The sequence below is a fragment of the Halichoeres trimaculatus genome, unplaced genomic scaffold, assembly GCF_033239565.1.
Source record: "Halichoeres trimaculatus isolate MK-OKI-2021-1 unplaced genomic scaffold, fHalTri1.1 fHalTri1_scaffold_8, whole genome shotgun sequence".
In the NCBI taxonomy this organism is placed as follows: Eukaryota; Metazoa; Chordata; class Actinopteri; order Labriformes; family Labridae; genus Halichoeres; species Halichoeres trimaculatus.
This window is the reverse complement of record NW_027437186.1, coordinates 18,081,726-18,145,146: the sequence shown is the minus strand read 5'-3', so window position 1 is coordinate 18,145,146 and position 63,421 is coordinate 18,081,726. Positions and strand designations below refer to the sequence as shown.

Here is a 63,421-nt window from a genome sequence, read left to right as displayed (position 1 = left end):
TTCTGACTGAGAGACAGCTTTCTGGTAGAAAGCCCTGAGGGTAATCATACACCCATTTAGACACTTGAAAGATGTCAAACTGTAAGAGGTTTATGGGGCTGATACTGTGCTGTACGGTCTGGGGAACAAGTCTGCACCAAAATGTCCCCAAAACATATTTTTAATGGACTCTCACTTATCGAAAATATTTCTGTTTCTATTCAGCAGATGTAAATAGGAAGCAGAGTAAATATTTGTCAAAGGCAGCTGTACCAGGAGATGTAGCTTTCTGGGAGCCCCTTTATCTCATCAGGGTCCTGTGAATCATTGCTGCGGCAATGGACCCGCCCGCCCGCCCGCCTCCAACTATTAATAACATCAGTCTTGCTCTCATCATTATTATTAAATGTTAATGTTAATCTTGGAACTGCAACTCCACATGTCGTGCTTAGTTTAATCAGTTCTTTCTCGTTGTATCATCACTACTCATAACTTTCACTTGATATCACACGGTTTGGGAACTGCCCCATGGAGGCCAAGACCATAGACTGTACAAAAAAAATGGACGTCCGCTTGCTTGGCTCGAAGTGAGGTCTCCACAAAAACTGCTCCCCCTGGTGGCTGGCTGCAGTATAAGTTAAAAAATGCGGCTTTCCAGCCATTCCAGATGGGCTGTGGTCAAACTTTAAAAAATTAATACACCTAGTAGAAATGATATCATTTGGCTGTCCTGTTTTCAAGTCCTCTTTTTTCTGAAAAGTTTCATTTTCATTAGTTATACGAGGTTAAAAACAAGGTTTTACGTCACGTTTAACCATGATTGACAGCTGCTGTTCTTGTGTATTTTTTTCGGGGATTGTAAAATATGTCAGGAGGTAGAGTCAGGAAGTGATAAGACTCATGATAGAAAAAAAATATTATTATTTTTGTCACTCAGCTCCTCTCAGATTCTCCCAGAATCCCTCATCGTCTCTACTGCGCAGACTCTGGCTGCAAACTGCTACAATGGTGGCGCCTGAGACGGCGGTATTCTGGCTTCAAAACCATACAATGATAAATGGCGGAGCCACACTGTCCACTCTATATACAGTCTATGGCTTGGACCCATGGTAACAACTCTAGTAGTTACTTGCTTATGCCAATAGCAAACCAGCTATTGGTAGCTCAGTAATAATGCCACTGCTTTCACAATCTAACACTTTGGTCCTTCAGATTTTTCGTGCTTTTTAGGATGAGTTTAATATTCAGTGTCAAGGCTTGGCAATGATCTTTTGGAGGAAGGGGCCAATTAAATGACATCACTACTTTAGCTTTGTTGATGAGGGATTTCTCACCCTCTTCTTCTCCTCAATCTGCAGCATTGTTGATCCTACCCGGCCAGCTTCAAGGCTGGTCAAGTGACTGACATAATGAATATGTGTTATTGCTAATATTTAAACTGTTGAGTTCAATGTTAAGTATTTTTATATGTTTGTGGAAAGTTATGGCAATGGCTGAGAAAGAAACAGCTCAACCTGACATTTTTCTCTATTTTATAAATCAATGTGAAGAATGTCAAGTGTCTGTGCAATGTTCAGGGAGTTTCAATGAATGGACAGAACTACAGTACAGCAAGTGAAGGAAATGTGAATAGGCAGATTGTTTTGGGTGTCATTGAGAGAAATTAGCTGGAGGTATTGAATCTTGTTGAAAACTGAGTTTCCTGGTGGACACTTGAAGAGTGCTTGAACACAGTCACACATAACAACCGTATATTGAACACAGCCTAAAGATGTGTGAACACCTGGTCCTGTTTTAGAGACACATTTGCTGGCCAGCTCAAAATCACAAAATCCTAGCTGAACTTTAAACGCTTGTGTGTGTGTGAGAGAGTGTGTGTGCCTAGTCCCTGCAGGATGTCAACATAAGACGTGCCGGGAGAGTTGACGTCACTTTGGTATTTCCCTCTCATGGTCTCACTCTTGTTGTAGCCGCTGTGATCTGGTACGCTCAGCCCTGCCTCATGTTCATGTCTCATATGGATCTGATCACATGCGTGCAGGTCTGACCCCTCCATCCACCGGCCCCTTACAATAATAAAACTGCATGAACCTGCGCTGAGTTTACACTTGGTTTAAGAAAGTGATAAACAGAGGATATCTCTGGACTCACATCTGATCACATGTCAAAGATGAAGCAGGAGGAGATCAGAGCGTTCCTCACATCGCCTCATGAAGTGTAATGTTTGACATATTGAATCATTTTGTGCAAAGAAACAAAGCTGATCTTCTCCACATGAGCCATATGGATGAAACACAGCCTGTGCAAACACTCCCGCGTAACAAGCACATATACATATACATATACATATACATATACATATACATATACATATACATATACATATACATATACATATACATATATATATACATATACATATATATATACATATACATATACATATATATATACATATACATATACATTTTCAGATCTGTGTCAGCACTCAAACTTTGGTTTCAGTTGGTGAAAATTTGTTACAGATCCTGATCTGACCCGACCCGTTGTTGGGTCATTGTCAGCAAATTCCAGCTTCTCCTTTTATGGGTGGAGGTGATGATCTTGTCTCTGAAAACACATGATGTCATTTCTACTAAGCCAGCTTTAAAATCCAAACTTTCATAACTCTGGAAAACATGGTTTTGTGAGTTCAGATCTGTACTTTTATGCAGCTTGATTTTCTGATTCAGAACTTATTCTTTTTATATTGTCGTCCCTTTTGACCTTTTTTTCTCCCAGGCTTTATGTAACTTTAGGGGGAGAAAAATTACAGATTTATTGAGATATGTAAACAACCTCTGCTCCCAATCAGTCATATATGGGCAGTGTATAAAATGTGTTTAATTCATTCTAAGTTACATTACTAAGGATATTTATCAAAGTGGATTCACAAACCTGCTGAAAAGCCTTGTAACATAAAAAGAAAATCAGAAAATAATCTGGAGTGATGTCATCCAGGACTTGAAGGTACAAGTAGTGTAAGACCAAGAGTGAATATCAACTTGTTCATTTTTGGGTCTGAATGCAAACTGAAGTAGCATATTTGATTAATTAACTGTGATTTAAAGTTTGAAGGAGGCACGTCTCCATTCAAGCTTTTCTCAAATCACAAAGTATCAGACATAAAACATGCTGTTGCAGGAACTCTCGATTCTTTCTATTTTTGCACCTACACATGCAGAGCAGGTCAAGTTTTTCTCTGCTGATTTTGTCCTAAACAAGTGTTGGCAGCGTTTACTGACAGAAACTAATTCTGCTATATCTTTTTACACTTAAATCCATCACTCTCTGTGAGTCTTCTTCAAATAAAGTGAAAACCAAAATGTTCTTTTGTAATTCACAGTTATTCACTTTGCAACTTTGATAACTATCTCCTGCAGACATCAAAAATAGATGTATATTGTAAATTATGGTTTAGTTTGCTGTTATAGGTCATCAAAAGGCACCACTGTTAGTTTCAATTGGTTTTAAAATCTTTGCATATAACCTTTGACTGATTCTGAAAATGTGTTGTTGTTTTTTTTTTTTTTTTGTTTTTTTGTTTTTACCAATATTCTCTTAACTAAGTAGTTTTAGTACCCTAACCATCATTTTACACATTTTTGCAGGACCAGGCTGGATCTGCAGTTCCTGGAGTCAGGAGCATATCTATGAAGCTTTGTAATGAAACAAACTGGAATCAACAGTGGTGCCCCTTCAAGACTTACAAAGGTAAACCCGTCCATCTGCAACAACACTTACGAGATGAATGTGATACTGGTTGTCCATACACAGAGAGGTAATGCCAAGTTTGCTGCCTGAACTTCTAATGATCAGACTATTGAACTCTTTCTTTAACACAAGCCATTTTCTTTAGTTTTTAGTGATTTATAGATGTGAAACTAAAATATGTTTTTCTTTGCATAATGACAATGTAGAACATAAATCACAAGACAGTAAAACTTGATTAAGTGTTTATTTTTTTATTCTACACTTACAAAAATTGTCAGGTAATAAAAAGTAGATGCTATACACCATAAAAACAATATAGAAAACATAGTGTTTGCCATCAAAAAATGAATTACAGTATTTATTTTTTAAAGAATAAAGGCACATGTTCCTCCCTTTAAGACCCTTCCTTTATTTACACAAGAGAAAATTGTATATCTATACGGCTGCTATTTTTTATTGGTTTGAAACCCACTTGTGTGTATGTACATGGGTACAATCACAATCACACAAACTGACACACGTGAACGAAAAACCAAAAATTAACACATATTCACTCAGATTGTCACTCATGCATCAGAGACTACTCTGTCATTTGAAAGGGAAAGAAAATGAACCATTACTTTTTACAGCAATAAAAAGAGATTTTGTCAAGTTTAACATCTTCTAGATACAGTTATTGAGGCAAAATATGAACAAGGTGAGGCCAGAGAACAAAAATCACTTTTAGGCACATTTTTTTTTCTATGTACATGTCAGTCAAAGAACACTCCTTCAATGACACAAAAGACTCAAAGATGGAATCACACATAAATCACTTAAAGGTCTGCGTTGTGAGGCTAGTACACTGAAATATAAGGGGCGTTTCTTGACATGAAGTCAAACACATTTTTATTGTGCACAGATCCCAACCTGAGAGATATTTCTTCATTTCCTGGATTCAAAAGGATTCACCAACAGTAGATGACAATGCTCTCACACAAACACTGACAGCCTTCAAATAAAAACTAGATATGGCACTTTTGAGGATATCAAATAACTTACTTTCAATGATGCGTGCTGGGTTTGTGGGATGCAAAATAATGACAAAGAGAAAATCTTTGAGAATCAAGCAACAATGTGTGAGGAGTCACCGTGGAGATGCAAACAACAAAAATGATGAGCGAAAACGACAGCCAGGAATCAGAATGGTTTGCATTTTTTTCTCCTCCAGCTCCATGCTGTGCCAGCACTAGATTGTGGATGTGAATGAATGATGTTTTTAGGTAGAGCAATGTGTTGTGGATTTATTCTCAACAGAATCCAAAAACTGAAAATCACAATGTTTTCAAATTTACCGATCTACCTCCACCACCTCCCTTCCTGTGGGTACACACAACACTTATTGCTGTTGGGGGAGTACAAAATGGAGCACCTCTTTCTGTTTCAGGCTCCTGGTTACAATAAAAATAGTATTTTTGCTTAAACACCATATAAGAAAAAAAGTCAATACAACTGTTTTAAAGATAAAACACAAGCATTGGAAAAAGGGAAAGAATATTCCTGTAATAGTAGAGGAGCTCTCAGTTGGAGTGAGGGTTGCGCTTTATGAATCTATGGGTGATGTTTCATGAAGATGCTAGGGAAACAGGATGTTGACACCACCTGCATGTGGGATGTGTGTCAGAGTTTCATCACTAATATCTCTCTACCTTTGCTTTAAAGAGTTTCTGCCCAGCTGGAAAACTCATCAATGCCTCACATTGTTCTCTTCATCTTTCCTTCTCGTTAACCCCCAACCTCATCCACTGTTTCTCCTTGCCTCCATCCCTTTTCCTCTCGAAGGTTGTTTCCCAGGCTGGGCCAACAGGAAGTGAGCACAATGTGTTAGCTCCCTCTTAAGATAACACAGACAGGAAGGGGCGGGAACAACCTCCCAGATGGACAGGAAGTTAACTCTAGTGTTTGGTTTAGCTGATTAGAGGACAGAGAAAGAGAGATTTGGTAAGGCAAACAAGTGGGGGGCAGGGGGGACGGACTGAGAGTGATGTGGAGGAACAGGACTCTAAGTACACATATATGAACCTGACAGGAAGGCGTTCAGAGAGCTTCCAGCTATTGTATCCAGCGTTTATCAAATGGCATTCCAGGGAGGCCAAGGTTTTAAAGAAACAAGTTCAAGTCCAAACAAAACAAAATAAACAGGAGAATAAATAAACTTCATTCTCCAAATTGGAATAAAGTCGTTTTAATACAATGGGAATATCCAAAGGACATGTGGCTGTGTCTTCAGTTAAGCTTAACATGGCTTCACAATGTTTATGAAGGCTGCATTGTCCATGAGGCTTGTTTGTATAGAAAAAAAAAGTTTATCCCTAACAATAGATTTGACTGATCAATAAGGTGCCACTCACAACAATAAGACCAGAGCCAGAGCAGGGGCAGTTTTTTAAACAAAATGTGAAAAGTTAATCCTTGAATGCTACTGAAACATCAGTAGGAAGCTCTTAACTCAGCTGCCCTCCATAAAAAGGTTAAGAGCTCACTTTCTTGATTACAGCTTCTTTCTTAAAAAATGTTTCAAAGATTGTTGGAATATTGGACAAGAGAGTTTTCATCTCGACAGTGGCCAAAAAAGGCCAAAAGGTTAAAGTTATTCGAGCCACCTCAGAGCCATCACGACTGCCCGACTGGCTGCTTTGCTACTCATTGTTTCCTGAGCTGTCTGAATGACTTTTGTTCCAGTAGACCTCTGAGAATTGAGCTTTCATCTCAACAATAACTGTGATGATGGCTCCTGTCAAATAAGCCCTGGGAACGTGCTGAAATTCTGTCTGAGCAGCAGCAGCAGCAGGGCCATTTCCTTTTTGTCCGTTCATCTGTCTGTTGTCTCTTCTCTCCTCAGAAGAAGATAGCCAGATAAATCGACAAAATGACTCACCAAAAAGAAGATTTCTTGTTCACTAAAAAGCGTCTTCCAAGAAAAACTACTCTAGAGCCAAATGCAAGGAACTTTTGATGCATCTTTGCTCAACTTTTCTTTTATATGATGTAAAGAATCGCTACAAACATTTCATAAAACAAATCCCTGGACTTTAGACTGATGAGTTTTCCAGGACTGAACTTCATCTTTTTTTTTTGTATTTATGAAAAAGTAAACACAACTGGCATCTCACTTTGATCAAACAAATCAAACGTCTGAGTTTAAACTATTGTGGCTTTTTCAAGTTTTTTCCTCAAACAATAAAATCCTCAAATACAAACCCAGTCATCAACTTGAGATCAAAAATGGAATCCCTTTTTTCCCGTGTTTGTGCTTTGCTCGTGCTTCTTTTGACAAACATCAGTAATAACATCAGAGTTTGAAAAGATGTCAAGCTGTTAGAACATAATAAACAAGTGAGACAGGAAAAGATGATGAAAATCCCAAGTTAAGAATATGCTGCTCTGACATGTACCATTTTGCATCCCTGGTAGGATGGGAATAAGAGATTTAACATTAGATCATCAAACAATCCTTCATCTAAATTTTTGCCTATGTATTTTGATGTTTCATTGCCATGATTTTGATTCAATGCATAGTTTTAAATACTGCTTTTGTTGTCTCATGGGCACCGTGTGACCATTTTAGTGTCATCATAACACTAACAGGTAGGAAAAGCTGAAAGGTGCAAAGGTATCGATATAGGTGCAAAAAAAGGACCAGCACTAAAAGATGCAGAATAAAAAACCTTCACCTGTGATTACCAACATAGCTGATATGAAAGGATCCAAAATGGCACCAAATGAAGAAGCTGTAACAAGTATTTAGTAAAGCAGTCAGAGTTGAAGTAACTGAGTGACAGTAGAATGATAAGCTTGTCAATAATCCAAGGTCAAGTTTGATTGGTTGTTGCAGTTGATTTTTTGATTTTCGGATGTAGAACGAAGGGATAATGAGGCCAAACGCCACTCATTTACAGGTGTGAAAAAAAAATGTCTTCATGCTCTCCTTAACATTCAAGCCTCCTTTGCATCTTGGACATAGTTTTTTCTCTCTTCTTCAAATGCGTCCTGCCCCAGGCCCAATTTTCACAACAACGTTTTTTTCCCCAAAACACAAAAATGCAGTGGAAAAGGTTGTTTACAGGGAAACACTTAGAGACTGAAAATGCTGTTGTTAGCACGCCTGTAGTTGGCGCTATAACTGTCTTGTCCAGAAGTGGCTTTTGGTAGATCATCTGGTGTAGTGGTGAATGCTAAGTGCAGAAGTGGAGCAACAGACGCACCTTTGTTGAAAGACAGATTGAGCAACACAAACACAACATGGTAGTCCGTGAGGATTGTAACAACGGTACTGTTACACTGCTGTATGCGCAAAGTGGAGCGTGACCTCAGCGTCTCCTCTGAAAACACCGGCTTTCTCTTTACGCAGCAGCAGTGGCTGCAGCTTTTCAGAAAAACTCCACTTTGGAGGTTGTTTCAAAAAGTTTGCATCTTAGATCGACTAAAACACAATACGCAACAATACTTTTGCTTTTCATCCTAAAACCGTTGTTGTGTAAACGGCCGCCTGGTGTCACTTCAAAAATCCTCCACACGTCACATCAGAGGAGACAAATGGCACCAAAAAGTCGAGTCTACTCAAAACAAACAAAATAAAACTTGTTTCAACTTATTGAAGTTTTCTTCCAAGTATTAAATGAAACTCTTGCTTACTGTCTGTTTAGTGCAGGTTGGGGAGGGTTGACTAACTAAAGGTCGCACTGACTTACACAATAATGAAAGTTTGGTGTTTTTATTCTGGAAATGAGAGCGCCCTGATTCTGTTTTCGGAAGCTAGAGAAGTCTTTGGAGAACATAGATGTCTGCTTGATCAAAGCTCCTTTTTCAGGAACACAACGGGCAGCCTAAAAGCCTGGCTCTGTGTTTGTTGGTGTGTTATATTTACTGCATGCTTTTGGCTTTGAGTGGGTGTATTTCTATGGCTGTTTTCAATCTGAGTATGTGTGTGTGTGTGTTTTGGCATTATATGTGCTTATAAGCAGACAGTCTCCATCAGTACTGATGGTAGTACTCTGGTTCATCCACGCCGTACAGCTCAGCCAGGGTTCTGAACCTCGGCCCCCAGTCGCTCAGGAAGTCATAATCCACATTGGAACCACTGGAGGAACTCTCCAAAGAGCTGAGACTCCCGGCTAACGACTCAGGTCCCTCGTAGCCGTAGATGTGCAGAGTGTCGTACGGGAAGCCGTCCCTGTCGTGATCGGCCTCGTCTTTCTTCACCTCGATCATGGCAGCCATGTCGCCTTTGCAGGCTGTTGGTTGTGTGTGGTGATGGTGATGGGGAGCTTTCTGGACCATGGCGTAGAGAGAGGGGTGAGAGGGGTGAGGGTGGCGGTCTGGGTGGCGTAGGAGAGAGCCGTCGTTACACGCAGAGGAGAGGATTGAAACGTCATAGCTAGAAGAGAGAAAAAACTGCATGTTAGTTTTTTTTTTTTTTTCCGTTGCTAGGCGCTGCCCAAGTAGCTGCCTGTTGCAGTAGCTCTCACATATTTGTTTCTTGTAATTTTTATCGTCTCTTTTTCGTAATCTTTGTATTTGGAGTGGATCATCACTTTGTATGGTTCATTGTTGGTCATGGACACCAAACTTTTTGTAGCTTCAGTGATATTTTTACTACTTTTCTCCTGTGTTTGTTTGGAGATTCTTCATGTCACCATTGCTGCATTGTTTACATGTGAAATTAGCTGTTAGCAGCCTTTAGCATGCCAATGCTGGCTGGTGTAAGGCTTGAAAATTTCCCTCGAGGTGAGGAGCAGGAGGTGAGGACGATGTGCTGGTTCTTGGGTGTGAGCTGGGAGGTGACGACGTGGACCTGTCCGTCCAACCATCGTTGTTGGGAACGTGGGATCTGTCTACGGTGGGATGGACAAGCTAGCTGTGCTAACCCAGCGGCAGAGGGGCTGCCGGAGGGCAGAGAGGCATCGTGCTGTTCACGGACGTGGCTGACGGAGCTGACATTGGACGCCGGCGCCACATTGGAGGAGCTTCGCCTGCTGTGAGCAGACAAGATCCAGGAGACAGAGACTGAACAGACTGCTGGGGAGGCTCAGTCCTGGACCCTGTGGAGGTGGAGACTGGCTGAGCTGGAGAGTGGTGGACGGGATGTCGTCATCTATTTTCTTTTGGACCTTTTTGTACTTTCTATACACTTTCTTACTTTTGTTTTCTTAAATGCTGCTGTGACTCCTGAATTTCCCCTCGGGGATAAATAAAGTATTTTCTATTCTATTCTATTCTATTATATTCTATTCTATTCTATTCTATTCTATTCAAAATGCTGGCAAGTCTGTTAACCCTAAACTAAAATCAGGGGGAATAAAATTGTACGCAAGATCATTAAGCACTCCATCCTGTTTCACATCTACAAGATAAAACTTACTGTTTAGTATTCTGTCATACATTTAACAGAATAAGAACTAAAATTGTCATTTACTGCCTGCTGCCTGTCATCTGTCACTTTGCAGATGTTCCCCCAAGCCATTTTATTTGACAGCCTACAGTGTGGCGCAGTCAGCATCTCTAGTGTACAGGATTATGTATGGATATAATACCACTTAAATATGGATTAGATTGGATTCAGATTTAATAAAACTTTAATGATTTCTTTTGGATAAACTGGGTCATAAAATTGACAGATGCAGCAGAGTAAATAAATATTACAGTTTGATGCAGAGATGGTTGCATGTAATTTACAAAGAAGTATGTTTGAATTAGAAGCTAATCCTCTTTATTGTAAAGGAATACTGCTTTCATCCTGTGTGATATGACATTTCACTTTAATAACCTTCATGAGTTCATTTAAAGAAAAAATATCATGGATAGAAGTGTTCACTGCCTCAGCATTTCATCAAGGGCTTATAAAAACATTTTTCTTAATCTTGATTCATCTGCAGACACAAATGTCTTAAATAATTTGTGATTTTTCAATCCGAAAGTAATTTTTTTCCCTGTGAGGAGTCCTTGAGATTGAAGGAAATGAGTCAAGGCAGGTGATTTCATTTCAGTTATTTCAGAGTTTCAGAAAAAGAAGTCTTCATACCCATTAGTGTCCATCTCTCCTCCTCCCTCCTCATCATATGTGACGAGCTGCTCGTGAATCTCCCCGCTGTTCTTCATGTTGGCCAGAGAATCCTTCTGGTAGCGTTTCCTCATCACAAACAGGATTACTATGACTGAAAAGCACAGAAAAAGAAGAAGGTTTGTTACAAAACAGATTTATTATGTGCAGGTTTTTTGGTGAAGAAAAGGTCAACACAAAGTTAAAATCCTGTTTCTTTTAAAGACTGTTTTATAGCCACTGCAGAAAATCAGAGCATCTCTGTTAAAAACAAAATTCACCAGATCTCAATTTGTGCTACTTTGAAGTCTGATCTTGTGAGATTAAAGACATCGAAAAGCCTTTTGGGAAATCATAACCCCAGGATAAAGTAGAAGATATATTCAGGCCCTATAGAGACATACAGTGTGATTTAGAGTCAGCTGTTCATTCTGTCCAGCAATTCTCCTCGCTGGATTTACATCTCCACAACTTTAAAAAACATGAGAGAAAATTAGGCCACAAAACGCACAACAGAATAAGAATGGGGACAGGAAGCAAGTGAGGGAAGTGGAACGCTAATGAGGGAAAGCGACTAGAAAACAGAGGAGGAACGAGAGGAGTAAATGAGGAGTGTATGGTTTAAGGTGTCTGAGGCGTTCGCCTCGAGCATTCAAACCTCAAATGAATCTACTCAGCCAGAGACAAAAAGATCCAACACAGAGAGAGAAAGATGAGAGCGGAGTGTACGAAACAGGAAGAGAGATTCAGTAAATACAGGACGGGAAGTGGAAACGAGCATGAGAAAACAAGACCAGAAAGAGAGGAAAAGGAAGGAAAGTTGGACCTGAAGAACAGCGGAGGAGTAAACAATGGAGAAACAGAGAAAGAGGAGGTGAAATGGAGAAACAGATTAAAGGAAGTAAGAGGAAAAAGACAACAATGTGCAAAGTCTAAAAGAAATAGATCACTAAAAAATGCCGAACTTGACATGTTTTTCCACCTTAAACAAAGAAACAAAAACCCTGAGCAACTGTTATTTTGATGACTGTCTGTTTGGAGAACTGGTGGAAGTAGCAGAGGAACAATGAGTTGGTGAACAGAGACTACTCTGCACATCCTTCCTGTTGATCGAGTCCAAGCTGGAGTCAGCTGACCAACGGTGACAAGGTGAGACAGGGCCCAGCTAAACACCGGCCACTGCAGCAGTTTTGTTTTTGTTTGTGTTTTATGACACCTTACTAATACAATCACTTAGGGAGATGTACACTGCAAAAAACTAAAATTTTACCAAGCTTTTTTCTCATATTTCTATGAAAAATGTCTTTTTAGACTTAATGTGAGTGACATTCACTTGACCTGTCCAGAATTTGTCTTTTTCCAAGTTATTTAAAGACAAAAATGAGGTCTGAGTTGCTTGTAACAAGTAAAAAAAAATCTGACAGTGGGTTTAGAGAAATGTGCTTGTCAAGATTAGAATATTGTCTTAATACAAGTACATTTTTCTTACCCCACTGGCAGGTGTTTTTATTGTTTTAAGCAATTTAGACCTCATTTTTGTCTTTAAATAACTTGAAAAAAAAACTTTTTTCTGGACTGGTCAAGTGAATGTGTTTCATATTAAGTCTAAAAGACATTTTTTACTGAAAATGAGACAAAACACTTGATAATTTTTTTTTTTTTTTGCCGTGTAGCTCAGTGGATGAGTGCATTTTTTGCACATATGAGGTGCAAAGTTCAATCCCCAGCATCTTCACCTCCCCTCCTTTGCATTAAAACTACTTCTCAACATTGCATCAAGTTTAAACAACGTATCTTACAAACTCTTTATTCTTCTATTATTTGTTGTGGGTGAATGAGTTATCTAAACTCTCAGCTTCCCAAACCACAAGACAGCATCTCTGGCATCTATAGCATCTGACACCGGGCAGAACCAGCTAAAAGTAATTCATTTATTTATCTAAAGCCTGTTTGCTATGAATGCACTTGTTTTGGACATTCATGTGTATTTCTAACTCTGCATTGTTTTGAGCCTTTGCAGGAGGTTGCACTTGCTGCCCATGATATTTTGAGGTCATCTCTGGGCTCTTCATTTTTTGTGTTATAGGGAAGAGACATGCAGTTCAAAGAAGTTTGTGAATTTAAATGGATGTAAAATCACTCCAGATGTGAGTGATGAACAGTTTGGTCCGTTATAGATTTAGACTTTTGTCTCCTGTTTGTGGACAGCAGTGACCCTACACTGGAACTTTGGAAGAGATAAGGTCAAAGCTGTATGAGGGGTTTTTAGGCCAAAAGAGGGAAAAGAAAAAGGGTTTTAATAAAAGCAAGAATGGCAAGCAAGTTAACAGTTTCTTTACGACATGTTTTCCAACTTGCTGTCAGAACTGATCATGTAAAAAGGGAAAGAAGAAGAAACAAAAAGCTTTGTTTTTCTTGTAGTACAGAGATGACAAACTAGAAAAGCACTCAGAGAGCACAGACCTCTGCCAAGCATATTGTGATTGTCACGCTACACTTAAGTCCTACTTTAATGTTATACTTCCTTTCAGCAAACTGTCTGCAACAATTTGGTGTTAGCTGCAGGTTTGTACGATAATTTGTTTCCTGACAGTGTAGGAAATTATGATGACCCAGTTCATATTTCATATTCCAGATCTTGGTATCCAGAATGTTTCCAGGATCTAGATCGTACTTTTACATCTGTCAGAAATTATGACCTTGTCTTGTACTGTTTTACAAAGCAATCCGACCACTCATCGTGGAGTTATATACACATATGGTAAAAACGGCCCTACGGTGATCCAGATCCTATCCATAATTTAATCACTTCTTCCTTATCCCATTTTGAACATTTTCTGAAAATTTCATGAAGCTCCATTCTTTAATTTTTGAGTTATGTTGTTGACAGACAAACAAACAGACAAACTCTTACAAAAACATCACCTCCTTGGCGGAGGTAATGAGGAAAAGAAGGAAAAAAGAAACAAGAACCAATGACGGGGTAAAGGAAACGGGTGAAACTGGGGCTAAGGAAATCAGGGAAGGAGACAGATGAGGAGAGGAGGGGATACATTTGACATTAGATTACGCCCAGAGCCTCGGTCCTGATATGAACCTCTTTCTGTCTCTCAGCGGATGGGCAGCATTAGCCATGCTTTTTAGACGAGGGCGAGCGGGACTAATTTAAGTTTGCCTGGGAAACCAACAGATTAATCTTTTACAACACATGCTCTGCAGTTTAATAAGCTCTGGAGATATCAGACTTAGAGGGACGAGAAAGGAGGAAAAAAAAAGACCTTTCTTTGTACAAAAAAAAAACGACTGAGAAAAATTTCCTTTTTGCGTGTCAAACCCGACTTCTTGTGAGAAAATGCGTTGGTGAATGGGGAGCGCGGTAAATTGCTTTGGGCCCTCACAGATAATGACAAGTGCATTAAATAGTTAATCTGGCCGGTGTTGGGGGGTGTTTGATAAAGAGCGGGGGAGAGACGCAGAAAGGGAGAGAGGGGGAGGCAGACAGGGAGACAGTGAGACCCAGAGGGGGAGAGAAGGAGGAAGAGAGATGGAGGAATAAACGTAGGGGTAAAGGCGCGATAGTGAAGGAGTGTATTAATAGTTAATAGGTTGAGTGTTTGGTGGTGTTTGATAAGCAGACGGCACCTAAAGAGCTGATAAACTCTCCTCATTACCACTCCTATTCTTCCACTGCTTTTTCCCACAATTCTCCTCTTCAGGGTCTCTCTTTAACCTCTTTCTGTCTCGCTCCACCTCATTTCTCCATCTCACTCGTCTCTCGCCTGTGTGCATCTGTCTCACACCCGCTCTACCTCCCATATCTAAGTCTAGATAAAAGTTTTTTCCCTCTGTCACTCTGTCTCTGTCCGTCTTAATCTTTGAGTTTTCTTTGCCTTTTTCTTCCTCAGCACTTCTCATCCCTCTTGTTTGGCCAACTATCTCCGCCGCACCTCTCATCCAACATGACAAGTGTCTCTTTTTCCCCAGAAAAAAAGAAGCAGGGGGCGAAGGTATCAAAGAGAATATTGAGCTCACAACCGCAGGCATTATTTCCACATCCGCCGCTGCATTATTCATAAAACCAACAACAGAGGGAGGGGAACTGCTCCCCACAAAACACAAACCTTATTTATCGCACAGCAAGGGCGACTGAGTGTGTGCACATGCCCGTTCACTCAGTGCTGGCATTTTCTGTCTATCATTGATGTCGTCTTCATGAAATCCTCAGAGAATAAAGACTCTGCATGTTTTAAAAAGCTCTTTTACACCTGTTTGTTCGCAGACTGTCAAACAACAAAGAACAGAAGTCCAAATTTATTTCCCAAAATTATTTTCTGCTCTCATTCCCTTAGAACAGTTCACTAATGCCCGTTCATTATCTTCACATCCACCCCCAAACAAACAAGCAAGCAGGCCAGAAAGTGACACATTTTATTTTCCTGCTTGTTAGGGATGCACTCGTGTTTGATAGCAATTCAGATTTGTTTACTCCTGACAAACTTCCATCTTTCATCTCCCCAAAAAGACTTCAAAGTTTGTTCTCTCAAACCCCAGTTTCAGATTTCAGACTGAACAAATAGTGCTGTCGACAAACTCAGTGGGCAAAGGATGTTTTTAAAATACTTTTAATGGGGAAATTTAACAAAATTAAAGAGCAGTGTTGCACTGATCTCTCCACTTGAAAGAAACTGTTGCTAATTTAGACAGGCTAAAAACATGAACATGGCAGAAATGGCTCCACGTAGGCTGGGGATGCAGTGTTTGTGAGCTTCAGTGGCAGCTCTGGGAGCTCTCCGAGGGATGTAATGGACCAAAAGTAATGGGTTTTACACCTGCAATGTAGTTGACGCACAGAAAAGGAAGTCTTGGAGGTCACTGAACAGTAGGCGCTGACCTCACTGTAATTTTGCTTTGTGAGCTTGCTACGTGTGACTGACAGGTCTCTACTAACACAACCTGTCAGGTAAGAAACACAAGCATGGGTTGACCATGTAACAAAGCTTTGTTTGGCTGGAGCTTTGTCATTTTGTTGTGTTACTGCTATTGAAATAACAAAACACCTTGGTTGCTGTCAGGAGTGTGTATATGTCATGTTCATGTCGCCAAGTGTGTCTGAAAATTTCCGTAAAGGGGCTGTGAGGAGTTTGAAAGTGATCTCGAAAAAGTCTCTATGCCTGACCGTAATCCACACTTTAAAATGAGATTATCAGCACCAATATTGCTGGTTACAGGTTATTTTAAATTGCTTCTTCTTAGCTTCCAGGATGGCCGTCCTAGACCAGGATTAATTTACCACACGTCTAGGTCTCTCTGACAACACCACGCCAGCTGATGAAGTTTAGCAGTGAGAAGCGATAAAACACAAAGATCTGTTTTCTCTGCTAAAAAACAATTTCTGTGATTAATTTTGTAGTGATGGTGGACACAGGAGCCTAACTGTCAGACAGAAAAAGGACAGAAGAGCAGAAGAAAGATAAACAGGAGAGTGATACAACCAAAGCTAAAGGCTAATTAGCATTTAGGCTAAATCACTCTATAACACAGGGGCTAAGCTGTTTGTGATAATGTTCATTTCAACCCACAGTCAGCAGTTATTCTGCAGTGGTCTGTTCAAACTTGAGAGTCTATCAATAAAATGAAGAGTGAGGTTATGTTAGCTCTGAGTGGTAGATGACTGGCAGGATAAGCTAACCAGGATTTATTGACTTTACACATTACAGACATGCCTTAGAGCACCGGGCTGCCAGCTGCACTGAATATAAATGGCTACTAAACAACTTAAAAACTGACAGTGTTTGTTTGTTGTCATGTTAGCCTACAGATACGTTAGAGCACCGCGGGCTGACGATGTTGCTAACATTTAGCTGGCTGCTACATCATTTGCTTGTTGTCATGTTTTAAATGGTAGCGCTACGTAACTGTTGTGATAAATACCTCACTAAGTGTAATTTACAACAGTGTGCAGAGACTCCGGACAACAAGGTGGCGAGGGAGCGCAATTCAAACAGATCCTCCTCATAGCATCTATAAAGGGGACAAAAAGGATCCACCTTTCTCTCTATCATGCCTGAGAAAGAGGTGGTTGTTGACTCACACGGACGACTGTGACTCTACTTGAGGCATTTTATCAGATACAACACAACTCCCTCCACAACTCACAAAAAACTTTTTACAACTTTTTTCCCTCTTGCTTCTGCCCCCCAATCCCACGATACCCGCTCAGAGGCTTTGATGTGTAGCCCTATTTGAGCTCCCTTTTCATAATATAAAAGTAGACGTGTAGCAGATTGTTCTTGAGGCACTTTAAAGACAAGCAAGGAAAAGAGATGGCCTCCGCCTGTATAAAAAAAAAAACCCTGGATGAGTTCTGACAAAATCTCAGCAATGAGCCAAGGAGCTGTCAAAAAGTGGGACAAAGAAGGTAAGAGAAAAACTTCAAACTTACCCAGGATGGTCAGTATGCAGAGCAGGATGGCAATTAGGGCATGAACGCTGACTCCCATCCTGCGAGCACCAGTTTTGCACTGAGTAGGGATCCTCCTTGCATCACATCGACATGACTACAGAAACAATCAATCAGCGTGTCATTACTTTATTTTTACAGATGATTAATGTTTGTCAAAACAGCACGTGATTCAAGATTTCTCTTATCAACACTGGTTATTTTACAGTAGCTATTCATTCATGAATGTTTTAAACTCCAGTACACAGACCTTTATCACGAGTTTGGTGATGCTGCTCTGGATGGGTCGTCCTCCATCACTGATGCGCACATCCACGCTGTAATCCTTGGGGTCATCCAGGCTGAACGGCCCCTGTTTCACCATGATGTCAGCTGTGCTGTCTGAAGACAGATGCAGATTAACACATGTTGGGGGTCCAAAAATACCACAACCACCTCATTCACACGTAAATGTGCCTTTTCTTTCAGTGAAACCTGTGTCTAATTCCTCTGACTCATCACAACTTTCCTCTGTAAGGCACATCTGATGTTACCTGCCCAGTATATAGAGCCTTTAAAGTCTATTTATACAGCTGGTTTCTGCTCCAGAGATAAAACAAGATACAAGAACAAAGAGAGAGCTGTTACATAAAGGCAGAGTGATCACTTGTGATTATCTGTCAGTTTGGTGCATTTAGGATTTATGTCATTTAGGATTATAGATAATGGCAGCACCTTAAAACATAAAATTGCAGTGTCCTACATGAGCCATTTTTGGTAAGGCTTAAATGGGAGACATCCACGTACTTTTGTTGGCATTGCAGTTGAAAATGTCATGACTGGATGTATGTTTGCAAAGACAGTGTCCTGAAAACCCTCTCTTTTTGGTTGTGATGTGGTCAGTAGGTGGACTGACTTATTTAAATTGAGTAAAAACACACGAGAAGCTCCAAAAGCACCAAAAGAGGCTGAAACAAATCAGCCCAAGAATAGAAATAACAAAGAGCTGAAACATGTCAAGCAGTCCTGACCAACAATACACTCATTAGTCAAATCCCCGGCAGGCAGGCGTTTCCTGCTGAGACGTTGTGGGGGAACCTGTCCACACAATATCCCACCACTGAAGGAATACCAGGGCACACAATGGCAGGAAAGACCCTCACGAACACTCGAACATACGTAGACACACTCTGGTAAACTCTCAGACAAAGAAACATGCAGTATCACTCTGGTCTAAGGGCAAGTTTGAATGAAAACATGGGTGTTGCTGACGTTTGCACTTTGGGTGCAGATTGTATCGGTCATTGGAAAGGAGGAGCCGTAAATCACATGGCTGAACAGAGTTAACCCCTTCATGATTTACATTTTTGTAAAATGAACTTAGCCTCCACCCTTCAGGGGCTACACTGTAAATACTATGACTAAAGCAAATAATCATCAGCGCATTTGAAAGGTCCTTCTGAGAAAATACTGCAGACAGAAGCAGAATTTGCCTAGAAAGTTTAATTATCTTCTGAATTACTAGTTGACTTTCCAACACTTTACGTTTTAAGTTCACTTCCTTTAATCCAAAGTTTATTTCTTGTTTGATGACCTGTTTCCATTTCTCGCCATACCCACTTCAAGTTTTCAATCCAAATACAGACATTAATGTTGTCTCTGTATAGCCCTTCAAAATAAACCCTTCGCCACAAGCCATTTGGTGAAACTTCTGCCCAACTGGATCTGTCCCAGTCAGCTGTAAGTGACCCTGAAGTAGAAGTGCCTGGAAGCCACAACAGCTCAGCCGCAAAATGAAAGACCATGCAAACATCCAGAGTGGTACAACAAGTGCTGAAGAGCTGAACCACATCGCAATCATCTCTCATCCTATGCTTCCCTCTCTGCAGAGATCTAAACTGCCTCTTGAAGCAACAACAGCACAATATTTGTCAGGTGCTTGAAGAAATGGGCTCCCCCCCCAGCTCAGCAGCTGTAAAAGAAAGTAATTCCTGCATAGACCTTTGTTAACCCATTTTTTCCCCGTACATTGAAAATTTGTAATGTTTTATAAATTGATTTTAATATAACAGCTTCTATGAAATAAGCTAATGACATTGTCTCATTTTAATCCCCGACTGCTGAGTCAACTCTGGTCAGACTGTTTATTAACAGACAGCATGTCAGCTGATTGGACACTTAAAGCTGCCGTTCAGCTCATGGATGTCTGTCTTTTTCAGCCTGACTTCACCAAGGTTATAAAAGTTAACTAAAACAAAACTAAAAACAGAAACTTGAATTTGAAATACATTGCAGTTAACTCAAACTAATAAAAACTAGATAAGAAAACAAAAATGATAAGTAAACTAAAACTGTATCTTGTGTTCACAAAACTAACTGAAACTAACCAAAACTATAGACAAAATATCCTTCGTTATCGTTTCTGACAATATTAATAGCCTTTAGGATTTAAATCAATCCGACACATTTTCCCAACATATTTTACGACAGTTTTCGGCAGTTGTCAGTGCCGTACAGCACCATCATAGTGACGTACTGAGACGTGCTTGTTTACTGCACTGACTGGCTGTGCTCTGTGCTGCGACAAAACGTAGTGGAGCAATGAATCAGAGCATCTGTAATAGTTTAATTGCATGTGAGCCTGACTTTAATTGTATTTGAGTCTGCCTTTAGTTTCTAATTATTAAAGCTCATATTATATTGTTTTATATAATTTATGTTTATAATTTTTAATATAAAGTTTATACTATTTTCTTGTGTTTAAGGCAGCAGCCAACAGTTCAGTATCAGCATTGACTGAGCAGTGAGCACTATGTTGGACTGGAAAATAAACAGTATGACAAAATATTTACTCTGACCTTTTTGAATCCTGAACCTGGTTAATAAGGTATGAAAAACTAAACTAAAACTAAACTAGAACTCAGCCTTGTTGCAAAAATCAAAACAAAATAAAAACTAGAATGCCTGCTCTAAAACTAATTAAAACTAAACTATAATGACAAATCCAAAACTATTATAACCTTAGACTTCACCTCTTCACTCAACGTGAGGTATGTTTCAACATTGCAGGATGAGGTGCAGCTTGTAGTTTATCTCTCCCAACAGCAAAACTTAACACCTTGAGGAGGAAGGTTAAAGCCTGGCCTTCTGGTTCAGCATCACAACAGCTACCAAAACTCTGCCTTGGCTGACTGTGAAAAATTTCCCTAATACTCTCCAGAATCTTATCTATAAAAATTTAAGCTGACCACAGATGAGGGCCTTACTCTTTGGTAGACATAGTGAAAAAATGGGCTGTAAAACAGCTAAACACCATGTGAGAATCAAGTGCCCACCAATGTTTGATTATACAGAGAAGCAGATTTGCTGGCTGCCAGTCAATTAGCTCATTAGTGTGGCCACTAAGGGCACAGACATTTGCACATCTCTCAGGTGGAACTCTGAACCTGCTCTGCGGCTTATCACACGGGAAGAAATGAGAAAAGAAAGTGAGAAAAGTTGTTTCTTGGAATTTGGATTCGAAGTCTGTGACAACCAAATATGGTTAATTACAACCACTTCAATGGGATCAGGTTTCTGAGACAACATGTTGTCGCTGAAGGTGTGTTTGTGTGTGTGTGTGTGTGTGTGTGTGTGTGTGTGTGTGTGTGTGTGTGTGTGTGTGTGTGTGTGTGTGTGTGTGTGTGTGTGTGTGTGTGTGTGTGTAGGAGGACATGGATACAGATGAAGCCTTAACTAACTGAATAAAAGATGAAAACAGCTCCTGTCCTCTCTTCATCTCCTGCTCCTCCATCGTTTCAATTCATGTCTTCATTGTCTCTCTGGATTTCTGTCTCTTTCTCACTGTCCTCTCTCCATTTCCTTTGTTCTCTCCATTTCTCTCTCCATGCATCTCATTAGTTTCCCTCTCTCTTCTTCTCTTTGTCTTCCTCCTCCTCCTCCTCCTCCTGCCTCTCCTTGTCCTCCTCCTCTCTCTTGTCTGTCTGGTATTAATGCAGCGAGCTTCATGTAGCCGCCTGATCCCAACACCGAGTCCTGTCACTTCTGTGAGCAGCTACACTGTCTGCTGAGGTGTGTGTGAAAAAAGCATGGATGTGTGTTTTTTTTTTCTTTTTTTGGCAAGTCTTAAAGAGCTCGTAGTTGATGAATATTTTAAAAGCCATCACTTTGCAGATCTTGTTGCATGTATGTCTGTGTGTGTGTGTGTGTGTGTGACTGTGCGTGTTAAGTGATGAGAGATGCTGTCAGAGGATTTTGGAGGGGCACAGTGGCGATCCACGGGGGACAGCAGAGGTTCACACAGACAAACAGCACTTACAACTCTTCACCTCCTTCTCCTCTCCCTCTTTCCTCTTTATTCTCCTTCCTCCTCTTGTCTGTCAATAAAATCTACATCTTTCGTCTGTCAGTTTCTCTGCTCCTGCTTTTACCCCTTTCTCCTGAATATTTCATCCAAACATTCATCTTTCTGATGTCATCTTTCCTTCTATTATCATGCCCCAGTCTAATCTCCTCCGCTTCATCCTCATTTCTTCTTTGTTTTTCTTTTCTCCTCATGTTTGACCTCCACTTCTATTTATTTTTGTGTTTGTGCATCCTCCCTGCTTCCTTTTTTACTTGTCTCATTTCCTTCTTTTCTCTTTCAAATACTCTTGTTTTTTAATGTTTGCTCTCCTTTCTCTCATGTCTCTCTGCTCATTTACATTGCCTCTTCTTTCCTTTACCTCTTTTTTTCTCTTGTTTAGCACCCGTCTTCTCCTTCTCACTTGTCTAACCCCTCCTCACTTTAACACAGTCTCACTTTAATATTCGCCCTCATACTGATCCTTGATCTCTGCCTCTTACCTCCTTTTTATCTTTTCCACCACCTCAGCCTCATCTCTCTCACTGTCTGCCTCTTCCTCTCCTCCATCGCCCTCTCCCTCTTCTCTGTCAGTTCAACATGTCATCCCTCCAGGCACTAGCAGTGAAGAAAATGGATAAGGCGAGTTCATGCCTTTTTTCCCCTCTGTTTATCTTCCTCGCAGTATGTTTCCAGTCCCACTTAAATTAAATAGTAACACTTCACCTAAATCTTTCATCTGACTACCTTTGGGCTTTCATCTATTCACTTTTCATAGTTGACTGGTACAGTTGGAAAGATTTTTCCTTTTTTTCATTTATCATGAGGACATGTGATGATCAAAAATAATGAAAACTGCCATTTTTGTATCAGACATCCAAAATAATCTTTGGAAATCTGACGTAAGAGAGCGCCAACCTTTGCCTAAATATCAACGTGTGGATCAAAGAAAGCTCTATGCAGAACTCACACCTCTACTCATGTCACAGTCTGTTTATATAAGCCGGCAATGTTAACTTGTGAAATATAATCTTCAACATTTTTACTCTCAAATGATAACATATCCTCTGACTTAAGACACTGCTTTCAATTTGGACTGGTGGGTTTCAGAGATAGGAAGTTAAGAATTTCACACTGTGCAGGCGGTCATCAAATACCAGCGCTCTTTCTCTGGCACACCACCTGCATCTCATAAAGACACACAGGGTACCCTTAAGTATCCTTTTAGTATATGTATGGGACCCATCAAGCTATCACAATTTTCCTGTGTAAACCCATTTGTGACAACATTGGGAGTTTGGAGCAGCTGCTCCGGCTATCAAACATGTGACCATTTGGTGACACACTGAGCAACAGAGTCTGCATAAAGGAGAGGGTTTGCTTCCAACATTACCCAGAGGGCTGCTGGTCATGACAGTCAGTTTTTATTGACAAATCTTTTTAAACAATAACATGATCTTTTCCTTAACACACTCGCTGTCTGGGTTTCTGGTTTAGCTCAGCTACTAGACAATTTAAGACACATGCTGAGAGGCTATAGTCTTTGTCAGACGGGACGAAGGATGGGTTCCCTTAAAAATTTAGACTTTCCCCATGTGTCCTGTCACTCACTAAAGCTGTGCTGTTTACTAAAGGCAGAACCCCACCAAGCTAATCTGAAAACAGCTATCTAAAATGAAAAAATGAATTAAAATAAAAAATAAACAGCTTTACAACCATTACCTAATGTTATAAAATAAAATGAAATAAAATAAAACAAAAACAAAATAAAATAAAATAAAATAAAGTAAAATGAAATAAAATAAAATAAAGTAAAATAAAATAAAATAAAATAAAATAAAATAAAATAAAATAAAATAAAGACCAGAAAATAGACTCCAAAGGGTAAACTGTGCATATGTATACAATGCTAAGAGAGGGCAAAATTAACACTCAAAGAGTATTTAAAAGAGCTTGGGTGATAGCAATACAGAGCTTTTAGAGTGGCCCTTTAGCTGTCTCCTCAATAAAGGCAAAAACATACAAAAATATAACTTTCTAAAAATAAACTTTTTTTTGATCAATTGAGAAAACATTGATTTATGTAAAATCAGTGATTTTGGAGATATGAGTATTTTTGCCGACAGCAATGGTATTAAAGCAACATTTCACATTTTTTAATGTTAACATTCAAACCCTCAGGAGAGACATGAAAAGATCTTCTGACTTCTCGGGGAAGCAGTGAAAGATGAAATTTGTTTTCCAGTCAGAGTGGTATCATCCCCTAGTTTTTCAGAGGGTCATTAGCTGTATGCACCAAAGCAGTCCGTTGGCAAAGCACAAGGCTTGGAGTACGAGCGACTGCGCTGCAATCCTAAAACATATCTGCTGTCATCTGATTATGATTATGCTTTAATGTATATCCCTATAGATGCAGATCCTTGAATGCAAGTGCAGCTAACAAACAGCTCTCGGACAGTGATTCTCAACATGGAGTCCATGCTCTTCAGATTTCTCTTATTTCAATGAAGGTTTTTCCAAAGCCCTAAAGCTATAACACTGTGCATGATAAGAACAGGCATCATTCATGAACACTCCAGATAAAAGATGCCCTCAATGTGCAGTTTTTCATCTCCACTAGTAAATATCATCTCAGAGTGAAAAGCAGCACAGCAGCCCTGTGTGTGACATGTCTCTCTCACATTTTCAGCTGGGATGAGTTCAGAATACATAGAGAGTCATCTGCAAGTCCACTGAGCCACTTGCTCTCATTATTTTCAATATTTGCTGTTGTGCATTCTAGACAGCACTTACGGTCCCAGACAGGCTCTCTAAATCCCCCGTCTGGCTGGGAGAACCAAAGCACGCTTTGAGAAGTTAAAATAATTTCAACTTTCAGCAACAAAGCACTGTGCCTCAAATGGAGTTTCAGTTGTTGCATAGCAACAAGTGCCAGGGCGAGCGCTTTCCTCTGAGCGCCATTTAGAGCAACAAGCAAGAAGAGAAAGGTAAATATGTGCTCGGTGCACATAGACTTACTGCCGTAGTCCTTGATGGTGAAGTTAGAGCTCTCACTGGCCAGGCTGAAGCTGAAGGAGGCTGGCTGGTCGTCTTTGTCTGTGGCTCTCAATGTTCCTATCACCTGCGGACAGACAAAAGGGTTCAAATGAATTCTTATATTATAAATAAAGTCTCATAGGTTGTTAGTTTGTGAGACTGGTTTCATGAGTAGGAATTTAAGACATGAGCCCCGGTGTTAAAACCTCTATCTTCCTGGGCAAAAACTGCACCACATTTCAAACTGTGTCCAAAAAGCAGGACAGTACTTTGTCTTTGTCTGAATGTTTTTGTTGGTCTGTCCACAAATGTTGAAAAACTCCAGAGGTAAAGTCCATTTACTCTTTAGGCTCATAGGATCATCAAATACTTCAAGAACAGGCTGTAACCCTTGTTACCTTAATTTAAGCATCATTTGCTTCCAGTAGTAACCACGTTTGGTTTTTAGAGGTGCTGCAAAGGTCTTTGAATACTGAATGAACTGAATCAATACAAACGAAGAGTCCATCTGTGTTTTTCTTACCATATTTGTGAAGTCATTCTCACACACGAAGATCTCATCGACAGCCAGCTCAGGTTTGTTATCATTAATGTCCTGAACTATGATGTTAACTTTCACGAAAGACTCCAGACCTGCAGAGGATAGTAAAAGACGGATAGCAAACAGTTTTAGAATTCTGTGTGTCAACTTGTTTTAACCATTTCACATTTGGCTGATTACAGGAACAGTTAGTCTCAAGATTATAACACGTTTATTTTTTGTATTGTCGCTTAATTTTCTCTTTTGTCCCATATAGCTTATTTCACATCACTTGTGTTTTTTTCCTCTGTGTTTTGATCATTTGCGATGCTTTGCCATAACGCTGGTCAGGTGTATGCTTCTCCTCTGTAAATGAAACTGATTAAGGTCAAGTGACTCAAAGGAAATCTATTTGAGAGCTTTATAATTGGCAGTTGTTTTGTCACACTAAAGCAGCTCTTACATTTATTATACATCACTGACACTCTTTGAATCCTCGTCTTTTGATGAATGTGAGAGTCTTTTTGCTGTCTCTTGCTCTGAGATTTTGAAACTATCTTTAGTTGAGCACATGCACTGTATATCGAGGACCCTGTCAAGCTCAGGGGACCATTGTGTTCCTTAAACATCGTGACAAGCCACTAAAATAGATCCTTGAATTTCATTCATTGCTGGTCTAAAAATATACAGAGTTTGGTTAAGAAGCTGCAAGTGAACAAAGACGCCCTCTAATGTGATTTTCCTGCTTACTCTCTGCTTCCCGTGTGGGTCGACCAGGTGTTGTAGCAATATGTTAAACCTATGAAAATCCCCTGTTAAGGTGTCAAATCCCCATCCTTCAATAAATCCAGAGGAACAATAAGAGAACACACTGTCTTATTTTGGCCCTCCCTGTATGCATGTGTGAGAGAAAACATGTGGTTTGGATTTCTCATCAGAGGTTTTATTGTTTTTTAAGGATTAATTGTGTGACGTACCGCTGGGTTCCTCCTGCGCTCTAACTTGAAACATGTGTGTGGCCTCCAGCTCCCTGTCCAGCATCCTCAGGGTGGACAGCTGACCTGTGAGTGGGTTGATACTGATCGGACAGTCCTTGTCTAAGATGGAGTACCTAGAAAAAACAAGGGTTCAGCATAAGAATCACTTTGTGTATTTTATTACATTTTCAGTGATTTTCAGAGGAATTTACCGTATGCTCTTGTTTGCTCTGTCAGGATCTCTGGCTGTAACTGTTCCGATGTTATTTACAATCCTTTCCTCCAGTACTGTGAACGTGTAGATGGGCTGGGTGAACACAGGCGCCTCGTCTACATCCAACACCCTGACGTTCACCTGTCAATTCAAATCCATGCATAACTCTTAAAGACAACCTTAGAAATAAATTGTGTACACTTGATCTGTATTCAATCTTTAAATGGACTTGAATTGTTTGATTTCTTTGTTCCACTTGTCTACAACGTCATTCTCCAAGCTCATTCTGACACTGACACCCGCCTACTAAAGGCTGCCTGCTTGAGCTGATGATGATCAACTGCATTAATGAGAGCTGAGGCTCTGTAGCTTTGCTTCCGATTACACAGTGCTAAGAAAAAGAAAATGATGCTTAATAGTGCCGAAGTTTACAAATCAGACTTTTATATTGAGTTTTGTGAGATTTACATTAATAAACGGCACTTTTAACTTCTTACTGGAATAAGCATTTCCCTCCATTCATAATAATCATCACCTTCTCTCTCTGCAGGTGTTCAGTCTGATATTTACCTGAGCTGTGGTGACCGCACTGTTCACATTGTCGGCAGGGAAACGCAGGTTTCTAAGGTTTTCTCGCACCTGGACGGTGAAAGTATAGCTGTTGGTTGTCTCATAATCCAGAGCCTGGAAAAAAATAGGAGGAACTTTAATAATCCAAGAACCAAAACACAAGCTGTTTTCTGTTCAGTATTTATTTGATACTGAACCTACGTTAACTGGCTTTTTATATGAGTGCTCATTTACTAGTATGATGATAGAACACAGTTTCTCAAACTCGTCTACAAGCATCTTCCCCATCCATCTCCGTCTTGAGTGAACACATCATGTCGTGGTACTCTAGTAGTTCTGTCTCTTCAGAAACCTTTTCATCTGTTTCTCTTCTTGTCTTCTGACTTTAGGAGACATTACATTCACACTCCATTTTTTCTGCTTAAATGCATTTCCTGTCTTCATCTTGAGTGCATTAACACCTGTATGAATTCACCAAGGACAGCGGGCAAAGCCAGGTGTAAAAAGGCTCTAAATGTCACAGCTCAGCTGGAACAACCTTGATAACTCTGAATTTAAGAAACCCGATAAAACGCCATCTTCTTTCTGTTCCTTGTTAATGTGCTACCACATGTGGCAATAACTTATTCCTTAGATTTTGTCAACACATGCAGAAAACTGAGACGAACACAGTTTTACCAGTGAACTTGTATGAAAATATAAATGATGGCAAACGCTTCTTGTGGTCATATTCCTGCAGGAATTATTTTTTCCTCTCCTACTGTTGGGTTAAATGTTTTTCTTATTCTGGAGGCCTGTTAAATCAGTGGAAAGGACACCACAGGTAGACATAATCTGTTAACAGGATTATTCATGCTAACAGGTATATTCAGGAGCAGGGTATCAAAGACATGTGTAAACAGCTTAACAAGAATAAGTCTCAACCGCAGTGTGTCGGATAGCCGGCTTACAGAGTGCATGTAAACACAGCGGCTGAGAGAGATGAGAGGAGCTGCAGAGCTGAGGGGCGAGTCGAGAGAAGATTCGATTCAAGGCCGGCTCCGGTGCAAGCTATTTCAGAGCTCATTTTATCAGAATACATTTGCAGCTCTCTGATGTCCTAAATACTTTATCTAAAAAGCACAATCCAGAGAAGCCAAAAAGCAGGAAATCCTGCAAAAAAAAAATAGTCCAGCTCACCATTAGATGACACAAACTCAAGGGTCTTTAGTCTCACAAGATTTTATTTTTTATTTATTTTTTATTGCGTGTTTTTCTTTTTATTATTATTATTATTATTATTATTATTATTATTATTATTATTATTATTATTATTATTATTATTTTTATTATTATATTTTATTTTATTTTGTTTTATTTTATTTTATTATTTTTTTAGATAATCGGTGGTCATAAGACTAAACAACAAACACCTCTGAAAATTAGATCCAGTTAGGGTTGTGTCTTGGCTCTTTAAAACCCGACTGATGCTGAAATGTAAATCTGTTTATGTGCCTCCTGAATGAAAACGTTGCTTAAAACCCTCAAATTTAAAATCGAAACAGGGCTCACAGCACTGCTTAGAAATAGTGTCACGTTGGTTTTATGGCACCGGTTCGTATTTCACACAAATTGAACCACTCTCTTTGTTCAAATCAGACATGAAAATTTTACCCTTGAGATATCATTCATTCATTGATTCCCACACGGGCCTTGTACCTGTTTGAGCATGATGTTGCCGTCCTTGTTGGGGCTCAGTTCAATATTAAACACTTTGCTGTTGCCACTGATTATATCAAAAAGAGGTTCTTTGTTCTGAATCTGATCTCTATCCTCCAACTCCAGCGTGCCAATCTTCTCATTAAGCTTGTGATCCTCTGAGACCTGCAAGTCGTAAACCTCTGCAGAGAGGAGGAAAGAAAGAAATCTATCAATTAGATTGCTTAATTAGATGGCTTGTGTAAATTTTGTGAATACTTAAAGGTTAAATTTTCATTGCAAAGTGCGTAAGAGAGCGACGTCAGAAATATTAATCATCACCACACATTGTCACATTCTTCTTTGCACTCTGTATCTTACTCCGGGTGAAAGAAGCGATGTTGTCGTTGGTGTCGGTGATGGTGATGGTGACAGAGGTGGTGGCTGTGCTGCCAGAGGGCTTTCCTCTCATGTCCTGAGCTTTAACCACCACCACGTACTGACTCTTGGTCTCCCGGTCCAGAGAGTTTATCTTGCAGCTGATCACACCTGCAGAGGAAGGGATCAGAGAGAGACAGACAGAAAGAGAGGGTGTTATCTCTTTGAGGTCAGCCCTGACTCATAGTCGTGAAAAAATAGCTCATACATCTACTTGTTAAGGTTGAAAATTACAGTGTTGCTGCAGGACACAATCATGCTGGATGTTAGCACAGCCAACGTACCTGAGACAGGGTCGATTTGGAAGGCAGAGAGGTCGTGGGTCAAAGAGTACCTGAGTTCCCCGTTAGCAGTGGTCGGGTCATCGGCATCAGTTGCCTTCACTTCAACCACTTTTGTTCCTAGAGGAAAAAAAAAAAAAGAAATAATTTCTCACCTAAATGCTTTAGGGCTGAGTGTTTAAAAAATCCCAACCCAAATGTTCCAGTATTGAACATCATGGCTGCTTAAATGATTAATTCTTCATGATTACGTGTTAAGATTGTGTTATTTAAGTCAGCAACGTGCCTTTTTTCACTGAAAGGAAGTGCTAATGAATCTGACAGGCGTTGACATTATGTTTCATTTTTCACAGACATTTCACAGTCTTGTCTATTTTTGCTCTAAATTATCACTGGATGGTAAATGTCAAATATATACTAGGAGCCAAAGAAAAGTCTTCCTGCAAGAATGTGCTCTATAGTCTCTTCACATTTTTGGAAACTCATTCTTCATTCTTGTTTTTAGCTTGGTTGAGGTACATTTATGATATTAGTGCAGAGAATGTAAGTTAACCCTTTCTTTTTTTCCTTTTGAGTCAAGCTGGAAAACAAGACTTAGTTATGATTTCTTATTCAAACTCTTCATGGCAGTTTGACTCACCTATCGTGGATCTCTCATAAATTGATCCATTGTACGGTCTGGGGAAAACAGGGATGTTGTCATTGATGTCTGTGACCTGCACGACAAATTCTCCAGCAGCCTCTATCACTTTGCGGTTTCCATCCAACATCCTGGCGGTCAAATGGTACAAGCTCTTCTCCTCTCTGTCCAGAGCTCTCGTAACAAAAAGGTCTCCTTTGTGATCCACAGTGAAGATGGTGTTTGCTCCTTCGCCCTCAATTTCAAAGCTCTTCACCTCCACTCTCTGGCTCGACTTCAGCTGTGAAAAGATATGTGGCTTCAAATCATTGTTTCAGCTGTTTTTTTCCCATTTCAACAGTAAGGATTCAAATCTTAGACCTTCCACCAAATAAATCAATATGTTCTAACAATAATGACTGGGTTAGCAACAATTCTTGGCATCAAAATGCATAGGTTGATTAAAAAGCACATTTGATTTTTTTTTTTTTTTTTTTAAAAAAGGTAGATAATGAACAATTTAGAAGATGGAGAAGAAAAATGTTCATGTTTAATTTTTTAAGTTGCTAGTGTTCAGAGGCATTCTGATATCGAATCCAGTGAATGGATAAAAATATAGACAATATGCCAAAACTGAATAAATGGTGCCAAAACACCTCCATGATGGCTGCTGACACTGAACTAACGATATGCACTCTGAAGTATTAAACTCCGAAGAAAAGATCCCTCAGGTTGGATCAGTCCACAGCAAAACAGATTCATGTCAGTTTAAGGATGACACGCAGGGTTAGGTTAGTTTCACAACTCTGATGTCAAAGATGAACAGGTTTTCTCTCACTGGTTCACCCCTCATCTGCTAATCCGAAAAAATAAAATAAAATAAAATACCACAGGTGTTACATTTGTCAACAGAGCAGTTGATCATTGTTTCACATCTCCTCTTCTCAACATCAAATAACTAATCAAAATAATCTCTGCATAAATTAACCCTGACACATAAAACAGCATGATAAGAGCTACCTGTCATGATATGAACCCTGTTTGTGTCTGATGAGTAGCTTCTCTGGTTTGACATGCTCTATCTGTTACAATGGAGAAGGCAGGCTCTTACACCCACATTGCAGCCAGTCACCAGGGGGAGCTCTAAAATGTTTAGCCCCAAAATCAAAAGTGGGTGACCAAGCGGCAACCTCTGGTTTAAGAATATGAGACAATGCTGAAGTCTCAACAGCTAAAATCTGCTGTTTCTCAAGTGTCCGCTTTAGGCTGGCTCCGGATGTAGTGGAAGTCACATACATACCAAGCCAAAAAAAGCCATTTTCAAAGCAGAAATTAACTTATTTACAACCTGGTTCAGAAAACGTCTCCTGTCTGAGTGGCTAATTTTATGACTGGCACCCACTGTACGGGGGTGAATTTTTTTCTAACTCGGCACAGCTGAGGGTCACTGGACCAATAGGCGCCCTATGGCTGTATGGGCTGTACGCAAAGCCCTTGCCACTACCAATATGGCCGCTATAGCCGATCTGCTTCAATTTCCGTTTCAGAAACAGATGGGTGACATCGGTGAGACTACATCCATGTTTTATACAGTCAATGATGGGTGAGCCTTCCTTTGTCTTATCCAGTTGTTGATCAACACCACTATCAGTGTACTCCCTGCAGCGTGGTGTAAGAGTATCAGTACATACAGCAGTCATGCCCAGTCTGATAAATCAGGTTCCAGGTTAATTATCATGCAACAATTCAACATGTTAGCTCACAAATCAGTGCTGGGTGAACCCAAGCTATCAGGATATCCGCCATCATTGTTTACCCATCTGTAAAATGTCTTTAGTTTTAGCCATTAATCTAGTCTAGGTAGCTCTGTAATTCTCTGTAAATTTGAACCTACCTGTCCTATCTTGTAGGGAACAGGCGCAGGTTTTTCCTCCTCCACATAAAGAGAGTTCCAGATCCAGTCTCTTTTCTGCCTGAACAGGACAGGATGCTTCTCCTTCTTCACAATTTCAATTTGGCCAAGTTGCTCTGTTTCCACAACAGGAAGGCCAGAGTCTTCAGCCACAGCGAGAGACAGCGACAGGACCACAGCAGCCATAAGCCCCATTGTGGCATACAGCTGAAGCCAAGCCATCATCTGTAGGGCCGAAAAAAGGGGGGAGGGATGAGGGGAAAGGAGGGTGAAAGAACGAAGAAGAGTAGGAGAAGGAAGAGGCAAGAGTGGAATAAGTGATGTGAGGAATATGGAGGGAGAGGGAAAGAGGAGAGAGGAGATCATATTAAAACCACTTATCAGCCGTGGACAGAAGGCTTCACTGTGCCAGGGTGAGACTCAGAGTGAAGGCCAAGGACTCCCCGCCCCCGCGCTGAGCTTGAGGTCTAGCTATCATTGAGGACCAGGGCTCTTAAACCTCTTCAGCGAGGGACCCAAATGAAACATTTAGCCCCTCATCATGGGACCCCGGCTGAGGCGTATCACTACCGAGGTCGTACTGGGATCTATTAAACATAGGCCTGTGACCCATTTTAGGTCCTGACCCACTGGTGGAGCACAGGAGAGATACAGAATGAGTCAGACAGACAGACAGCAGACAGACGGACTGAGACGGTGAGGGGAGCTGACATTAAAACCATTTGGGATGACTGTCTTAATCAGCCATTAGAAAGCCACTCACCATACAGGGACTGGTTGGCATTTTGAATTTTTGATTGGTATTTTTTCCCTTTAGTACAGCACAGGGAACCATACAGCAATTTGGCTTAACATTGGAGGCTTTGCATTGGGCTCAAGATCCAAAAAAATCTTGTATTTTGAGGCAAAGACAAGATTGTGTTGGAGCCAAATACAACGTTAGCAAAACATCAAAGACAGTAAAGTTTCTCTATGAAATCTTTCATGCAATCCCTAGAAATCAAAAGCATGCCATCTTTCACCAGAAGAGTTGTACTAGGTTGACCTGCATAGGCTAAATCAAATGAGCAGCCATTCCCACCAGATCCCCGCAAAACATCAATGGCCTAATTCTACTGTTTACCAGAAGATTACTGAGATTGAGGACAAAACCATTTGCAGTAAATTAGTTATGAAACAATGTGACATCATAATACTTTACGCAGTGTTTTGCGTCAGATAAGCCTCCAAATTCAGAAGTTTATGGCTTTCTTTATCTTTATCTACAGCAACAAGAGAGTCTGAAAACAGAGCCCAGAAACACGGAGAAAAAGAAAAGACTTATGAGTTAACCGCCACATCAGCTGCTCTGCAAGGCAATAATGTTCACTGTAAAGATAAATGGAGGAAATTTAATTTCTAAGGCTCCAAAGGGATTCTGCGTATCACTTCCCTGGCTGATGTTAAATCAAAGTCTAATGGAAATCCAACCCAAAGCTGTAGACTCAAAACACATAAAATCACCAACACAAAGCAGCTGGTGGAGCTGTTGAAAAGCCACGAGATCACCAAAAACATAAACTTTATCTCCTCTGGAGATCATGATGAGTGGTCTGTTACATCAGCCATGTATAACTCAGGGTGTAAAGTCCCTCTGAAACCATCTGTTGTAACAAGTTTGAATCTTTCATTGTTTAGTTGCACAACACAGCAGTAAGGTGCAACTCTGAACAGTCACGTTCACCACCGATGGGAAATGCAGTAAGCAAATGAACACCGAACAAATGAACGTCCTCTTTTGTTATTTTCTTGCTGAATTCAACACATTTTCTACCAGTAGGGTCTAAAATAAGAATTTAGGTTAAAATTTGGTGGAATAACCCACAAAATTTGAGCCAAACTGGCACCTCGTCTGATTAATAGCTTGTGACTGGTTACGACTTAGAAGATGTTTCACTGTCTTGCATCACTTACTCGTGCCTTCCAGCCTTTTATCACTATTTAACCAAAATGAAAATATAAAGGCAAATGAACACCAGCGGCCTTGTTAACTTTGGCGTTTCCTCATGTTCTCCTTCACTGTCTCACCCTTTCTGTCCGCATCTCTGTCTCCCCCACGGTGCCTGCCTCCTCCCCCATTGGGCTCTATCTAATAACGCAGAAATGCCAGAGAAATAATCTTCAAAACATTTTAGTCTATATGTGCTGCGCAGCTATCTCAGCACAGCCCTGTGCCATCCCAGCAGACAGATTAGAGCATTTTATTGTCTTCTAGCCATTAGCAGCAGGGAGGGAGGAAAAGAGATTACGATGAGGGGATTATACCAGCACAAAGTCTTCTCCTACTAATGGCCTAATCTCGTATTCTGCTGACCTCCCCTGACCTCTTCACACGGCTCCCCACAAATCAGCTCAAACAAAGACTCAACACTGTTTGTTTGGCCTTTCCATCGCATCCTTTTGTTTGGGTTTTAAATTTTCCTCTTGTGCTTTCTCTTTGTTTGGTTTCTTTTCAGGACTAAATTAATTAAACACAAGTGCAAAGTCAATTGATGCAAATTACTGTGGACCGTTGAATAGGAGTGTTTATGGCAGAAGACAAGTTTGTGGACCAAATACCTCCTGTATTAAAAACCAATGTCAGGTATTTCTCGTTCTAAAGCTAAATCTCAATTTCTGTTACCTTTCTTTTCATCTGAGTACTTCACCTCACTTGGTGAAATTCAAAGCATCTGTTTTGAAGCTCCCTGTTTTCACCTTAAAACAATTTTAATAACATTACTTCAAAACAGTACTAAAGTTATTGACTTACACTTTTACAAACTGCAGTTTAAATATCAGGGATGTGAACATTAATGTTCTTTTTTTCCCTAAAAAGCTGATTCATGTAAAGAAAAAAATACACTTTGATTTAAAAAAACAGCAAACTGCTGTGAAGTAGTATAGTTTAACACTATGATCAAGTAGTTTTTGAAGTTTTAGACCACCCATCTGAATAGGAACAAGCTGCATGTGCTGAACTGCATCAGCATATTCAGAAAAGCTGTTAAACAGTTTTTTTTTTTGTTGTTGTTGTTATACAGTTGTAGTAATAGTATTAGCAGTAGTTATGATGAAGCAAAAGATTCAAGACCGATTGTTTTTTTTGTTGTTGTTGTTGTTTTTTGTTTGTTTGTTTTTGGTCATCTCTCAGACAAAAGACAGAGTTTTTAGATTACAGTGACAATAACAAACTTAAACTCTAAAATGCCAAATGTATGAGTTTCAAATACCTTTATCCCATCAACATAAAAAAAAAAGTTTCTACCCTCTTGAGGATTATCACACCACTACAGGCTGAAGTTGTTTTTTGGCCCTTTTCAAAATAGCTGTTCTCGTGAAATCATCCGCACACTTTTTTTTTTTTACCGGAAAATTCTTGCTAATTTTTAAGAAGTTGTGGTAGGAGTAAGATCTAAATTGTTACTTATATCTTGTGCTACAGAAGGGAAACACAGGTCAGACACACCTCCAAGATGACATCAACGAACCAGGATGGCACTGCAGGGGCATCACAATATTTACTAAAAACTTTACATAAATCTTTGCCAAACCTGTCTGATTTATCAAATGTGGCACCAAAATGATATCACTACAAAATGATTTATTTATTCATTTATTTGGGAGGATTTTGTCCAAAGGGTAAATAAACATCTCAGTTTAAAAAATAAAAATAAAATAAAATTCGGATGGGTCAGGCTTTAGAGTTTAGTTTAGTTTCAAAAGAACAGAAGACAGAAGAGTAAAATTTTGAAAACTCTAACTGAATGTAATTATACTTCACTAAATACTACAATTTATCAATAATCTAAATGTTTCAAAGTGGATTAGCACCATTCATCTTTGTGGCATGGCTTAATTGCTTGTTTGTTGTGTCTGTGTCGTGTGATTTGTCCTAGCAGTGACTCTGAGGATATGAAGTACAAGGTTAAGAGATTATTTTCCTTTCTTTGGATGTCTCCATGCACTGGCTCTGTTGGCCATAGTCTGAGTCTCCTCTATAACCACGAGAGCAACGTGAAACAGAGAAGCCATCACAACCACAGTGAAACTGAGAGATGAGGAGGAAAAGGGGAAGTTAAAAGAATGTTTTAAACCTAACAGACTTCCACCATACGTCTAAATTATTTAAAGATACACCTAGAAATCTTCTTCTTGCAGAGAGCGAACCAGGGGAGGAACTTAAAGCGGACTCTCTTTGGTTAACTCACCTCCTCACATCTTTAAATGGTATTCTGTTGTTCCTTTCATGGCAGATTTGTATCTGAGCTCATTTAGATTCAACATCTTTTTGATGCAACGTTTTCTGTAGATGGCAAAAAAAAAAAAAAACACTTTGAAGAATTTTTCATCTCTTTTATGATAACTCACAAAATGTCACAAAGAAACAAGGCCACAATTAAAAGCCGGAATGTGTTCTGACGAAGTGCTGCCACGTCCTTCTCACTCAGCTCGGTTTTAACTGTGTCATATCCTTCCTATGAACAAACAAAGCAGTCACACTTTGTGCTTTATGTGTGTGTTCTCGCACAGTGACCTTCAAAACAGGCCTGACACAAAGAGACCTTCAGAGACTTTTGAGAGAACAACTATTAAACTTCCATCGGTTATTTTCAGAAACGCTGTTGATTCCAATGCAAATCCTTGTTGCAGGCTAATTTGATTTAAGACGGGCTACTTTGGGGGGATTTTTTTTGGCGTTACAATTGTTTTGTTTTTGTTTTTCCAGTGTGTTGTTATCTTAAACATTGTGGTCATGAGAATGCAGGTCTAAGCTCTTTTAAATATTTTTTTTTTTAGTGATTCATACAAGAATACTTAAAAGTGGTTTTAACCATTTCCAGTCCATTTAAGGATTTTTTTTTAATTGATATTACAAGTTTTGTTGACAAAAAAACAAAAATAAGTTGGTGAATATTTTTGGGTTATTTGGATAACTGAATCCAGTGTGAGCTAATTGAGAAGTGGATTATGATATCAGAAAATTTACAACAAGGGATGCTTTCCCTTACCAACGGATTGGAGGCTTTTTTTAAATATTATCGGGATTTGATATTTGTACTTTTTTAATGTCTTAGAATGAATTAGTGACTAACTTCTTTCTTTTCTTTGTTGGTTTGATCATCTTTTTTTGTATTTGTAGTTGTATTTCTGCGCATGCATACATGCATATTAATATGTGTGTGTCTACGATAGATAAATAGATCTTTCAATATCTAGACAAATGTATAGATATTTCAGTTTACATAACTTACAAAATGACATTGACAATGATTCCATCAAGGGAAACAGAAAATTTGAGTTTAAATAAATGTATCTAATTAACATTTAAAACTAGAAATACATTGTTAGATAACCCAAATTTAGTTAATTATTGACCGTCATTGAACATCTTGAGATATAACTGTTAAAATGCTTAAAACTGAAGAACAATCAAATTCTTGAGCCACAGCTTGCCTCATAACCTGTCTCGACATTTTCTCACCTTTATACCCCTCTTACTCACACAATCACATCCTGTGACTGGGTTCCTGACACAGACTCGTTTATTTCAGAGCTGACGGATCCTTTGGGGACATTTTCCATAAAAGGGCATTTTTCAAAAACTGCACTTCCAACTTCAGCAGGCCACATCTTATGACTCCCCTTTTATCAGCAACAGGAAGAGTAAACACAATGCCTTCTGGGAAATAACATGGGGTCTGTTAATGAAGGGCAGTCATTAGTGAGCTGACACACCCTTCCTGGTATTCAGCTGCTGCTGACTTCATTTTTACTGTATTTATTCTACTGTCTCATTTGTTTGTGCTCTGTTCGTGTCACATGTACTCTCTTTTTCTGTTTCTGATGTCTCACACCTGTGTCTTTATTTCACTCATTTCTTTTTTTCGTCAATCATTTCCTTTCCTTGAATCTCTCCTCTTCCCTCCAGTCTAATCTCTCAAGGTAAAAACTGCATCGAGATGTTCACACATCTATTTCTGTCTCTCGTGTATCGTACCTCTTTTTTCCTTTTCTCACCTTTTCTTCTTCACCTCACTTCTTCTTTCATTCTTGTCACTCTCTGCCTCACTTTAAAAGCAGTTTTAGCACCTTAATGGGTATTGCAGGGCTTGAAAACGCGGATACAACCAGTTCAACCAATCTTTTTCGTCTCAATTTAACTTCAGTTCACTTTCAAACCCCTTTACTGTCAGCTTCAAATCAAAGGAGAGTAAACAGAGTGATTTATGTAAAGTGACAGGGTGCTGAGTATGATCAATAAGATGTAAATGAAGTTTACATTCCTTTTACACAATTGTATACACCTGTCATTTTGATTTACGATGGTAGCTGTTAATCTTTTGATAATCGCCCTTTTATTCCTCTCAACTGCAAACATCAAGCCTGCACAGCTCACTTCAGGATTATACAAGTTTATTTATGGAAGTATTTATCAAAGGCATCATTCAGAGGTATGGAGAATAAATAACATCCAGGAATATCTGTAATTACATCTGTACATTGTCCGCAGGCAAGGGAGCGTGTGAGAGTGTGACAGAGGAGCAGAGATACAGTTGTCATTCTGCGGGATGTTTTGTGACCGGCAGACAGGTCTGACCTAGTTTCACTCAACCAAAGGCTAAAGCATAGAAAGGAGTCAACAAGACTTCATAATCCTACCGCACGCTGAGGGGACACTCAAGTTCTTGCTCAAGTGTTTGTTTCTAAAGATCTGAATGAGCACACATCAGTCTTCTCCTGTCGCCTGCTCTGGTGTTTTCTGAATAGTTGGCGATATTTCAAATTGTCAAGCAATAAAAATAAATCAATTTCAGTCATAAAATGTCCCAATGAGAGGGAGAAATGTGGCTAGACGTGCACGTTAAATAATTTGTTAATGTTGTGAGTCAGCCTACAGATAAGCCTTGCTCAGGGGACACTTTTTTTTTTGATTTGTGTGAAAAATGTTAAGTGCCCGACGGTTGACTAAAATTTGCATAAATGAGACGATATGACAGACTCGAAACAAAGTCAACAACCCTTTCTGCGTTTTATTTGACAAAATGATGACTACTCCTAACACTGGTGGGTTAGACTCAGAAATGATGGTGTGTCAGCTGCTTAATCCCTCCATGTAGTGGCATGTTATGACTTAGGTACCAAACTGTTGTCAGGATGTGAGAGGCTGTTGTTTGTGATTCACTGTTATTATTTGTTGTCATCACTGAACCCCAAGAAAATGTCCTAAAGATTCACATGACCCCTGTGAACCTGTGAACTGGACCATTTTGGGCCAGTTTTCACTGTGACGTAAAATAATGGAGAAGATTTTCACGATCTACAGAGGAAGAACCGCTTTGACTGTTTTAGATTCACTCTTGTGTGTCTACAGCATAATCATTTTGAAAAGGATATACCAGCTAGCTTGATTGCATTGAGGTTAATTAAGGACATTCATGATATCCTGAAGTTAAACTTCCTTTTAATTGTAGACAATCTAAAAATGCCCCAGAAAACCAAAAACATCCAGCTGGTATAAAAATAAAAGCAACCTTTGGGTGTGTTCCCATTAAAGGTCCCATATTATGCAAAAATCACTTAATTAAGTCTTTTAGTGAAATTTTTGGGTCTTTGGCTTTCCTCCCAGCCCACAAAATGTGATATTTAATGACAAAACCTGTACTTAGTAGTGCTTGTAAATGTAAAATCCTGATCTAAAACAAGCTGTTTGGATTTGGGGGATTTGCCGACGTCAGCGATTCCCTTTTTTGACCAATCAGGAGCAAGTCTGACCTGAATGGTCCACCAGAGCAGATACCCCGAACCCCCCGAGGGAGTGCCAAAGTTAAGGAGCCATCACTGCTCTGTCTTTGACTGTAAACAGCCACATAGTTCCATGCACAAGCTTCCCATCTCAGAAGAAGACAAGACTAAGAGGCTAGAGTTCATTTATCAAGGAAACGTGTCAGCTACACTCAGTAAAACTGCATGTGTGTGCTAGTCACGTCACGACCGACTGCTTTTCCAACTTTGGACAGTACAACAGAGGGCTAGAGAATAGACTGGTCCTGAATCCTGGCGCATTACCAAACATCCACCAACAAACCTTGGACCCTGGATATGTGAGTATTTTAAGTGCTGTGTGCTGTGGAGCAGATGTAAGAGCTTTTCCTCAGTGTCCCCCCTGTCTCTGTGTTAGCTTCAGGATGCTAACTTTAGCTGCGGTTAGCCTGTTGTTTTGGCCTGTAATGTTACAGTAAACGAGCTTCACTGTTTTCACAACATTGTGCACTCAGAGCTCGTGGCGCCGCTCAGTGACGCGGAAGTGTGGGGCAGAATCAGCGGCGGCTCATTTACATATGAAGGTCACGCCCACTAAATCAGAGCGTTCTGAACAGAGGGGCTATGAGAGCCTGGAAACAATGCTGCTGTGCTTTAATTTATTGGCTTTTTGGACCAAAACATGCTACTACCATTTCATGAAGACATCAATGATCCATATCAAACTGCAGAAAAGGAGCATGATATGGGAAATTTAAGTTTTACTGAGGCTGTTCGTGATCCCAAGATGACAAACCTTGATAACACAGATTAAGTTGTTGATACCTAGCACCACCCTGATATGAAATCTGAAGTATAGCCTGCAGAATGATGACATTTTTGACATTTGTCCCAACTCCCCAGAGGCTGAACCTGTATGAAATTGGAGCTTTTCATTAAAGCCTTCCACAGGTTGAGTCAAAGCCTATTGGAAGTTAGAGGAATAAATCATGCCTATTTTGTTCATCCCTGCCCAAAGTTTTTTCTTGTTAAATGAGGGTCTTGTTGAGCCTAACCCTTAAAGTCTTCTTAAGTTCAAATCTCTCTCTAAATGAAGTCTTTGACACAGTTTGGTTCACTTTAGTCGACTTTACAACCCTAAAATCTGGACTCATCTGTGTGTTTGTGCCAAAGGGAACTGAGTCCAAGGCTTGAAATCTGTTTGTGGTGTGGGACTGCTGAGTGCTGCAGTGGGTGTCTGTTGTTGAGATTAAAACACATTTAATCACATAGCAGCTTCTAACAATCTGTCAGCCAGCAAGTCACACCAGGACCCGCTACCACTTGCACACAACCACCCACACACACACACACACACACACACTCAAACACACAAGCATATGCACAAAAATGCACACCGTGTCCTCACAGACACTGTCCTGTCTCCTGGTGTATGCAGGCTCTGATTGGTCCTCATTCTCCTCCAGTTTATTGTGTTTTCTCACACAATCAGAGAAATCAAAGCGAAGCAGAGATAAAGGATTTGGTCTTACTTTAAAAGTGACAGTAATGACCGACAGACATCTGAAGCTAATTTAAAGCTGAGTGTGTTATCAACATTGGTTTTGGCTCAGCTGACAGCCCCTGTCTTTGCTCAAGGCTGAAAATGTCAACCACAGCTCCCCAAAAATAGCAATTTTCTGCTTCTTATAAAACACATTTGATGAACACAGAATTCACAAACATATTGCTTCATCAGTTTTGTCTGTAGTCAAAAGCTCACAGCTGCAGGTGGGGGTTCAGAAAAATGTGCCAATCAGCACCAGAAACACAAACAAATGTCAGACTCTTTCTAATGAGGCATATCACTCTGAGGTGGAGCTGGAGACTCAAACCAATTATGAAACATTTAGTTTCAAGTCAGACTGAAATATAGTTGTGTTTTCATGTTTTGTGTAGCTGCATGTGTCCACATCTGAAATGTCAAGACCCAGCTGATTATTGTTGTTATTATTATCAACTGGATGATTTAATGTCCCGACTGCTGGATTCCTTAGAGATGGGATGTGAAAAACAATTTGAATGTTGTCTAAAGAAATCAAATCTTGTCCGACTACATGTGTGTGACAGTCAGTGAAGTGTAGAATACAGGTCAGACACTGAAAATAAAACCCTAACTGGGTCTCTCAGTTGTAATCAGAAACTTCAGCTGAGCTAACATCACCACATCTGGACAGCTTGTCAAGCGCTCTGACATATATCTGAATGAACGAACCAATGTCTCTAATCAGGAATCGTGTGTGTGTGTGTGTGTGTGTGTGTGTGTGTGTGTGTGTGTGTGTGTGTGTGTGTGTGTGCAGGGAGGGTGAAGTCTCCCAGATGGCACCCAAAGGATTTTCCCTCTGATAGTTCCCTCTCCAGGAATTAGACCAGTGGGTTTAGTTGCATCCACGGCTTCAAGTGAATCAAATCACCTCTGTCACTGTGGGCGATGGATCCAGTTACAAGAAGGAAAAATCAGCGTTTCAGAGAAGATTGTGTTACTGCTTGGACAAAACATCAAAACCTCTTGCAATGAAGTCCAGGAAAACGACAGAATGAGAAATTTTAACCTCTCAAACAATCAGGGATTGTGGTTTTACTGAAAGAATGTTCGAGAGAGAATAAGATTAAACATTAATGTAAAGACAGGATGTCGGGTTCAACAATGACACCACTTATTGTCTTAAGACTGTCGCACATATTAATTAGCATCATCAAAGCCTCATAACTTCAAAAATTAGACGTAAAGTTGACAGATACAGAGTAAAAATTAGTTTTATTCTAAGAGGAACTCAAAAAATGAACAGCTGATATCCTCCTGGTGGATTTAGATTTTTGTGGGTTTTTTTCTGCTCTGTCTACAGATCATCCTGTATCGTCTTAATGGTCACAGCCCGTCTGTGCTCAGGAATGACAGTCAAGCCTCTGGGGGAAAATGGAGAGGGGGGGAGGCAGGGGGCAGCACTCAATTACAGCATTCAAATCTACACAGAGCTGTCCGAGATCATCGGTGTGACATATGTGAACTGTGACGGTTGACGGCAGCCTGTCCTCAAAGGGGTTATAACCACCGTATCAAGCTGTTCCTGTGCCTTCTCTGCCACGGTTTGAACGCTATCGATGACGGTTTCACCCTGAGGTGACTGGAAAAGTCGCCTGGAGGGTTTTCCAAAAGATCTGGGAAAAGCTGCATTTCAGTCCCAAGGAAATAAACAGTCTCATCTGATGGAGAGGAAAGCACTGGATGTACATGCACACACATACCACAGAGTGAGATCAGCTCTTACATTTGCACGACCTTATAACAGAAAGAAAAACTCACCGCACAGACCGGTAGTCCAACTGAAGCAGAAGTGTTCAGACCTTTGTTTTCGCTTGAAATGAAATCCTTAAAACGAGCTCCCCTCCTCACTCACTGGCTTTATTCTTTATTAATGTGGCAGGTTGTGGCAGAAATTAGAGGCTGGTAGGTGGTCGTGTGCTCAACAGGGAGTAAAACCGCCTCCTACCTCTACTCTGTCTCTTCTCTGCTCTCGCTCCTTTTCTTTTTGACTGTGGGCGCTTTCTGATGTTGAAAGAGAGCAGCAGGTGTTGTTGTACAGGCAGGGATTTCTGTCTCCCGTGGCTTTTTTTTTTTTTTTCTTTATCTTTTTTTTTTTCAACAAGGTTTTCAGAACAAATCCTTTTTCTGGACTGTGAAGAAGATAAGTCCGTGATGATTAAGTACGTGTAGATGCCTCTTGAAGGAGCATGTATCCCAGAGTTGGATTACGAAATGCAAAAACGACAGAGTCTCAAAGAGTGTCCGTTTTCTCAAGCAGGTAACGGCTCCAGCTTCAAAGTTGGTTTGTTGGTCTGTTTCCTCCCCAGGTTCCCCCTCAGGATCCCAACAGTTTTTTTGCGTCTCTCTTGCTCTTTTTTCCCCCCAGACGTCTCTGATGTGGTTTCTCACCCAGAAGCCAAAAGTGCAATGTTGAACCTCAGCTGTCCGAACCACAGTCCCTTCTCTCTTACACACAGGTCACTGCCCACTTCCTCTTCCTGTTATTGTGGTCAGTCTTCTTCGCTGGTGCTCCCTGCAACCGCTCCTCTTCCTGTCCTGGAGTGGGGTCAGTGGATAGGTGTATGGAGCAGTGTGGGATTGGTGGAGAGACGGACAGAGAGAAGACAGACAGAGGCAGAGAAGCGGAGAGGGAGCGCATATGCTAAAACCGCTCAAAGACGCTTGGAGAGGCAGAGAAAGCAGCCGGCTCATGTTCCTGAACCAGATGGAGTGAGTGAGTGAGTGAGTGAGTGAGAGGAAAGGAGGGAGGGAGGAAGAGGGAGGGTGATGAAGAGTAAGGTAAGAGGCGTTACTTCTTCTGGAGGAGATGGAGAGACAGAGAGTAGGGGGAGGATTTATTATTCATGTGTGTGAGATAAGGATTAAGTTAAACAGGTTATTGGGGATAATCCTGAGAGATTTCCCCACATGAGGCTAGTAAATATTTCAGAGGGCTGACTTTGGCTCTGTGTGTGCGAGTGTGTGTGTGTAAGACCGTATCTGACAGAGAGATCTTGTCTAAGCCGGTAAATGAGATGAGTCGCTGCCACACACACACACACACACACTCGCACAGACACATGCACACACACACACACACTCCATCTAACTTACCCCCCTCTTCTTCTCTTCAGGGGGAGAACCGGTCGTCAGTAATTTGGTGAATTGGACAGGAAAGCCGGCTGTGTATTTTTACATGAAACCTCTCCTGTGGCAGCAGCAGCGGCAGTCCTGTCGTCTTTTTTTTTTTTTTTAACTTTCACCCCCACCCCCCACCCCCTTCCTATCTCTCTCCCTCTCTGCCTCTCTTGTTTGCTTGCTCTCTTGTTATTTACATTTTTAGTTCCACTCTACGTGCAATCTGTGTAATACAGCTGGGAATAGTGCTGTCTAACATCAACAAGACAAAAAAAAATTCAACATTTACTTTGAGTCCTCTCCCTCGTCACAGTAGCTGTGTGCACATGAGTTGTATAGGAGAGACAATATAAAGTCCTGTTTTTCCAGCGAGTTCTATAAACTGAAGAATAAAACAGTAGGCTAACACTTCATTACAGTTTTTTTGCTTATGTTTGCATGAATGCCCAAAAAGCTGCTTTCATTGAGGCCCCATTTACAAGATTTATCCAAAATCCCTAAAACGCAGTGAAAAAATCTGTGTTTACACAGAAATGCTGAGGGACTGGAAACACTGGCGTAAGCATGCCAGGCCTGTAGTCGGCGCTATAACGCCTGAAATACATATATATATAAATATATATAAATATATATATATATATATATATATATATATATATATATATATATATATATATATATATATAACGTCTGCAGTGCAACGCCATTTTCCTGCGTTTTGACTGTGTTTGTCAACTTACACCGGCTGTGTGTTCAGTCCAACAAGCAGTGTGACTGACAGACAGCTGGAGTCACGAGACCAAGGAGTTCTTGCGCTTCTTTCGCCATTGCTAATAGAATAGAAATAGAATAGAAAATACTTTATTTATCCCCGAGGGAAAATTCAGGAGTCACAGCAGCAATCAAGCAAACAAAAGTAAGAAAGTGTACAGAAAGTGCAAAAAGGTCCACAAGAAAATAGATGACGACATCCCGTCCACCACTCTCGAGCCCAGCCAGTCTCCACCTCCACAGGGTCCAGGACTGAGCCTCCCCAGCAGTCTGTTCAGTCTCTGTCTCCTGGATCCTGTCTGCTCACAGCAGGCAAAGCTCCTCCAATGTGGCGTCGGTGTCCAATGTCAGCTCCGTCAGCCACGTCGTGAACAGTACGATGCCACTCTGCTCTCCGGCAGTCCCTCTACCACTGGGCTAGCACGGCTAGCTTGTCCATCCCCCCGGAGCTAGATAAGCCCACGTTCCCAACAACGATGGAAGGAAAGACCGGTCCATGTCATCACCTCCCAGCTCACACCCGAGAACCAGCACGTCGTCCTCACCTCCTCCTCCTCACCTTGAGGGAAATCATCAAGCCTTACACTAGTTAGCATTGACATGCTACAGGCTGCTAACAGCTAATTTCACATGTACTCAATGCAGCCATGGTTGCATGTAGGATCTCCAGACAAACACAGGAGAAAAGTAGTAAAAAATATCGCTGAAGCCACAAAAAGTTTGGTGTCCATGACCAACAATGAGCCATACAAAGCGATGATCCACTCCAAATACAAAGATGACGAAAAAGAGATGAAAAAAATTACAAGAAACGGACAAAGATCAGAGAGCTGCTGCAACAGGCAGCTACTTGGACAGCACCTTGCAACGGATCTTCATTCATGTTGGGCTGTAAAACCTCAAACCTGTTTAATTCAGGTCTGGCTTCGCTCATTAACTCCATTTATCATCGAAGTCTAGCCAAAAAACGAAAGATTTTGGCACAGTCTGTTTTATTTTGAAAGTCACTCAGTGTTTTTAGGTAGTTTCCCATCAAGACTTCCTGTCTCGCTCGATTTTCCCTGTGCTGAATGTATGTGTCACAGCTCCGTGACACAGACGTACTGCAACAGAATGGATCCTGTATGAGTTGACACATTGATTTGAATGACACCTTTTTTAATCTGTTTGCCATAACGGACCTGAGACGCACTGCAGACGCATGCGGTGTATTTTAGCCATAACTGTCTTGTCCAGAAGTGGCTTTTGGTAGATCTCCACTGAAGTAGAGTTGGGCCAATCATCTGGTGTACTGGTGAATGCAAAGTGCAGAAGTGGAGCAACAGTCGCACTTTTTGTTAAAAGACAGTCAACAGATTGAGCAGCACAAGTACAACATGGTACTTCGCAACTAAAACGTTGGATGTCCGTTTACACAGAAATGATGGCGGCGGCATTTCAGAAAGATCCCACTCTGGAGGCTTTTTTCAAAAGTTTGTGTTCTAGGTCAGCTAAAACATGTAAACATGAGGCTAAAACATAACAATACTTTTGCGTTTCACCCTAATACTGTTGTCATGTAAATGGCCCCTTACTGTGCCCATCATGTTTTGGTGAACGGGGAAGTGAACGACCCATGAATGTGGACATAAAGGGCGGTCACTCTGAAGACAATGAAAGACTGATCACATGCTGGATGAATACAAGAGGTATTGCCGATTACAGAGAGTTACTGATCACAGAGCATAAGTCAGTGAAGGACTGTGTAGCGTTTACTCATAAAATAAAACAAAAAAACAAACACAAATGAGCCAAAAAGAAATTGTCTACCTCACAAAGCATGATCCAAGTGTAAAATACTCTACAAACTCTACTGCAAAGACAAATGCGTACATATGTGTGGGTAAGTGTTGTTGGCATACATTTGAATGAATGATTCCACATTCATTTGGAGCACAACAGGCCCTTTTCAAGTTTAATGAGCCTAAATAACACCTATTTCATTAATACTAGTGCTAGGAGCCCTGCACAGTTGGAGGAGTGTGAATATTTACTGCTAGCTTAGAACTGGTGGTAACTATGCCATAGTGTTTAGAAGGTTTGTTACCTTCAGAGTGATCAACACAACAGTTCCACCTTTTAATGAATGAAAATAACATGTGTGCATATATTCTGTGAGTGTTACTTTGAATTTACTATTATAATAGCAAAGAATAAAAGCAGCCCAACCTTCACACCTAGGAACATTACACACAGTGTGTATATAACCAATGAAAGAAATGTTTGACAAAAATTCATTTGACATGTTTTGATTTTAAGTTCATGCTTTCTGTGAACACTTTAGTGGCAGGCTGTAACCCTTGTACTGCAGCCTGATGTTTTGGTTTCACTTCAGGAGAACAGTATCGGTGTCCGTCTTTTTGTATGCAGCCAATTGGATCAATCAGCAGTTCAATAAAACGTTTTTTCTCTAATTAATCTGAAGCAGAAAAAGACATGGATGGTTGAAACATATTCAGGACGTTAAATTCTTTTAGTGACCAAATGTCCAAGCTGACTTACTTGAACAATTTTACAGATTCATTGACCTAGTTGGACCATGAGGTACTATGAGGTTTTGTTTTTGTCAGTTTGTCAGTTTGTCAGTTTGTTTGTCTGTAAACAACATAGTTCAAAAAGTAACAAACGGATCTTGATAAAATTTTCAGGAAATGTTCAAGATGGGATAAGGAGAAAGTGATGAAATTTTGGAGGTGATCCAGCTCACCATCTGGATCCAGGAATTTTTTCAAAGGATACTTTATCATTGTGAGAAAGGGCTGTTTTCACCATATGTGTATATAACTCCACCATAAATGGTAGGATTGCTTTGCAAAACAACACAAGACAAGGTTACAATATTTTCGGATGTTAAAGTACGATCCAGTTCCTGGCAATATCCTGGATACTAAGATCTGGAATATAAAAATGTGTACTGGGCCATCATAATTTTCAACACTGTCAGGTAACAAATTATCATACAAACCTGCAACCAACACCAAATTGTAGCAGACAGTCTGCTGAAAGGGAGTATAACATTAAAGTAGGACTAAAGTGTTCTATGACAATCACAATATGCTTGGTGGAGGTCTGTGCTCTCTGAGTGCTGATTCTTTAGTTAAACAAGCTCTTGTGCTACTTCATACATAGTTTTATTCTGAATATTTAATAAAACTATAACAGAAACAGATCCTACAACATTTAGGTCTGATACTGTGATGAGCTGATGATAAGGTACAAATATGTGAATACTGAATGTCTCTTCATACCTTAAGTGATGAAGGCAGACCAGTGTGAAAGTGCCGTTTGAACACCAGTGGGAGATCATGTGGTGTTACACATATCATGCTATGTCTACCTTTACATTAGAGAAACTCTACCCAGTTATTTCTCTGCCAGCTGTGCATTTCTTTATTTTTTATCTTTCTTTAGATATTTGATATTTCCTTTTTATTTCCCAGCTGAACCGCACTTTTCAAAGTCTTGACTTGTTTTTGACAAAAAGTAACATATAACTTCAGGGAAAATCTCCTGCTCTCTTCACTCTTTGTCTGAAAGTGTGTGTGTGTGTGTGTGTGTGTGTGTGTGTGTGTGTGTGTGTGTGTGTGTGTGTGTGTGTGTGTGTGTGTAAGGCAGAAAGAGAGAGTTGAACTGTCATTGTCGACAGATAAGTGAGAACTACTGACTCTTGTGACAGTTTCACACCAGAGAGAAAGCCTGGAGGACAGAGCATGTTTTCTTTATACTCTCCATCACCCAACATTACCCCGATCAGAGACTTATACTGAAAATGCTCTTTTTCCATTTTTATGCTTTTCTAAATGATATGATGACTTATTGGGGTAATTACTCTTAGAAACCATGTCTAACGTTCACCCTTGGACCAGGTGAAGTCGGGTTGAATCAGTGAATCAGGTAGAGAGACAGTGATGTATGTGTGTAGAGAAAGAGAGCAGGGGAGAAAGTAACAAAGAGAAAGAGTTTGTCCTCATGTCAGCTGTCTGTTTTCTTCCAGTACAGGAGGAAGCATGTACCAGAGTGATGGATGTCCCACAAATAAATAACAAAACGTCACAAATATGATTGAAACTCTCTTGTTTACACATTTCATTTCCTCTCTCCTCTGTGTCTCTCTGTCATTCTGTCGTTTCAAAAATCCTCATGCTCTTGGCCTACTTTCCTTCAAAAAAAGAAAAACTACTCTTTGGCACTAAAAATTGCATCCTCGCTCCACTCATGACATGTAAGGAAACGGGTGATATTCCCCCACTGGAGGTTTGACTGGAAGAATACCACTGGGAGCTGAACATCAAGAAGTGGAGGACTGAAAGAGAGACAGGGAGGGAGGCAAATGTCTGACATGACAGCTCTTTTTTAACAGTGCTATATCTGCCTGAAGGGGCCGCTTTCATCATTAACACCTACAATGCTTTTGCTTAAAGCAGAGGATAGACAAAATAACACCGAGTACACAAATCTCCTCTGAAAGTACTGCTGCGGAGGTGGGTCATATCAGGGGAAAGTGCTGATAGATGTCTAATTTTGCTTTGAAGCCGATCCATGAATTTTGAATAAAGATATAAATAAAAACAAGCCAATGACTGGCAATAATAAAATAATATTACTTAACCATGGCTGCATTAACATGAAATGAACACTTAACACACTTAAAATATTTTTTTAGTTTGTTTTTGTGAGGTTGGCCATACACCGACTGAATTTTGGATCTTAACCCATTTGAAAACTGTGGGAGACCCAAAAAACAGAAAAGTTCTGCATGAGCGAGAAATTTAACAGTCTCCCAATGTTTTCCACCACTGTGCAGCTGCAATCTGTTGGGAAATTATCCAATTTCACATAGTTGCTCTAAAAAAAAACAATAAAAAGCCAGTGTTCAGTTACGGTGATTTGATAATGATGTTTTTTTTTTTGGGTGGCAGTAGTCGGCAAAAATAGAAATGCTTTAACACTCTTATTTAAGAGCTTTGACACAGCTGTAGTGATCCATTAAGTGTAAGGATGGGTACCTTTCACATTTGTAATTATACTGCACCAATGCCTGGTACCTGGAAATTGGTACCAATAATCAAGGGTAACAATTTTCCTTTCTTTTTTGTGTTTATGTGGTAGAAAATATACCATTTAGATTTTTTTCCCCAATTTAACATATTTATTCTTCAGTATATAACCTTGCAATGCTGTATTCATGTCCAGCATGGAAAATTGCCTATTCTTCCACTCCCTCACAGTTACTAGGATGCATTTAGGTACCTAAACATGGCACCTTTTGATTTTACGTGAATCTGTACCTGGTACTTTTAGCAGAATTCGGTCGGTAACTATAAAAGTACCTAACTCAGTACCCATCCCTATCCCTGTGTAACATTCATGTTGGGCTGTAAAGCCTCAAACCTGTTAAATTCTGGCTTGGCTCTCCTCGTTATGTCTGCTTGTTGTTGTAGTCAGGCTCTGGACGATCTTGTTTTTGTATGAATGCTTTTATTTTGAAAGTCACTGGGAGCTTTGAGGTAGTTTCCATGAACAACTTCCTGTCCTGCTCAATCTTCCCTTTGCAGTAATTAACTACAATTAACTATTCACCTAAAAGTTTTTCTGGTAATCAGTTTACTTCAGAACATTAGTCTTCCATAGTGTTTTGCAGCTATTGATACATGCTTTTGCCCAATTGTCTTCTATCTGTTGCATTAGGACAAGTGGTCCTAAGAAAGTGTCCAGTTTTTAAAATCTATTGTCTTAACCCAGTCAGTGCTCCTGGTTGAGGACGATGAGCGGTCTGGGGGCTAAAATAAGTCCGTCTTGCTGCGGTTTGGCCTCAGCTTGCATCATCAGGTGTAGGACTTTAGGTGGTGAGCAGAGCTTTCCTACAGGGTATGCAGAGTATTGACAAGTGCAGTGGAGCATAAAGGCATGTCATGATATCACAAAAGCATGGAGATAAGGTTGGAAAGCTGTGAAGTGGTTACTTAAAAAGATGAGAGGAGGCGTCAAAATCCTCGGCCTGACCTTAAATCATTGATTCAAAGTACCTGAGTAACATGCAGCGATGGCTCAGTATCTCCCTTTTAACAGAATATGACCACAGAAGTGATGAGCTTGTTGTAGTTAATCGGGGAAGCTAAAACTCCTCATTAAAGAAATCAAATGATGGGCTGAAAATATGTTTCTTGTTTGATAACAAGATGAAAGGTATGTACTTTGGAAAGTGAAATGTGGTTAAAATAAAATGATACCTGCAGAATTTTTGAAGACAACCCCTCATGAAGTCAGCTTTATGAGCCAAGATAGAGTGCATAGAAAAAGGAGGAGTTACTTGTGAGTTTTTAATTCTTTTTTCTTACTGTAAACAGATATCCAATGGATGTTCTGCCTCTTCTTCTTACTGGTCTGCATTTTAATCATCTGAATACCACAGGAGTAACATTTCCAGTGCTCATCAGCTGTTTGTCATCTGCATTTTCTTCAACTCCTACGCTACTGTTGGTCATTTCAACAATCATCACAGCAGCATTGAATAACAGTGTTTTGCGTTGCATAGCTATACACTGGCTAAGTGCACACTCAAAATAAGGCACACCGTGGTCTTTTGGCAGAAAACATTCCTTAATTAAAGCTTTTTTGTTTCCATTGTATTCACTGAAACAAAGGTAGCAGTGAGTGAGAAAAGAACACAATGGAGATAATCCAAACCCTTAAAAGTTTTAAATAGAGTCTCCAGGATTCATTACTTTTTAATAAAGAAAGAAGACATAAAGTCCTTCTTCTCAGACATTATTTTCAAAAACAATAATAAGCCTGCACTTCATTTGCCACTTGACAGGCTGGCAAACACAACTGTGTCATAATCCCAGCAGTATTGTGATATCTCAGTGCTTTTCTCACCATTGTGGAAGACATCGGCACACTGTCACTGTAGATTTGTCTCTGATCAAAGACTGAACTATCAGCCTACAAAAAAAAAAAGTCTGGTACAATTATGTTGTTTTGTTTGCAATGGACGAAGGAAAAATGAAAACAACAGAAGAAGGAAGAAGAGAGAAAAAACCTGGGGCTGTTGCAAAAACTCACAAACTTTATTTGGATTCAGCCTTTAAACAGTTTACTTGTATAGTGTGAGTTCACTGTTCACTACGACATTTGTTAAGTATAGTTTTATAGAAAGACCCACTCATTGTTTCTGATGTGTGACAGGAACACAGCAGGAACAGTTGTGATTCTACTGAATCTGAATGCAGTCAACACTCCAGCCTGATTTTCCACAGAGTTAAAGGGTAAGCTGAGGATGAGTGGCTAGTTTTCTCTCCTTACGCCTAAAATACACCAGACACATCTCTGGTCCGACTCTGCTCCGGCATGGTATTGGATCTTACAGGTTTCTACTCAGGTCAATGTGTGAACCCACACTCTGTTGCATTCTAGCTGGGTCCCAGGTCAGGCAGGTCAGGGACCTCTGGTTTAGCTAAATAAGACTTTCATTTTTACCAGATGATGGAATTGTGGTGGGTCAGTCTGCAGAAAGCAAACTATGAGGGACAGGGAGTTGTGCACGGAAACTACATAAAAACACCCAATTGATTTCAAAATAAAACAAACCGTGTCAAAACCAGATTGTATTTAGCTTGACTTTGACAAAAAGTCTGCATGATAAGTGCAGCCAGACTAGAAGCCAAGAGGGTTGAGGTTTTACAGCCCAACATGAGTGAAGACAGGCTCATTATTGAGATAGGATGCTCAGTAACTCCTTTGTCTACATCCGGACAGAACATGCACCAGGTATTAGATGATGGATGAATAAACAAATACTTCTTTTTGCAAAAAAGATTGGCTTGTTTGGGGTGTGTACACTGTTTTTAGTACTGTCAGAGCCTGCCTCAAGTGGACACACACAGAACTGCAGCTCCTTGAACATTAAAGGTCCCATATTGTGCAAATATCACTTAATTAGTCTTTTAGAGAAATTTGTGGGTCTTTGGCTGTCCTACCAGCCCACAAAATGTGATATTTAATGACAAAACCTGTACTTAGTAGTGCTTGTGAATGTAAAATTCTGACCTAAAGCCAGCTGTTTGGGGATTTGCTGACGTCAGCGATTCCCTTTCTTGACCAATCAGGAGCAAGTCTGACCTGATTGGTCCACCAGAGCAGAAACCCCTGAACCCGCTCCCCACTGCTGCTCCAACAGCCATCACTGCTCTGGTTTTGGCTGTAAACAGCCACATAGTTCCATGCACAAGCTTCCCATCTCAGAAAAAGACAAGACTAAGTGGCTAGAGTTCATTTATCAAGGAAATGTGCCAGCTACACTCAGTAAAACTGTGCATGTGGGTGCTAGTCACTTCACAGCCAACTGCTTTTCCAACTTTGGACAGTACAACAGAGGGCTAGTGAATAGACTGGTCCTGAATCCAGGCGCATTACCAACCATCCACCAACAAACCTCTGACCCTGGAAATGTGAGTATTTTAAATGCTGTGTGCTGTGGAGCAGATGTAAGAGCTTTTCCTCAGTGTCCCCCCTGTCTCTGTGTTAGCTTCAGGATGCTAACTTTAGTTGCAGTTAGCCTGTTGTTTTAGCCTGTAATGATACGGTAAACAAGCTTTTTTTTTTTTTAAACATTGTGCACTCGGAGCTCGTGGCGCCACTCTCAGTGACGCGGAAGAGCGGGGCGGTATCAGCGGCTGCTCATTTACATATGAAGGTCACGCCCACTAAATCAGAGCGTTCTGAACAGGGGGCCATGAGAGCCTGGAAACAATGCTGCTGTGCTTAATTTATTGACTTTTTGGACCAAAAAGTCTTACTACCGTTCCATGAAGACATCAATGATATTTTACACGTATTTAACTGCAGAAAAGGAGCATAATATGGGACCTTTAAGTTTAATTTCTCACAGCCAGAGGTTACCACTGAAAAACAAGACTCAAGTCATAGTGCCCTGGACTCAGTTACCACAACCCTTATCATTTACGTGTTTTCCTGTGAATCCATCAGCATTTTATATGTGTGTCATTAATTTTTTAAACTGTATCAGATATTAAACTCTCTACTGGATTGGATCATAAAAAAGCGTGAGCAGCTTTCTCCTGAGAATACTCTTTAACCCACTTCATATGAACAATCTTTTCATCCTCATTACAGCATGAGCCAATCAGGAAATAGTTCCAGCATGTATTTTCCCGTCATGGTCATTAGTTGTGCTCCAACAAATTTGTTAATCACCTCACTGTCACATAAAAGCTTGTTAGAAAAGCTTTATGTAAATGTAAGGCAGCAAATTTCAGCAGTGATCAAAATGGTTTTAATGGTTCACAGACTTCTTCACAATGTTGTTGCATCAGATACATTGCCCAGGATCACTACAATCCTGTTACCTTAGTTCTACCACATCCTGAGCATCTGTAGCTAGACATCCTGGGACTGTACACCATACTAAGCTTTGTGCATATATTGAAATCCATGATCCAAACCTGGAAAGACTTCTCATGTGGGTTACATTTGGCATACAGACCGTTATTTACTCTTCAAATACCAATAAATTGTGCTGCAACTGGATACTTTTAAGAACCAGCTTAACATTAAATCAAGTCTAGTGGCATCCTAGGGCAGGGGTGGCTAACCAGTTAGAGTTCAAGAGCCACAAAAATTACAGTCGTACTACAAAGTGCCCCATCACACACACTTCCTCTTACACACAAACGAAAGGACATAAGATGAAAATCAAAAGATTCCCAAGTTCTGTAGTGACATTTATTGCATTTTTAGTGTGTTTTAATTCATACTTGGAGCCGTGTCAAAGACAAATTTATGTTTTTACTGCAGAAGAGACAAAGTTTCACCCATCTATCTATCCAGACAGCTATGAGCACATGTGTGATGTAGAGAAAAGAAACTGAAACTCAAGTATCAATCTCATCGCCTAAGTATTGATCAATACTGATCACAACATCAATATATCAATAAATTAGTTTGATTCGTCCACCACTGCTCATAACAATAATGAATGGATCAAAGAGCCGCATGTGGCTCGCGAGCCGCAGGTTGGCCACCCCTGTCCTAGGGAAAAAGGGTTTCCATGTTGAAGGGAGAGTATGATCACACTTGCTGACGATGTGGCAAACTGTTAGTTTCTGTTTGCTCTCTGGATTGGTAGCTAAAGTGGCAAAAACTTCTACCTCAGGCTGGATTTGGGAGTCTAAGAACAATATCAAGAGGGAAAAAATGTTGGAACAGCCTCAGGATTGTTAGCTGGTGAGTGTGTCCCTATGTTGTTTATGTTTGAAACAAAGTGACTTATTCTGTTGTCCTTATATATGTTTGAAGGTGAGTTATCCAACGAGCTCAGACCATTGACTGTTAATTCACTGTGCTGGCAAATCAATTTTAAATCAATGAATTCACATTGAATTAATGTTTTTCATCAACTGGCTAATGGCATAAGTTGGTACACAAGATTAGGCAGCCTTAAAGGAACTCCAACTGGGATGACCACCAGTTCACAATAAATTGTCTCTTACTAATAAGATAAGAGGGAATTATTGGTCCCTCGTCCTGAATGCCATTGAGTCAATGGAAAAATGAACCAATGGTGGAAGTTTTAGACTCTTCCTTGGGAAAAAAAAAAAGTAGTCAGTCGGCTGTAAACTAAGGCAGGAAACCAGGATTTACCTTTGAATTGCTTCATTCACACAGTCAACGGACAAAACTGTCCACTCAAGCTGACTTGTCCACCACCATATACGCATCTCTCTACAGGCCTTAATTACTGGATTAGAGGAAACATCTCATCACTGTTTGTTAAAAAAAAGTCTGCCAGGAGTGAGGTAACAGCATGGAGATAAAATACAAACAATGTTCTGCAGCTTCAAAAAAATATTTACCATGTCCCGACTGAAACACATTTCAGTGAAGCTCTTAGTAGTGGCTGTAATCATAATGACAAAAGTAAACAAACAGATTGAGCTGGTGTACAGAATAAAGTCTTGTAAAGAGTCTTTTGAGGCATGGATAAGTCATTCACACAACAAACTGATATGGAGTCCTCATTTCAAAGCCATTGTTGAATTCTTGTAGCAGACCATGATCAATGCCCTACCTCAGTGAAGTTGATGGCGATGCCTTAATGAGAGCTTCTTTGAAAAAAAAAATGAAATGTTTGATTTTCTTTCACAACTGTAGAATAATGCTTCTTGAATAAGCACTATCAAGAGTACAGTTTCTTGACTGTTGATGAAGAAAGTTATCTTGGAATTGAGCCAAAACTTGGGCTATTGAATTTAACCAAACCAAAGAGTTTTTTTGGAGCTGATGTATACGATAGGCATTTTGAATTTCTGACTTCCAAGATTAAATCAATTTCACCTTAAAAAAATACATCAAACACAATGTATCGCTGGAAGTGTTCAAGCAGTGACACAGAACATACATCTAACAACATCACTTTGATTTGCTTGTTGTTTCCATAAGTCCAAATATCTGAAATCAAACTGGAAGCAGTAAAGAGATAGACAGCAGTTAAAAGATGCTCAGAATTATGAATTCTCTGTCTTCATGTGATAAACATCTCTACTTAACCTGCTATGAAGCTCTGAAAGAAAAGCAGAGCTCAACGGAAGACTGAGGCTGTTTTGCTCAGCTGCCTCGGGCAAAGTGTTCACGCTCTGCCTCATCACAACAAACAATTTGGAACAATTTGACTGAGTTGCATATGAATAAGTTAATGTTTTTTTTGTTTGTTGAGCCAAAGAGCAGAACTATCTAGCCTCTCTTAAGCTCAGTCAGCTCCATCTGAAAGTCCACGAAGCTGGCGAAGTGGCTGTGGGGGGTAAAACGTGTGTATTGGGGAAACATGTTTGCCAGAGCTAAATACTTTAGAGATTGCTGTTGACTATCAGCACCTGTTACCTGTATTTGTTTTTGGCCTTCTGTTTAGTTACACTACATTATTTGGATTCCTTGATATTGAATTATTAATGAATTACCTGGAGATGTTGATAAAGTGGAGCATGAAACTGCTGCAGTTGGGGATTTTATTTATAACCTAAACTGACGATGAATACCAGTGAATTAGAAATAAACCTGGCTGTTTTGTGTGACAAAGAAGGTGTTGTTTGGTATTTTACTGCAGGATTTCAGATTTGAGGTGAGAGCCTGACTCATTAAAGATACTCAGAAAATTGAGCCATGGTGAACAAAGAAAACCCCCAACTCTCCCCTGACCCCACTTACAAAACCAAGCACGTCAGTTTTTACCAGCTTGAATTGTTTTGACACAGAGATCCTGGGAGACGGGACATTATCCCCCGCTGTGTGCATGTGTGTGGTAATGCTTTTGTGATCCTATACAATGCATGTGTATCTGTGTTTGCGCACCGTTTTTGGGCATGTGTGTGTGAGTGAGTGTGTGTACATAGACACAGATCCCTGGGGACAAATGATGAGGAGATGATATCTTGTGAAGTGTGCCCTTTAAAAATAGCAGGGTCGCTGTCAGCATGACTCTGGATGAGCTCTTTGTTTCTTTGTGTGTGTGTGTGTGTGTGTGTGTGTGTGTGTGTGTGTGTGTGTGTGTGTGTGTGTGTGTGTGTGTGTGTGTGTGTGTGTGTGTGTGTGTTTGTGTGTGTATGAGCATTCCTCCACTGTATGTAATGGACTTTGCGTGTGTGTAGACAAGTAATGGCTATTAGGATCTGTCATCACACATGACTGAGCACTGCATGGGCCGTGTGTGTGTGTGTGTGTGTGTGTGTGTGTGTGTGTGTGTGTGTGTGTGTGTGTGTGTGTGTGTGTGTGTGTGTGTGTGTGTGTGTGCGTGTGCCCTAATAAACGTGTGTGTCCACAGAGAGGTATGAGGTGCATTTAAGCAGAGCTCCTGTGACTGATGAACATGGTAATGTGAAATACTGCCTCAGGGTGACACAGACAGAGAGGGAGATAGAGGAGTGGGGGGTAATAAAAGCCAAAGATGATGAAACTGTATCGAGCAGTTTAGAACAAATAATATGAGCGTCCTCATTTCAAACATATAAAATGTAATGTACTGCAACTGCCTGTCTTTTTTTTCCCAGTGCTTCTTGTGAACAGTTTTAATACTTGGAACTGTACAGTAAAACGAAGGGGAAAAAACAACAAGTTTGATAAAAATAAATAAATAAATAAAAAGGTTGCTTGTGTGCTTTCGTCTTGTAGATGACATTTGTTTTTGGCACTTTATAAATAAATTTTGATTCATAAATCAATCGATTAATCCTGTCGAAAATCCACTCATATTTAGTCTTAGATTACGATTTGTCATTGTTTGCTTCAGGCTAGACTAATTTCTCCATCATTTGGCTCATTTGAAATTCAAAATTTTCTCTTTTACATGTTTCTCTGATACCAGTGCTTGGGTCAGACTGTCTTACCATTAGCTTAAAGGGATAGTTCCGTTTTTTTTGAAGTGGGGTTGTATGAGCTCTATGTGACCACTAAGGACATTAGATACAGTAGAAAGGTGTCTCCTCTCCCTCAGTAAGACACAAACTGTAATCGATGGTGACGAGGAAATAGACGCTAACAGGGACAGACCGTACCGGATTCAAAGGCTATTTTGTCTGCCTACAAGAACTAAAATCAAAAAGTAATACCATAAATTAAGAGTACGCTACATAAAATATTTTTTAAGTGCATTAAGTCTTCGGAAATATAAACATTTATCCGGACCTAACTAACTGGTCATTTATCCTTCCGCCCAGCGCTAGTGCTGACAATTCTTTTGACCAATCAATGGCCTGCAGTGTTGTAGCTCCACCTTCTGAGAGCAGATCGGTTTAGTCTGGCACCCATACGAAAGGGTCCCAAAAAGTGGGACAGCTCGTCTCAGTTATTTGGGTATCTGTCTCGGGATGAGTCAGTGGAAACGCCACAAAATGCACGTCGTACCGAGATGAACCGAACCGGTCTGCTTGGAGGAAATGCGGCTTAAATAATGGGGCCAATTAAATGGCATGACCTGTGAATAATACTCTTAATGTTGACATTTACTGTACCTTGTATAACCACACTTTCAAATGGAATAAACCAACATTTCATTTGGTTTTAACCCCTTACTGCCTGAATTGATATACAATTATTAAAAACAAGATTGTTTTTGTGTTTTTGCATTCTTACAGATGTTAAATTAGGTGGAGATCGTAAATTTCAGTATAGTACAAACTATAGTTATAACAAAGTTATATCATACAAACATAGACATCAAAAGTTTATCCCCTGACCAATATATTGTGACATAGTGGATCTGTTATGATCTTTGGTATGTGTAGAATATGAATCAATAGGTAATAATGAGATACAAGAGTCATTTCAGCTGCATCAAGACCTGACAGGTTAAGCTGCGTTTCCACCAAGCAGTACAGGTCGGTTCAGTACGGTTTGGGATGGTTTGGGACAGTTAAGTCTCATCCCGTTTGCGTTTCCACAGCAAACTGTGCCCTCTCGTGGTGGGCGGCGTGTAAGCTGCATGCCGGAAGCCACAGCTGGTAAACAATAGCGCGACGCCGTAGCAGCTTACCCCGCGATTAAATCCAACAAAGAAGAAAACGCGACACAGTAAACAAAGAGCACGGATGGAAGACATGCAGCATTTCGTCCTCTCTGTGATTGGCATGTAGCTCTTTGATACAAAGTGCAATCAAGCTTCGTTTCAGAGAAGTCTGTGTGCCACCAGGAGAAATGCAGCCGCTGTCGGGGTGAGTGACGATTCTTTTGACCAATCAACGGTCTGCAGTGTGTTGCTCCACCTCCCGAGAGCGGATCGGTTCAGTCTTGCACCCATACGAAAGGGTCCTAAAAAAGTGGGACGGCTCGTCTCGGTTTTTAGGGCTCCGTCCCGGGATGAGTCTGTGGAAACGCCGCTAAAAGCGCACCTGACCCGGACTGCTTGGTGGAAACGCGGCTTTAGTTGCAAATTTGCGACACCAGGCATCAAGGGGTTAAGTGCCTATAGTCATCTTACAGGGTCTGAGTTTGTCACCACTTTTGCTTTTGTTGACACTATGAGCAGCAATAAATATTTCAATTTAAGCATGTCTGCAGATGGTAGGAAACAAAATTTAAAATTGGAGTCAGTATCGGGTTAAAGGAATCTAACTTAGCCCAAATGTTGCTTTAGTACTAACGAAGCGCACTAGTAATGCTGACATACACTAAGAGAATACAGCACAGTGTTACTTCTGATTGTACAGCCACCTCAACTTACCATTTAAAAATGAAACAACTGTTCCCTTGAAACTTTTTCATTAACTTAACAAAACGTGAAATATTACTCCTATATTTAATCACCTCACTAGGACCTGACGCAACAAATCTTCAGCAACACATGTCCGTGTGTCTGTCAAACCAAGGGCTGTTTTCGCGAAACATTGTACCTGTTGAAACAGGATAATCCTTAACAGGATGCTGTGGCAACAGAAACAAAGAGATAAGGTGAAATCAAAGATTAACATGTCAAGCTGTGTTTAAAAGGATTAGCATTTTTCATAGAAGCTATTTTTGCATGTCATTAAAGATGGAGTGTACAAGTGTAATTAACACTGATGATTTCTTTGTCTCAGATTGGTGATCAAAGCCAGCGCTTTAGTATGCTTTCAAATACACCTGAGACTCACATGCAAATATACATTTGAAACTCAGTGATCACAGGAGAAGTGGTGATCAATTCAAGGGCTTGAAAAACTACTGCTTTGATCAACAAGCTTAATGATATTTACCAGCGATAAGGCAACCTGATAGGCCTTGTGGTAGCGCAATATGATACAATATCTATGTTTATGTGATATCTACCAGAACTCCACCAGAGACACACGTTTCTGCCTGATTCAAAGGTCACATTAAGCTAACTCTGAGATGCAGCTGTGAAAATTCTTTCTGGTTTTTCCAGGATTGGAAGGCTGAAACAGGATGAAGTTATTGTATTTGTGAAGTCCCTGTCTTGACACCTGTAAAGCAAAGTTATCATGATTTGATTCTGAGTGTGTATGACTCAGTTGAGTTAGTGGTCACCAGTGTGACTTAGGGTATGTCAGCCTCCACCAGCAGTTGGTGATGAGTGTGTGTGTGTGACAGTGAAAATATGGCATGCAGTCTGAAGTGCTTGAAGGGATGTGTTCATTGAGAATGGATTGAAAGATGTAATAAAAGTTTAACTGTTCAAAAGGAAAGCTTTTTTTCTCTGGGATAACACTATCATCTCCACACAAGGTCAAGGTGGACCCACACATGCAAGGGCTAAATCTCACTAAACCCTTCTGCATGATCTAAATCAATCTCACCTTAAAGGTACTATATTGTGCAAAAATCCCTTAATTGAGTCTTTTAGTGAAATTTGTGGGTCTTTGGCTTTCCTCCCAGCCCACAAAATGTGATATTTAATGACAAAACCTGTACTTAGTAGTGCTTGTGAATGTAAAATCCTGACCTGAAATGAGCAGTTTGGATTTTGGGGATTTGCTGACATCAGCAAGTCCCTTTTTTGACCAATCAGGAGCAAGTCTGACCTGATTGGTCCATCGATGCAGATCCCCCCCCCCCCCCCCCCCCCCGCGCTGCTGGGAAAAAAAAAAAATCTCCAGCAGCGAGGACGAGAATGCCAAAGTTGAAGAGCCATCACTGCTCTTTTTTTTGGCTGTAGACAGCCACATAGTTCCATGCACAAGCTTCCCATCTCAGAAGAAGATAAGACTTAGTGCTAGAGTTCATTCATCAGGAAATATGACAGCTACACTCAGTAATACTGTGCATGTGTGGGCTAGTCACTTCACGGCCGACTGCTTTTCCAACTTTGGACAGTACAACAGAGGGCTAGTGAATAGACTGGTCCTGAATCCAGGCGCATTACCAACCATCCTCCAACAAACCTCGGACCCTGGAAATGTGAGTATTTTAAATGCTGTGTGCTGTGGAGCAGATGTAAGAGTTTTTACTCAGTGTCCCCCCTGTCTCTGTGTTAGCTTCAGGATGCTAACTTTAGCTGCGGTTGTCCTGTTGTTTAAGCCTGCAATGTTACGGTAAATGGGCTTCGCTGTTTCATAAACATTGTGCACTCAGGGCTTGTGGCGCCGCTCTCAGTGACGCGGAAGAGAGTGGCTGTATCAGTGGTGGCTCATTTACATATGAAGGTCACGCCCACTAAATCAGACTGTTCTGAACAGAGGGGCTAAGAGAGCCTGGAAACAATGCTGCTGTGCTTGATTTATTGACTTTTTGGACCAAAATATGCCACTACCATTTCATGAAGACACCAATGATCCATATTAAACTGCAGAAAAGGAGCAGAATATGGGAACTTTGATGAGAAGAGCTGTCCAGCGAGGCGCAGGACTGAACTCACAACAGGTGTGAGTTGTCATAGGCAGTAAACACTCAACAGAACAGAGCCCAACTGGAGACGCTATTCTGGCGGTAACTGCACAAGACTGTTAGCATCAGTGTTATATTTTGTTTTGGGTTGGTTTGGGTTTTTTGGGTTTTGTACTGGTGCTAATTTGCATAAAAATGGGCAGATTTAGCCCCAAATGAATTCATATTGTCTCATTAAAATATGTGCTGTCAGTCCCAGCACAGGGACACTATTTGCTCTGCAACACAGTGTGGGTGCATGCAACAACCTGGTAAATTAGGCACTGTTTTCAGCTCATTTACATACACATTTAATGGGTGAAAAAAGCTGGGGAAACTGGGAAAACGTATTGTTGTGAATTGGGCCTGTATGTTCGGTTAACTTGGAAGACAAGCTTAGTAATGTACTGAAAAGTTTGGGCCACCCAAAAATTTGTTTGGCTTAACCGTTGTAACAATGCTACCTATGTTCTGGCATAGTTTAACATTGTGTTTGTATTTCAGCTATGCAGAGAGATGTGGTCATTAACTCAGTTTTAAGATTTGATTAGTGAAGGAGGTGTTGCACATTCCAGAAAGGACTGGGAAAAGTAAGAAGAGGAGGAAAAAGCTGAAGCATAAGGGAGGCTTGCTTTTGCAGACAGACACTCATGCTGCACTCACAGAATTCATATGCAACAACCCCATTAAAACCCAGAGATAATGACCTACAAATTTCTCCCAAACGCACTCTCCACCCCGCTGCCTTGTCCTGTTTCGCTCCCCCGTCTCTCCTTGTCTCTCCCACCTGTCTGTCTCTTATTGCTCCTGTCTTTCATCACTCCCTCCGCTCTGTGGCCAAAACCTATCAGAGGTTGAATCAATGACGAGATGTCTGAGGGTATCTCTGAGTGTCTTTGGTTGAGTGTATGTGTGTGGGGGTGTG

At 40.3% G+C, this 63,421-nt stretch overlaps 1 protein-coding gene across 1 annotated transcript; it reads right to left on the bottom strand.

The window, feature by feature from the left end:
• Positions 1-4,010: 4,010 nt before the first annotated feature.
• Positions 4,011-43,897, bottom strand: cdh5 (cadherin 5). Its single transcript, XM_074676275.1, has 15 exons — positions 42,961-43,897; positions 31,818-32,060; positions 29,945-30,224; positions 29,308-29,424; positions 28,967-29,134; positions 28,607-28,788; positions 26,909-27,022; positions 26,337-26,479; positions 26,125-26,258; positions 25,151-25,260; positions 24,610-24,712; positions 17,521-17,651; positions 17,253-17,367; positions 10,793-10,925; positions 4,011-9,148 (listed from the first exon to the last, which is right to left on the bottom strand). The coding sequence occupies exons 2-15, from the start codon at positions 32,058-32,060 to the stop codon at positions 8,746-8,748; spliced, it is 2,376 nt and encodes a 791-aa protein (XP_074532376.1). The 5' UTR covers positions 42,961-43,897; the 3' UTR covers positions 4,011-8,745.
• Positions 43,898-63,421: the final 19,524 nt, after the last annotated feature.

Coding starts and splice junctions, on each gene's coding strand:
- cdh5 (XM_074676275.1), bottom strand. CDS start 32,060: ATGATGGCTTGGCTTCAGCTGTATGCCACAATGGGGCTTATGGCTGCT. Junction 30,225..31,817: donor TTCCCTACAAGATAGGACAG/GTAGGTTCAAAT, acceptor ATCTTTTCACAG/CTGAAGTCGAGCCAGAGAGT. Junction 17,368..17,520: donor TCACCAAACTCGTGATAAAG/GTCTGTGTACTG, acceptor TTGTTTCTGTAG/TCATGTCGATGTGATGCAAG.